This window comes from Triticum aestivum, chromosome 2D (assembly GCF_018294505.1).
Source record: "Triticum aestivum cultivar Chinese Spring chromosome 2D, IWGSC CS RefSeq v2.1, whole genome shotgun sequence".
NCBI lineage: Eukaryota > Viridiplantae > Streptophyta > Magnoliopsida > Poales > Poaceae > Triticum > Triticum aestivum.
Window position 1 is genome coordinate 139,357,496 of NC_057799.1, and position 71,185 is coordinate 139,428,680.

General features: G+C 41.9%; 4 protein-coding genes across 11 annotated transcripts; 3 read left to right on the forward strand and 1 right to left on the reverse strand.

Annotated features, from left to right (window-relative positions):
• Positions 1-21,772: 21,772 nt before the first annotated feature.
• On the forward strand, positions 21,773-25,000 carry LOC123052228 (protein FAR1-RELATED SEQUENCE 5). Of its 2 annotated transcripts, XM_044475352.1 has the most exons (7): positions 21,773-22,183; positions 22,280-22,453; positions 22,773-23,037; positions 23,115-23,805; positions 23,898-24,354; positions 24,427-24,713; positions 24,787-25,000. In XM_044475352.1, exons 1-5 carry the CDS (start codon positions 22,161-22,163, stop codon positions 23,996-23,998), a joined length of 1,254 nt encoding a protein of 417 aa, XP_044331287.1. In that variant the 5' UTR covers positions 21,773-22,160; the 3' UTR covers positions 23,999-24,354; positions 24,427-24,713; positions 24,787-25,000. The 2 variants fall into 2 exon arrangements, with proteins under 2 accessions (XP_044331287.1, XP_044331288.1); XM_044475353.1 differs by lacking the exon at positions 23,115-23,805.
• Positions 25,001-25,286: 286 nt separating this feature from the next.
• On the forward strand, positions 25,287-27,731 carry LOC123055721 (uncharacterized). Its single transcript, XM_044479617.1, has 6 exons — positions 25,287-26,096; positions 26,181-26,333; positions 26,409-26,698; positions 26,789-27,053; positions 27,134-27,202; positions 27,281-27,731. Exons 1-3 carry the CDS (start codon positions 25,287-25,289, stop codon positions 26,670-26,672), a joined length of 1,227 nt encoding a protein of 408 aa, XP_044335552.1. The 3' UTR covers positions 26,673-26,698; positions 26,789-27,053; positions 27,134-27,202; positions 27,281-27,731.
• A 94-nt stretch (positions 27,732-27,825) lies between these two features.
• LOC123052229 (uncharacterized) lies at positions 27,826-29,607 on the forward strand. 2 transcript variants are annotated; one of them, XM_044475354.1, is made up of 6 exons: positions 27,826-28,020; positions 28,101-28,275; positions 28,349-28,718; positions 28,799-29,055; positions 29,141-29,216; positions 29,305-29,607. In XM_044475354.1, the coding sequence occupies exons 3-6, from the start codon at positions 28,608-28,610 to the stop codon at positions 29,398-29,400; spliced, it is 540 nt and encodes a 179-aa protein (XP_044331289.1). In that variant the 5' UTR covers positions 27,826-28,020; positions 28,101-28,275; positions 28,349-28,607; the 3' UTR covers positions 29,401-29,607. The 2 variants fall into 2 exon arrangements, with proteins under 2 accessions (XP_044331289.1, XP_044331290.1); XM_044475355.1 differs by lacking the exons at positions 27,826-28,020; positions 28,101-28,275 and having other exon boundaries at positions 28,295-28,718.
• Positions 29,608-29,968: 361 nt separating this feature from the next.
• Positions 29,969-34,904, reverse strand: LOC123052227 (uncharacterized). Of its 6 annotated transcripts, none has more exons than XM_044475351.1 (14): positions 34,523-34,904; positions 34,287-34,452; positions 33,587-33,777; positions 33,378-33,501; positions 32,521-32,673; positions 32,168-32,443; positions 31,812-32,088; positions 31,649-31,717; positions 31,271-31,580; positions 30,991-31,186; positions 30,883-30,907; positions 30,483-30,730; positions 30,318-30,393; positions 29,969-30,233 (listed from the first exon to the last, which is right to left on the reverse strand). In XM_044475351.1, the coding sequence occupies exons 4-12, from the start codon at positions 33,489-33,491 to the stop codon at positions 30,651-30,653; spliced, it is 1,500 nt and encodes a 499-aa protein (XP_044331286.1). In that variant the 5' UTR covers positions 33,492-33,501; positions 33,587-33,777; positions 34,287-34,452; positions 34,523-34,904; the 3' UTR covers positions 29,969-30,233; positions 30,318-30,393; positions 30,483-30,650. The 6 variants fall into 6 exon arrangements, with proteins under 6 accessions (XP_044331286.1, XP_044331283.1, XP_044331285.1 ...); XM_044475348.1 differs by having other exon boundaries at positions 32,521-32,581; positions 34,523-34,903; XM_044475350.1 differs by lacking the exons at positions 33,378-33,501; positions 33,587-33,777; positions 34,287-34,452; positions 34,523-34,904 and adding an exon at positions 32,752-33,359 and having other exon boundaries at positions 30,883-30,902.
• Positions 34,905-71,185: the final 36,281 nt, after the last annotated feature.

Below are 71,185 nucleotides of genomic sequence, written 5' to 3' on the forward strand. Positions count from 1 at the left end.
TTAATCTGTGCATCTTATGGGCATGAGCTCTACATGTGTTTTGTTGTATGCCATGCCATCTTTCCATTGGTGTATGCCATGTATTTTTGTGATCTCTGTGGTGACTAGCACAAGCATGCAAACTAGGCTCCGTAATGTTTCTGATTTCAGGGACAGTGATTTCTCCAAGTCTGTCTGCTGTTATTTTGTTGCCATGTAAACTTGATGCTACAGAGAGATCCATGCATAGTTTGGAGATGTTTAGTAAGGATGATTTATAGATATTGTTGTAGTTGATCCATTCCTGCCCTTGTTTGCAATTATAGAGTGCCATATCACGACTCAATCTTGCTCTACTTTTGCTATAAAATATTTCTGGCAGATTGTTTACATGATATGCAATTTTGCCAAGCTTGTTGTAGTTGATCCATACATGCTATGCTCTTGTTCTTGCCATGGATAGCTTCATAAACATGCCATCTTGCTGTAGGTATACTTTTTTTGTCATGCATTGCCTAGTGGTAAGTGCATCAAGCTCACCAACATGTCCTCATATTATTGTTTCTGCCATGCTCTGTTTTCTGCCAAGTCTGAAACCTGATAATGAAACTTGCTATGTTTACATGCTTGCCATCATATCTTCTGATCCTTTTTGGCTTATGGTCAGTAAGGGACTTTTGTCATGTGCATTTAGTAGAATACTTCCATGCCTTGTTTTCTATGTTAAGTTCCTGTAGCATGTTGATTTCGTGCTCTGAATATTGCTACCTGATGCTGTTTTCTGCCATGTCCCGTAATTTCACCAAGTCTGTGAACCTGTTATCTTTTGCCCTTTTGCCATGCTTGTTTGAGCTTGTTATGTTGTGAACTAGCCGTATCTTAGTGTTCATCTTTTGTCAAGCATCTCCTGTAGATTACTGTCATATGCTTTGTTGCTATGTTGGAGTGCTGTAGCATTGTTACTTGTTGCATTCTAAGTGCTATCATGCTGTTAATCGCAGATACGTGTCATTCTTGTTTTGCTTGCCATTTGCAAACCGTGCATCCGTTTCCGGTGATCTTTATATCGATTTCGACCAAAATCATCTCATCTTTCCAGTGGCATGCTTGGTTTGCCAAGTTACTGCCTTGTTCATTATTTTCCTTCCGGAGCACACATATGCATCGCATATCATATCTCGCATATCATACATGTTTCGCATCATGTTGCTTGTGCATTTCTCGTGATTGATTGTGGTTCCATTGCTTGTGTTCTTGTCTTGGGTAGAGCCGGGAGACGATTTCGTGAACGAGGAACCTGTTGAGTACGCTTACGAGCATCAAGCTTTCGACAACTCTGAGAACCTTGCAGGCAAGATGACCACCCCTCGAAATCACTTCTATCTTTGCTTTGCTAGTTGTTCGCTCTATTGCCATGCCGCGTTACCTATCACTTGCTATATCATGTCTCCCATATTGCCATGTCAGCCCCTAACCATCCTTTCCTAGCAAACCGTTGTTTGGCTAAGTTACCGCTTTTGCTCAGCCCTTCTTATAGCGTTGCTAGTTGCAGGTGAAGTTGAAGTTTGTTCCATGTTGGAACATGGATATGTTGGGATATCAAAATATCTCTTATTTAATTAATGCATCTATATATATTTGGTAAAGGGTGGAAGGCTCGGCCTTATGCCTGGTGTTTTGTTCCACTCTTGCCGCCTAGTTGCTGTTATACCGGGATTATGTTCCTTGAGATTGCGTTCCTTACGCGGTTGGGTGATTTATGAGACCCCCTTGACAGTTCGCCTTGAATAAAACTCCTCCAGCAAGGCCCAACCTTGGTTTTACAATTTGCCACCTAAGCCTTTCCCCCGGGTTTTCGCGAGCCCGAGGGTCATCTTATTTTAACCCCCCCGGGCCAGTGCTCCTTCGAGTGTTGGTCCGAACTGAGTAGACTGCGGGGCCCCCTCTTGGAAACTCGAGGTCTGGTTTTACTCGTAGGATGTCTCATCCGGTGTTGTCCTGAGAACGAGATATGTGCAGCTCCTATCGGGATTTGTCGGCACATCGGGCGGCTTTGCTGGTCTTGTTTTACCATTGTCAAAATGTCTTGTAAACCGGGATTCCGAGACTGGTCGGGTCTTTCCGGGAGAAGGTTTATCCTTCGTTGACCGCGAGAGCTTATGATGGGCTAAGTTGGGACACCCCTGCAGGGTATTATCTTTCGAAAGTCGTGCCCGCGGTTATGAGGCAGATGGGAATTTGTTAATGTCCGGTTGTAGAGAACTTGTCACTTGACCCAATTAAAATGCATCAACTGTCTGTGTAGCCGTGATGGTCTCTTCTCGGCAGAGTCCGGGAAGTGAACACGGTTTGAGTTATGAATGACATAAGTAGGAGTTCAGGATCACTTCTTGGTCATTGCTAGATGACGACCGTTCCGTTGCTTCTCTTCTCGCTCTCTTTTGCGTGTGTTAGCCACCATATATGCTTATTGCCGCTGCAGCTCCACCTCATTACACCATCCTTTCCTATAAGCTTAAATAGTCTTGATCTCGCGGGTGTGAGATTGCTGAGTCCTCGTGACTCACAGATTCTACCAAAACAGTTGCAGGTGCCGACGATGCCAGTGCAGATGATGGGATCGATCTCAAGTGGGAGTTCGATGAGGAACGTGGTCGTTACTATGTGTCTTTTCCTGATGATCATTAGTGGAGCCTAGTTGGGACGTTCGAGGATCTAGCATTTGGGGTTATCTTATTTTCATCTGGATTTTGGCCGTAGTCGGTCTATATGTATGTATTTTGGATGATGTATGAATTATATTTATGTATTGTGTGAAGTGGCGATTGTAAGCCAACTCTTTATCCCATTCTTGTTCATTACATGGGATTGTGTGAAGATGACCCTTCTTGCGACAAAACCACTATGCGGTTATGCCTCTAAGTCGTGCCTCGACACGTGGGAGATATAGCCGCATCGTGGGCGTTACACCCCGATGGATTGAACCTATACCTTCCCTAAAAACCGTATGAACCCGAAGGTTTTCACAAGCCATACCCTTCTGGTATTTTACCAGATGATTTTCTACCATACAACTTCATCGAATGTGAGAAGTAAATGAAAGGATATGCATTGGAGAAGTGGGAGTCGACCTTGAGCTTTGTGTTCATGCCCATGGACACGATGTAGATCTTCTCATCGAAGCTTCTTTTAAAAATTAGTTCTTCCCTTGGTATAAGTTCATCTTATATCTGGGATATGGCCTTTTGCAATCGTGGTTCTGACCACGTTCTCCTTTAAATACCATTTCTCGTGCAAGTTTAAGCACGTGTCTTCTGTAGAGTAATACCCCAGTCCAACCTCTACTTTGATTTGTCGTCGAGTATTACCCCCTGGTATCTCAAGATTATCACGGAACTGCATAACTTCTTATGAGTTCTTCATCAAGTGCTACATTCTCATTGATTCCAATTTTTCACGGGCTCTGAGTTATTAAGCACTCAAAGACACCGATAACTGAACCGAGTCCGCACTACGGTTCAACAACTCTTAGTAATCTTCTTTACATACGAGTTTGTACCCAATCACGTCATTCCTAGCCTGTTTGGCTATATCATTATCGTGCTAAATTTTAACTATGCTACATGGTCCTTCTTCCCGGAGCACAATTTTTGACGATGAGCTAAGCTTACATCGATCTTCCTCATCATATCATTTCGCTTTGGACAACAAGCTTTGTTTGGAGTCTGTGTCATACCCTTGGTTCCATTAACCTGTCGCTTCATCTTTCATTTGACTTGATGTCATCGCCGATCGATTACATCTTCATGAAATCTCTTGACACATGTGACGTGATCATCATCAGCATTCTGAGCTCTTCCAAGATATCAATTTAATTCATGATGAGAAATACCATCCTTGCCTCGATGATTTGTGTTATCATCGACCACTTTATTGTATTCCCTCCAACACAAACTTGCTCGTGTTTTGTGTTATACCTTGAGACCCGTGCTATCCAGCAATTATTCTTCTTTACCTTGCATTATTACCATCTTTTATGTCAAGAATGTCGTGAGAATTTCACCACCTCTTATGACATCTTGATACAGGTGATACTTCTTGCCATATCCGTTCATTCCTTGGTCCCCGTGTTGTTCCTAACCGGAAAACCGACAATTGAACTATGGTGTGCGACTTCAAAACTTCTAGCAACCTTATTGCTTTGAAGTTAATGGTCAACATTTCATTCTTAGACCATTGGTTATCGAATCGCCATTCTAACATTGTTTGTGCTACCTAAGTCCGTATTTCGGGTGCACCGTCAACCAATGTTCAATCGTGTATGTTTCCTCGAGCATACCTCATTATATCATTTGAACTGACAAAAGCTATCTCCTTGTACACATAATTGTGGAAATCCATCTTTTGGAAATCTCAATGGAATGTCGCTGACTCCATCAGCCACCTCCTAACCCTCTCCTTGGTTTAATGATGAACTCTTGTTTCGGAACTTGCTTTCATAGTTCATTTCCCGAGAATCTTACAATGTCATCCCATCAATTTGTGTTGCACCTTTCTTCTCAGACATCCTGAGTCTGAGGTATCCTGACACCAATCAGATCTGAATCTCTGTCAGATATGATGGTTGGAACATATTTACAAGAGTTATAACGTTGGTCTTTATATGACCCGGTAAGGTGGTGTCATACCTAGCCCTCCGGCCCTATTGTTATAGTTTTCATTTTTAGCAAGGTTATCCATTCTTTCCATGAGGAAATTGTAAGACTTACTCTATAAGTTGTTCCTGATGGATCCTTTGTGTATCCATAGCCTGATCTTACCTAATGACCATGTCAATGCTATCTCGAAGCATGTCTATGGTACTCCGATTTTCAACAAGAACATTTGAACCCCAATGCTAAATGTTTCTTGCTCAATTATCCAAACACCGTTGTATGGGTAATGTCATGAAATTTCTCTCCCCTACCTAAAGAGTTTTCTACATTATATCCTAAGATGGATATCATGCTATGTTTGTCCTTGGGAAGGATATACCCCTGAATAATGTGTTTAAACACATTTTTCCTTTCCATTGTTCTGTTTAACCTGATGATCACATTTTCCTTCCCATTGGTTTGTTTGACCTTTCTTGTGATCTATATAATCTAAGCAGAAATAATTCACTGCTTATGTAAGCACCTCGGTGTACAACTCTGTCAGTAAGACCCTGTTACTATTGTTGGTGACATTCCGGTAACCACCGATGGACGAGAACTTTGCCTATTGGTCCGCCTCGTTTCAACGAGCAGGGAAATGGTTCTCTTCGTCCCTCGCCCTTGGTACCGACGATGTTGCTGACATATAACTGACAGGCTACCCTCTGACATGCCTTGCTATCATGATCATGCAAGATGTCACCGCCCTTCCTACTTTAACCACATGGTGGGCCCATAACCCACAGTTCCACAGGATCAAAACCTGACTCTCCTGTGCACCCCCTGTTCCCAAATTTATTCATCGTGCGTGGCCTCGTATGTGATTCACGGACCACCGTCCTACTGATCTATACTGGCATCAGACATAATACTTATTCCGATTGCTTTGAACCCCTTTCACACTTTGTTTCAGGCTTCGAACGATTGCCTACCCGTTTGAAACTTCTCATGGTACTTTCTTACTTGCTCTCGGCTTTTTCTTAAGATTTAGTTCGAGAGTTACTTTCCGCCCCCTTCCCCGATGATATTGACCAGATAGTCAACCTTGCAGAGGTCCATTCTTCTAGAATACCCCCTTACTCTGTCGTCAGTACGATGGAGATCCCGAAGAAAGGATGACGACTTGATCATGGTGACTTGAAGCAGAGTAATGAAGACATCAACGAAAGGGCAGCCAAGACCGACAAGACTCGTTAGGTTTTCGCTACCAGCATTTTCCCCCCTTACTCCACCGCTTAAATCTCGGGACGAGATTTCTTGTAGTGGAGGAGATTTGTAACACCCCCGGTGTCATGCTACAGTAACCCTATGTGATTAAGCTAATCACTTGGCTAAGTAGTGCTTGATCACCTTTGATTCACATATCATTTGAAATCCCACTTTCGAATCAAATCCAATTTGCAAGTGAAATATGAAGTTGCACAAAAGTTGCTGCAAAATAGTTCATCATTTAGCCAAAATTCCATACCAAATGATTGTTAAGGAAAACAACATCACTTCCAAGCCAAGATGGACTATAGCAATTAAGACAGTGCCATTCCAACATTTTAAAATGCTATTCCAATTATGAAAAGTCCAAATGGATTCAAATAAATCCCAAGCTTATGGTGGCAGTGCACCACTGACCCTAGTATTTGTTTTCACCAGTGGCACATTTTTGCGAAAGATGATTAGTGCAAAAGAAAATGCAAAAGGCTATTGTTAAAAGAAAACAGAAAATAAATAAATAAATAAAAAGCAAAGGAAAGGCCAAACTGCTACTGTGCTTATGGCCCAGCCGCGTGCAGTAGGCAGCCCAGCCCACTAGGGGGCCTTTCCCCTACCTCCTACTGCTCACCGCACGCGGTGGCCGCCGGGCGTGCGTCCGTGGCCGCAGATGACCACGCGGCAGCCATCCGACCTCTCCCTGCCGTCTACAAGGTCGTCGTCGACCCCCCCCCCCCGCTAACCCTAGCTCGAACGGCCCCTCTCGCTCATTCTCTCGCCCGTTCTCCTGCACCACCGAATGCGACTGTCGCTGCTCGCCGTCGCAGCCGTGGCTACCGACCTCGCCTTGCCTCGCCGACCTCTCCAGCATCTCCGCCGTCATCGACTGCCTTGTCCCTGTCCACAAGCGCAAGCCGGGGAGCACCGCAGACCGTGGATCGAGCCGCCCCCTTCTGCCTCGGTCGCCGGCGATCTTCCTCCTCTCCGGCGACTCCTGCTGCTACTAAGCCTATCACCGGCCTCCATGTGCCGCTCGGTGAGATTCTCCGTCTCCTGCTCCCCTCCGTCAGCCTCTACGCGTGCCGTAGCTAGCTGCCGCCGCGTCCGTGCTCTGCTCGCCGCCGACGAGCTTGTGGCCGTCGCTGTGGTCGACGTCACCGCCGCCTGAGGCCACGGTCGAACTCCTGGTGCTCCCAGGAGCCCAACGAGCACGAGCGCGTGCTTCCCCATGCCCCCTAGCTCTGGATCCGTCGACGCCCAAACTCCGGTGTCCGCTCCGCCGCTCGCCACCGCCATCTTCGGCCGTTTCCGGCCAAGCCACCCCCATAGTTCGACGCGCAAGCGTGCGCCCGCTCGAACGCGGGTAGCCGCGCGCGAAACAACCCCATGTGGCGATTTTCTGAACGACTCCGGCGACGCGCCACCGCGGATTTGGTCGCTGAAGCTCTCTCCGGCGCCGACGCCGACGTGGCTCGATGGGCCCCGCCCCTGGGTCGCTGACTAGTGGGTCCTGGGGGCCCCGTTGACTGGGTTGACCCAGTCAACGTGCTGACTGGGCAGCCCCAGCCACTGACATGCGGGCCCGCGTCGTTTAAAACATTTTTGTAAATAGATAAATTGCTAATTAATTAAATTAGTTAATTAAATCCCAAATCTCCCACTGACTACTAGGCCCCACCCGCTAATTAACCCATTTAGTTAGTCTAAACCCCCTATTAGTGCACATGTCAATGACATGTGGGTCCCACTGGACCCACAAGTCAGTGTTGACTCTAGTCAACCGCACTGTTGACTGCTGACATCACACATACATCATGATGACGTCATCCCATACTGTTCTGGATAATGTTGGATTTAAATAAATAATTAAAATCAGAAAATGATTAAAACTTTAGAAAATCATATAAAATAATCCGTAACTCGGATGAAAATACTTTCTACATGAAAGTTGCTCAGAACGACGAGACGAATCCCGATACGCAAACCTGTTCGTCCGCCACACATCCCTAGCATAGCGAACATGCAACAATCCACCTCTGTTCCATCTCTCCGAAAACGTCAAACACCGGGAATACTTTCCCGGATGTTTCCCCCATTGCCGATATCACCTACTACCGCGTTAGGGCACATCTAACACCGCGTTTGTCATGTTATGCTTTTGTGATGCTTTGATTGCTCTGTTATTTATTGTGTTCCCCCTCCGTTACTTCTTTCCGGTAGACCCTGAGATCGATGCCGGTACCCCTGTGATCGACTACATCGACGACGAACCCTTCTTGCCAGAGCAACCAGGCAAGCCCCCCCCCCTGATCACCAAATATCGCCTATTATTCTCTATACTGCTTGCATTAGAGTAGTATAGCATGTTACTGCTTTTGGTTAGTCCTATTCTGTTGCATAGCCTCTCATTGTTGCTACAGTTGTTACCCTTACCTGCTATCGTACTGCTTAGTATAGGATGCTAGTGTTCCATCAGTGGCCCTACACTCTTGTCCGTCTGCCATGCTATACTACTGGGCCGTGATCACTTCGGGGGGTGAACACGGGTATATACTATATACTTTATATACATGACACATGTGGTGACTAAAGTCGGGTCGGCTCGTTGAGTACCCGCAAGTGATTCTGATGAGGGGGCTGAAAGGATAGGTGGCTCCATACCGGTAGAGGTGGGCCTGGGTTCCTGACGGCCCCCGACTGTTACTTTGTGGCGGAGCGACAGGGCAGGTTGAGACCACCTAGGAGAGAGGTGGGCCTGGCCCTGGTCGGCGTTCGCGGATACTTAACACGCTTAACGAGATCTTGGTATTTGATCTGAGTCTGGCCATTTGGTCTATACGCACTAACCAACTACGCGGGAACAGTTATGGGCACCCGACGTCGTGGTATCAGCCGAAGCCTTCGTGACGTCAGCGACTGAGTGGCGCGCGCCGGATTGGACTGGAACGCCTGCTAGGCTAGGTCTGCTTCCGGCCGCGTTCGCAACTTGCAGGTGTGCAATGGGCGATGGGCCCAGACCCCTGCGCCATAGGATTTAGACCGGCGTGCTGACCGCTCTGTTGTGCCTAGGTGGGGCTGCGACGTTTTGATCTTCCGAGGCCGGGCATGACCTAGGAAAGTGTGTCCGGCCAAATGGGATCAAGCGTGTTGGGTTATGTGGTGCACCCCTGCAGGGAAGTTTATCTATTCGAATAGCCGTGTCCCTCGGTAAAAGGACGACCCTAAGTTGTACCTTGACCTTATGACAACTAGAACTGGATACTTAATAAAACACACCCTTCCAAGTGCCAGCTATAACCCGGTGATCGCTCTCTAACAGGGCGACGAGGAGGGGATCGCCAAGTAGGATTATGCTATACGATGCTACTTGGTGAACTTACCATCTACTCTCTCCTACATGCTGCAAGATGGAGGCTGCCAGAAGCGTAGTCTTCGACAGGATTAGCTATCCCCCTCTTATTCTGGCATTCTGCAGTTCAGTCCACCGATATGGCCCTTTACACATATACCCATGCATATGTAGTGTAGATCCTTGCTTGCGAGTACTTTGGATGAGTACTCACGGTTGCTTTTTCCTTCTTTTCCCCCTTTCCATTCTACCTGGTTGTCGCAACCAGATGCTTGAGCCCAGGAGCTTGACGCCATCGTCGACGACGACTCCTACTACACCGGAGGTGCCTACTACTACGTGCAGGCCGCTGACGACGACCATGAGTAGTTTAGGAGGATCCCAGGCAGGAGGCCTGCGCCTCTTTCGATCTGTATCCCAGTTTGTGCTAGCCTTCTTAAGGAAAACTTGTTTAACTAATGTCTGTACTCAGATATTGTTGCTTCCGCTGACTCGTCTATGATCGAGCACGTGTATTCAAGCCCTCGAGGCCCCTGGCTTGTATTATGATGCTTGTATGACTTATTTATGTTGTAGAGTTGTGTTATGATATCTTCCCGTGAGTCCCTGATCTTGATCGTACGCATTTGCGTGCATGATTAGTGTACGATTGATTCGGGGGCGTCACAGGTTCCATGGTGTGGGTACAGTGTCCTAACCTCTGCAAAGTGTGTTTAATCTATCGATAGCCGCATCCTCGCTCATGGACACAAGTTCATATTAGGTCACACCGTGGATCAACATAAATATTAAACTTTCACACTAAATGTATACGTGTGGCACTGGTTATGTTGGTGAAGTTGTTGAGACCATCGAGATGGTTTTGTTTGTGATCCAGAGGTGATCACCTTGGTATGATGACGTTCAGGGTTATGAGGTAACCGAGATGGTAAGCGGGTCTGAAAGGCCCTGTTATGAGCACTTTCACTTCATGCGAGCATGCTAGTTCTTGAATTTAACTTGCTTAAACATCATGTTGTTGTTTGCCATTGTTGCTCTATTTGTTTGAGCTTGCGAGTACATTCAAAGTACTTACCTAGCATGTCATGCCAGTTTCAGGAGAAGTTCTACCGGGGTTGGAGTTGCATCATTGCATCGCAGTCTAGATCGTGTCCACATCAGTGTCCCTGTGAGATGGAGTCCTTCTACGGCGTCTTTCCGCTACCGTGTAGTTTTGTCATGATGTCGAGGCCCCTGTTCATGTCTACCAAATAATGTACATATGTTCAGCAGCACCTGGTGTGCCTCTTGGCGTCGCTACTTGATGTAATATCGATTCTACGCTTCAATAAAGCTGTTGTCTTTCTGGACCAAGTTGTTATGTGTTGTCAGAAGACTTGATCTCTGGGCTGGCAATGCAAGGTAAACCGGTCACTCTGAGCCGGGGTGCCACACTCGATTCTTTCTATTTGTTCATAAATTTTACAATGATCACTATTTACTTAAAAAATATTAGCAGTGTACTTTTTTTATTTAATTGTTTAAATGCGCATCGAATTTGTATTGTGTACACATTGAAATTTGTTGTATACAGGTTGAACTTACTAAAAATACATGTTAAACATTTTACTTGGATATGTGTTGAACTTCTTTAAATACACAGTGAACATTTTTCTAACAAACGTTGAACATTTTCAAAATAATTCGTGAACACCATGAACATTTTTTGGAAACATGTGATAATTGTGAGAATATATTTTCAAACTGCACAATTCTTTTTCGTATGATATGAACATTTTTCTAAAATTGTGTGTACGATTTGTTACAATTCATGAACATTTAGGAAAATTGTGATGGTTAGATTTCTAAATGTGTGAATATTTTGTAATGCCACGAGCAACTTTCTAAATAGTAAGAACATTTTTTCAGAAATTTCAAACAAATTACATGAACATTTTTCAAATCTCATGAACATTTTTTACAAATTATATTAAGAATTTTGTGCATTTTATCAAACACTTTTTGAAAATTTGTTATTGGGACTCTTGAAATGTGTGAACAACTTTATAAATGGTATGTTTTAATAGAAATTTCCAGTACAAATTTTCACATTTCATGAATATTTTTTAATAAGCGCTAAATGTTTTTTAGTAAGCACTGAATATATGGAAGAAAGAATTGCTGAAACTACGAGTTCATTAGATAAGAAAAGATGAGAGGAAGAGCAAAGAACAAAAGAAGTTTTAGAGACTCATTTTCTTCTTTTGTGTGCTTATAAATTTTTAAATAAAAAATAAAGTGGAGAACTTAAAACTTTTCTAAAAGAAAAGTGAAAGTGAGAAAGATGAGCATCTAGGAAGTGGGGGCTAGCCTTGAACTTTGTTCATGCCCATGAAAACTTTGTGAACCTTGAAACACAAAAACTTCTCAAAAAAATAATTATCCCCTTGTAAAAATCACTGTACGGTAAAAATAATGTTCCAAGATTTGCCTTTAGGATGTTTAAATTCCATGTTTGATATGTTTTGTGCAGAAACAGAAACTTTTGTTATAGTATTTGAATTTTCATATTTTACCGGAACGTGCAAATTTCCTGAACTTTTTACACAATACTTCTATACAATTTTTATTACATCCTAATTTTCAGAATTATTGAGTTACTTTATTGTATGTTACATATGCATCTTTACAAACTGTCATGTTTTCATAGATTATTGTTATAGTCTGTTTAACTGCTTATGTTTGCAATTTTGTTGAAGCCCCATTGATGTGGTAGTGTTAGAATTGTGTTAGCATACAATAGGTAATGTTGGTTTATAATTATGCAATAATGTTACAACGCATGATGAGATTTGATGTTATTTGTACTAACCACTCTAATAAAAGTTCTGTTGAGTTTTGTGTGGACGAAGTTTTTAAGAGCGAGGGGAGACATCGATATGAGAGGAATAAGAAGAGGCAAGAGTTTAAGCTTGGGGATGCCCAAGGCACCCCAAGTAAATATGTAAGGAGACTCAAGCGTCCAAGCTTAGGGATGCCCCGGAAGGCATCCCCTCTTTGTTCCTCGACAATTATCGATATCTCTGGTTGGGCCTATATTTTTATTTGTTCACATAATATGCGTAAATTCTTGGAGAGTCGTATCTTTTTCTTTTTCTTTTTATTTTAGTTATTCCCCATGCCAGTGTGGGATAGTCCTTGGTTGATTTATAGAATAATCTTTACACTTCATGTATATCTTTTGGATATGCTTTTATAGAATGCTTTGTGTGCTTCACTTATATCTTTTAAAGTTTGGATGTTTGTTTCTCTACACTTGAAGTACTATTATTTGTAGAATGCTCTTGTGCTTCACTTATATTCGCCAGAGCTTGGCTGAGTCTTTTGTAGGAAGGATTAGAACACTCTTGCTTCACTTATATCTTCTTGGGGAGTTGAATAGGGTTTGGTCATCCGCATGGTTAGTCATATGTATATATTGGTGCTATATGTAAAAACTTGCATAAAACTTGTAAATGATTGAACATGATAAGTTTGATTCTTTGCAATAGTTTTGCCATATTGAGGTACTAATATATGATTATGTGGGTAAATGGTTAACCTTTAGTATGAATATCGGTGTTAAGGTTCGTGAGGTCGTATTCATGAAAGGGTAGCCGCTGGTATTAGTGAAGAAGTCCGAGTGTGCGATGTCTTAAAGTGGCACTCATGTGTGTATTGACCGGTGGCGCGCGATAGTTAACTCGTACCAACCTACCCCTAGGGGCACGAGGGTTGTGCTTGCTTAGAGATGGGCTACTAGACTTTCGCAGTGAGCTATTTTATGACTAATGTGAGTTTTCCCGTCTTTTGTGCACTTCCACCTATCCATATTTTGTTAGCCTCTTCGGTACCGTGCATTGGAAACTCTCACCTCAAGACATCACTAGTACAACAAGGTGCTATACAAATGGTTTTTAACCCCTTTCCGCGACGGCGTTCTGAACCATCACCTAGTGAGTGACTACGATATGGGGTCCTTCCCACACGACCCAGAAACTATCGGGGATATGCCCTCCTGGCACACACGCTCGGCAAAATGAGGTCGTGTGCGACCAGCGAGCGATCAAATACGGTTATACGTACAGTAGTACTAAAAAAATACAATTATATAGGCGAAATCGTTTCCAGTCGTACGTACATCCCACACAGCCAGTCCCCGCTAAACGTTTCCATTCATATATACATCACACACAGTCGCTCTAAGGAAAATGTTTCCGTTCGTAGGTATATCACACACAATTTCCCCGTTAAATCGTTTGTGATAGCGTTGCCATTGCACACGATATTAACAATTTTATCATTTGCATTATTGAATGCATCACACACGGTGCGTAGAAGAAACTGTGTGACAAAGACTGTCCATCACACATAGTTCTTATGTGGTAAACGTTTGCGCAAGGTGGCCTAATGCAATCAGTTTTTAAGAGAATGCCGTGTGTGATTGTTCATTGATCCATCACGGTTTATTCCTAGAAACTGTGTGCATTGCTTGAGGTCATCGCCATGGTGTTTTCTCAATAACCGTTTGCAATAGAAAAACTCAATTAGTAGGCTAATTGTCCTATTATTAATAATCCATTTATTAATCTAATTGACATTCATATTAAGCACATAATATATTTCATTTCCTTATTAAGGAAGCAGGATTTCATAATTGAAATACATCAGAGTACAACATGATATAGCTTCAACACTCAGCTACCCCACTACACAACTGCACCAGCACCATGTTTCACATGCAACATCTAGAACCTTTTGAAATTAGCATCATAGACGGTACATAGACAGATGCATCTTATCTGGAAAACTGCTGAAGCAGAAGGCGAATATTGAGACTTCATTCATGTTGAAGGTCTTTGCAACTTTAGGCCAGTGCCTGTCGATGATTGACCATCCATCCTTCGTCCTCTTCAGGAACACTTCAATATTGAACCGTGGGTGTTGTATGAAAACCTTCCTCGCCTCCTGACCATAGAGGTGGTTTGAGAGGTAATCATTAGTGAACTATTTTGGAAAGGCTTGAAAAGAAGGATGTGCATAAATATCTTCTCTATATTGGAAATGGGGCAAAGGAATAAAAAAGGAAAGGTATAATAGTTAGTACCATCTGGTAGTGAACTGATGTCTTCTTCATTGTGCAGACAAAGATCTTGTTGTTTTTTATCGCTAATTTTTTTATCCTAACAATCTTTCTGAGTTTCTTGACTTGATTGATATTCATGGACAACTCATTTCCCCATATGCAAAAAGGGTCGAACAGTGGGTCAAAACCTCTGACAGCAGGACCTACATGTGCAAGACCAAATTGTTGAAAACCTAAATATTAGAATGGTTCTTGCAATTGCACAATAATGTGCTATTAGACAACGGACCATGCACGTGCTAACCTCGATTGTAAACCTCAGTGCTTCCCATTGTTTCTCCGCAACACATATAAGGTAGTTAGTCATCAGGTTAAGTAAGGGTTCGCATCCTATCAGTAAAATATGTTGATGAAAAATAAGCACATTGCAGATTCATCAGATTAATTCAAGCCACATGGAAAACCCATTTATCCAAACCAAGCATGATTAAGAACTAGGAAATATAGCACTTGTATATGTTTCTCATGTATTAAGTGCAGCCAAATTCGATTTATTCCTCACATGCACAACAATATAAAATTCTACCCACGACAATTGGACATCGCATTACAGAATTGAACCAAGCAGTTAACTAAAGACCACAACAAATGAACCAAACATTAACTAAGCACCACATTGCACAATATAACATACTCCTAATAGAAGATCAGACAGTTAACCAAACCAAGCATGCTTAACAACTTGGAAATATAACAATTGTATTTGTTTCTCATGTATTCAGTACAACCAAATTCAATTTATTCCTCAAATGGTATACAATAACAGAATGCACCCACAACAATTGAACATTGCATTGCAGAATTGAACCAAACAGTTAACTAAACACCACAACAAATGAACCAAACGTTAACTGAGCACCACATTGCACAATATAACATACTCATAATAGAAGATCAGACAGTTAACAAAACCAAGCATGCTTAACAACTTGGAAATATAGCAATTGTATTTGTTTCTCATGTATTTAGTACAGCCAAATTCGATTTACTTCTCACATGGTATACAATAACAGAATGCACCCACAGCTATTGAACATCGCATTGCAGAATTGAACCAAACTGTTAACTAAACACCACAACAAATGAACCAAACGTTAACTGAGCACCACATTGCACAATATATAACAAAACCAAGCATGCTTGACAACTTGGAAATATAGCAATTGTATTCGTTTCTCATGTATTTTGTAAAGATAATTTCGATTTATTTCTCACATGGAAGACAATACAAAATTGTAGCCTGAAGAATTGAACATCACACTTGCATAACTGAAACAAATAGTTAACTAAAGACGACAACTAATTAACCAAACAGTTAATAAGTGAGCACCACACTGCACGACATATAGAACATATACACTAAAGCAACAGATTGCATGGTAAAATTAGATAGCACAATTCACTAGAATTTGTTAAGGAAAGGTAGGAGCAGCACACGCAATGGGTAAACTGAGCATGCTTAACCGGCGTAGCTAGCAAATGGCAAGGTGCTCCTCCAAGATCTGGGGTCGGCACGAATGGCATCCATCACGATCTCATCCGCGCGTGCATTCACGATTTGCTTCTCCGCTCCCAAATGCTCCTTGATCTCCTGGCTATACTACATGCACCATGGCTTAGGGCGGCGCTTATTTGGTGGAGGGGTCGGTGATTTTGGTGGAAGGTGTCGCGCCGGCGGACGGGGCATGTGGGATGTGGAAGGAGGAGGAGGATGGGGGTCGGGTGTGGATTACCTGCCTGGATAGACGAGGCCGAGCAGCGTGAAGGAGGGTCGCCGGCGAGGAGGCGGCGCTGCAAGCAAGGAGTGAAGGTTTCAACTTGGAAAGGAAGGCGGAAACAGGGAAAATGCGGCTTTTGGTAAGGGGGAGGGGGCAGGGAGGTAGAAATTTCCGCGGAAGCCAAAAATTTTGAATCGGTTCAGCAAAAAAACTGGCGCGCAAAGTGTCACCAAACACGGTCCCTTATTCAAAACTGTGTATGATATGTGAACATCACAAACGATTCAGATAGCTTAACCCGTGTGTGATGAGTTTGAACGTCAAAAATTTTGGTTCAAATTTCCCTGGTTATAGTTGTCATCCACGTCATTGCATAATTTGGGTACACAAAGGAGCCTACAGCACACCCACACTTCTTAATCGAGCAAGTTCAACAATTGAACAGAGCTAGTTTACCTAAACATTACTCTAACAAATTAAAGACCGGCGCTCTTAATTAAACTGTGTGGGATCTACTTGATTTTTCATCTTGATTTGAATTACATAATGGGGTCACAGCGGCAATGGACAATGTTTGAATTGCTAGCACTTTTATCTGCAGTGAACATGCAACTATATGTGTGTCGTAAAAGAATTGGAATTATTCAGGGTTCGTTTGGACATTTTATACATTAAATTGGTTTTCTAGCCATTTCAGGTGCACAATTCAAAATTAAACTACATGCACATGCTTCGGTGCACCAACATGGGTTGTAAAATCATATATATGTCCATGGGTTTATGCTTATGTCCCATGCAAGAAATGGGGATGAATTTCAAACACCACGGCACCGTGGCTCTCTGGCAAACATTGAGGTACTTGCTTTTGTAATTCTAGTAAATCCAAAACCCGTCTGAAATTCATGACCCTTGGCATGCTATCATGGAATGGATGGCATCAACATTGCTGGGGTAGAAAATATTGTCCCATTTGGGGCAGGTTATGGTATAAGCTTCTCACAAACCAAAGCTTCTCAGAAGAAGGCTCATGGTTCTGTTAGGGAAACGTGTCACATTTGTGGACAAAACAATATTCGTCGCCTCTTCTTCCTTTCAAATTTTTTCCTGTTGTCAACATAGAACAACAAGAGTGTCGTGTTAAATTTTGGATTTTTTCGGGGATCGTTTGGACATTTTTATACGTTAATTGAGTTTTGTAGGCATTTATGTGCATAATTCAAAATTGAACTACATGCACATGCTCCAGTCCATAAAAACGGCTTGCAAAATCAAATGTTTGTCCTTGGTTGCAAGCTTAGGTCACATGCAAGAAATGAGAATGAATGTCAAACACCTTGACACTGTCGCTCGGCCGCTAACATATGGTTTTAAAATTCTAGTAAATCGAAAACTCATCTGAAATTCATGAAACTTGACATGATATCATGGAACGGCATCGACATGATGTGGTAAAAATATTGTCCCATTTGGGGTAGGTTTGGGTATAAGCTTCTCGCAAACCAGAGCTTCTCTCACAACAAGCCTAATGGTTTCGGTAGGGAACGTGCCACCTTGGGGGACGAAACGATATCAGTTGCCTCTTCTTACTTTCAATTTTTTTCGTGCCAACATAGAACAACACGAGTGTTGTGTCAATTTTTAGGACTTTTCAGGGTTCGCTTGGACATTTTTATACATTAACTGAGTTTTCTATGCATTCATGTGCATAATTCAAATTTGAACTACATGCACATGATCCAGTGCATATAAATTGGTTCAAAATTGGAATGTGTGGCCTTGGTTACATGCTTAAGTCCCATGCAAGAAATGAGAATGAATGTCAAACACCTTGCCACCGTCGCTCAGCCGCTAACATTGAGATACATGGTTTTTAAATTATAGTAAAGCAAAAACGCGTCTGAAATTTATAAAACTTGACATGCTTGCATGGAACGGCATCAACATGCAGTGGTAAAAATATTGTCCCATTTGGGGCAGGTTGGGGTATATAAGTTTCTCACAAACCAGAGCTTCTCACAACAAGCCTCATGGTTATGGTAGGGAACGTTTCACCTTTCTGGACGAAACGATATCCGTTGCCTCTTCTTGATTTCAATTTTTTTCTAGTGTCAACATAGAACAACATGAGTGTTGTGTTAATTTTAGGAAATTTTCGGGGTTCGTTTGGACATTTTTATATATTAACTGAGTTTTCTATGCATTTATGTACATAATTCAAATTTGAACTACATGCATAGGCTCTGATGCATATAAATTGGTTGAAAATTCAAATATGTGACCTTTGTTTCATGCTTAGGTCCCATGCAAGAAATGGGAATGAATGTCAAACACCCTCCCACCGTCACTCGGCCGCAAACATTGAGATACTTGGTTTTTAAATTCTAGTAAATCCAAAACTCGTCTGAAATTCATGAAACTGGGCATGCTATCATGGAGCAGCATTAACATGCCGTGGTAATTGTTTTGTCCCATTTGGGGCAGGTTTGGGTATAAGCTTCTCACAAACCGGAGCTTCTCACAACAAGCTTGATGATTTTGGTAGGGAACGTCCCACCTTTGGGGACGAAACAATATCCGTTGCCTCTTATTGCTTTCAAAAAAATTCTAGTGTCAACATAGAACAACATGAGTGTTGTGTTAAATTTTGGAATTTTTCGGGGTTCGTTTGGACATTTTTATACATTAACTGGGTTTTCTAGGCATTTTATGTGCATAATTCACATTTGAACTACATGCACATGCTTCAGTGCATATAAATTGGTTGAAAAATCAAATCTGTGTCCTTGGGTGCATGCTCAGGTCCCATGCAAGAAATAGGAATGAATTTCAAACACCAGGGCACTGTTGATTGACGGCAAAACGTTGATATACTTTGTTTTTAAATTCTAGTAAACCCAAAACTCGTGTGAAATTCATGAAACTTGGCATGCTATCATGGAACATCACCCAACATGCTGTGGTATTTTTTGTGTCCATTTTGAGAGAAGGCGCACTCGAATAACAGCCAACAAAGGCATTTTGAAAAATAGCTGCCACTTTAATATCTCAAACTTTTGTATAATTCAAATCGTGTGCGTTCTGTTAACCATTCACGTGACGCCATGTGTCTTGATTTTAATGGCTATAGGAGGTGCCGTGCGGAATCTACTTGACTGAACGGGAAGCGTGCGAGCGCAGTCCGATGCGCAGGCTAACCGAGAGGCGTGCAAGTTGTCCTCCAATGCGCAGGCTCACCGGGAAGCGTGCGAGCTATACGCTGCGCATGCTCATTGGGAAGCGAGCCCTTTGACTTCCATGGCCGCCCGCCTTCCTCTTCATTAATGGCGCCCGAGCCGCTGTTTAATATGGGTGGCTGATGTCTACTACACAACTTGTTCTTGTAGACTTGTGTTGGGCCTCCAAGCGCAGAGTTTTGTAGGACAGTAGAAATTTTCCCTCAAGTGGATGACCTAAGGTTTATCAATCCGTGGGAGGTCTAGGATGAAGATGGTCTCTCTCAAACAACCCTCAACCAAATAATAAAAAGTCTCTTGTGTCCCAACACACCAAATACAATGGTAATTTGTATAGGTGCACTAGTTCGGCGAAGAGATGGTGATACAAGTGTAGTAATGGTAGTAGATATTGATTTTTGTAATCGTAACAATAAAAACCAGCAAGGTAGCAAGTAACAAAAGTGAGCACAAACGGCAATGCAATGCTTGAAAATGAGGCCTAGGGTCCATACTTTCGCTAGTGCAATCTCTCAACAATGCTAATATAATTGGATCATAACCATCCCTCAAAGTGCGATGAAGAATCACTCCAAAGTTCCTATCTAGCGGAGAACATAAGACGAAATTGTTTGTAGGGTACGAAACCACCTCAAAGCTATTCTTTCCGTTCGTTCTATTCAAGAGTTCGTACTAAAATAACACAAAGCTATTCTTTCCATTTGATCTATCCTAGAGTTCGTACTAAAATAATATACTCAATCCAACACAAAGAACCTCAAAGAGTGCCCCAAGATTTGCACTGGATAAACAAAGACGAGAATGTGCATCAACCCCTATGCATAGATTACCCCAATGTCACCTCGGGAATCCGCGAGTTGAGTGCCAAAACACATATCAAGTGAATCAATATGATACCCCATTGTCACCACGAGTATTCATATGCAAGACATATATCAAGTGCTCTCAAATCCATAAAAATATTCAATCAGATAAAACGAAATCTCAAAGGGAAAACTCAATTCATCACAACAAGATAGAGAGGGGGAAACACCATATGATCCGACTATATTAACAAAGCCCGCGATACATCAGGATCGTGACCTCTCAAGAACACGAGAGAGACATTAAACACATAGCTACTGGTACAAACCCTCAGCCCCGAAGGTGGACTACTCCCTCCTCATCATGATGGCCGCCGGGATGATGAATATGGCCACCGGTGATGATTTCCCCCTCCAGCAGAGTGCCGGAATGGGGTCTATATTGGTTTCACGTGGCTACAGAGGCTTGTGATGGCGGAACTTTTGATCTAGGGTCTCCGCGAGGGTTTTTGGAGTATTTGACAATTTATAGGACAAAGAGGGGGTGCCGGAGGCCATCGAGGTGGGCACGACCCACCTGGGCGTGCCTGGGCCCCCAGGCATGCCCTGGTGGGTTGTGCCCCCCTCGGGGCACCCCCAGGTGCTTCTCTGGCCCACTAGATGTCTTCTGGTCCATAAAAAATCCACAAAGAGTTTCACGGTGTTTGGACTCCGTTTGATATTGATTTCCCGCGATGTAAAAAAAAGCAAAAAACAGCAACTGGCACTTGGCACTGGGTTAATAGGTTAGTCCCAAAAACTGATATAAAGTTGCTATAAAATGATTGTAAAACATCCAAGAATGATAATATAACAACATGAATACTTCATAAATTATAGATACGTTGAAGACGTATCAGCATCCTCAAGCTTAATTCCTACTCGTCCCAAGTAGGTAAATAATAAAAGAAATAATTTATGAAGTGTGAATGCTAGAAAAATGCACAAGTTTGATCAATGATAATTTCAATCACTTTTCTTAGCATCATAATAGCAATTCTTTCTCATAAAACTTCTCATAATAAAGTAGCAACCAATTCACATGTTAAGGTTCAAACAATGAATTCTCTTGAAACTCAACAAACTATGTTCTCAGTCACCAAGCAGTTGCAATTCAACTTATTCAAGAGAGTCTAAGTAAGAGCTCCACATACTCAACCATCATATAGTCTTCTATGATTGCTAACACTCACTGCATGCACATGAGCAAAACGTTTCAACCGAACACATAAAAAGATAGGGGCTCATAATTTCGCTTCCCAACGTATTCACCTCAAGGGTCATGACAACAATAATAACTCATGCTACCCATATCCAACTGGATATATGTGCCTAGATCTTTCCTCACCACATGATGCTTGCCAAAAGAGAAAAATAAAAAGGAATAGAGAGAAAAACTTTGACTCTTACATAAAAGTAAATGCTGAAAAGTAAAAGATAGGCCTTTCGCACAGGGAAGCAGAGGTTGCCATGCGCTTTTTGTTTGTATGCTCAGTCCCTTTGGTGCAAAAGAATGTCACATTATATTGCCACTTATGATGGAAGCGCACTTTTGGCTCCGGGCGGCGCGCGCCCGTTGTATCTGGACGGCGGCTGTTAGCTTTAAGATCTGTTGCTAGTGTAGTGAATTTTTTTTTTTAAAGCGGGGAAAACTACAGTCTGGCCAATACAAGTTGTATACGATGTTGGGTGCAGGAACGATGACATTTCAGTGCAGGTAAGAACAACACTTTCGGCCGATCGAAATAAATTGTGTTGGCAGGGATAATCAATACGGGTGGTGAATGCATCGCGTCCTGTTTTTGTACGAGGATAGCGAACTCCTTTGAGTAGACGGTGCTGCTGTTCTTACCCAAAACAAACGAACCACTACTCTCCGGCGAGAAGACGGTGGCGGAGTTCTTCCACCACCAACCACCACCGCGCGATGTCGTCCTGGAATCGAGCTCAACAACAGAATGGAATTTAGAGCGGAATGATTGCATCTCTAATGAGCAGGTATGTTGTTCATCCCAACTGAAAATACATCGATCTGGATCTGGGGGCTGTCAGATCTCTGGTTACCTTGCTGACTGTACAATTTCTGTATTGTAGCGAACTGGTTAACAGTTCAGAACGGCCGATTCAGCTGCCAGCACTTGACGAAGTCGTAGAGAGCCAGGAGCTTGATGACTCTCCAAGCGAAGAGACCCAGATCGATCTTGTGCGTGATGTTTCCGAAGAAGACAACTCTGTTTCAACTAGATCTGTAGGAGGGTGGATCAGAAGGTATGTCATTCTAGCACAACAAGGATCGATTTCAAAAAAATTACACCGCAGACTATACTGAAAAATCTTGGCTATAGCAATGCATAGGACTGTTCGATTTGTAATAATTATGACAAAAGAAACGGAAAATTTTGAAAGTAGACAACGTTTATTCAGCTCTCAAACGTTGTATACAGTTTTGAAGCGGAATGCCATGTTTATTTTCCTGATGTTTTTTCAAACTGCATATTATGTTTAAATGTAAATACTAACATTAAGTCTGCATGTTGTTATTGTCCAAGTGAAACAATTAATTTATTAAACTATTTTTTTCATTTAGACCGAGGCATGGGGTCATGCCAGATGAAAGGAAGACTAAACCAGATAGAGTTGCACCTCTGGAGCAGGCTTTGAGAGGGTTTGCTACCAGGAAAACAGATGCAGTGGTTTCACCTTCGGTTGGTCTGGTTTTCGATTCTTTGGGTGAAGCTTATGATTTCTACAACCTATATTCTTGGGAGCTAGGATTTGGCATCAGATGCGGCAAAAGCAGAACCAACGTTAGGGGCACAAAATGCATGCAAGAACTTCTCTGTGGTTGTTCTGTAAGTTTTTTCTGACAATAATTTATATTCATTTACCGAAGAGTTATAGTGCAGCTAACTTTGAATTTTATAAATAGGGGAAACCAAAGAAAACTAATACCACTTCCTGCCGTTCTGAATGCCCCGCCATGTTACGCCTTCTAAGAACAGAAGATCAAGGATGGTTTATCTGTGAGTATAGGAATGTGCACAATCACGCTATGCTAGCAAATTGTGCAGCGAAGTTGCATTTCCCGTCACATCGTCATATTGAAAAATACACTAGAGAGCTTGTGTCTCAGCTTCGTGAGAATAACATAAATCTAAGCAAAGTTTACAGTATAATTGGCACGTTTTTTGGTAGAATAGAGAATGTACCTTTCACTAAAAGGTGCCTTAGGATGCTATGTGGAAAAATAAGCAAGGAACAGGCGGATGACGATGTTAGGAAAACTATGGATTTGTTTTCAGATTTGAAAGAAAGAGACAGTGAGTTCCAGTATACAGTTCAAGTAGACACCGAGAGTAGGATAAGAAAAATTTTGTGGACTAATGGACGTAGCAAGCTCCAGTACCATCATTTTGGCGATGTGGTTACATTCGATACAACATATAAGACCAACCTGTACGATATGCCTTTCGGATTGTTTGTTGGAGTAAACAATCACTTCCAGAGTGTGCTTTATGCCGGCGTCTTGATGCGTGATGAGAAAGTAGAGAGTTTTGAATGGGTTTTTAGCGAATTTGTAAAGATGATGGGAGGGAAGAAACCAGTTACAATTTTAATAGGTAACACTACAGCAGCACTAATGATTCTGTTTCAAATTTTTAACTAACAAAAAATCAATGATGATCTAAAATGAATCTTATTGATATAACAGATCAAGCTAGGGCTATGGAGGTTGCGATTATGAATGTATTCCCTGGGACGACTCACCAATGGTGCAAGTGGCATGTGTTAAAAAAGCTAAGGAGTCACTAGGGAGCAATTATACAAACAAGTCAGACTTCAGGACAGAGTTTCACCGTCTTTGTGACGAAATGCTGACTATAGAAGAATTTGAAAACGGGTGGTCCAATTTAACTGTGAAGTACGGGTTGGCGAGTAACACATTCCTAGCTCAAGTTTACGAGGTTAGGGAGAAATGGGCCAAACCATATTTCAGTGGTAAATTCTGTGCAAAAATGACAAGAACACAACGGAGTGAGAGTGCGAACCACATGCTTAAAAATTATGTGCCACCAGCATGTCCAATGAACGTTTTCGTTAAGCAGTATGGCAAGCTACAATATGACAGAGAGCAGGAGGAAGGATTTCAAGACAAAAGGACAAGGCTGGTATGTTTGATAGAATTATACTTACATATTTAGTATGTAACTTGAACTGACACTTTTCACTTTAAACTGCAGGGGGGGCTGTTATAAAATCTAATCTCCCAATTGAGCGTCACGCAAGCAAGATATATACCAGAACAATGTTTGAGATGTTTGGAAGGGTTCTTTATGTAGCTAGTTACTATGATGTTGAAGAGATAGAACCAAGAAGGAAATATGCAGCCATACACGGTAACCCTGAGCAGAGAGATCCCTGGTTCAAGACTAGGTATGAGGTTGTTATATCTGAAGATCAAACAAAGTACACTTGTGAGTGTGGAAGATATGAACACATGGGAATGATTTGCTGTCATATACTTAAGGTATTTTCTGACTTTTTTTAAATCAGACTAATGATTATGTATACATTTTAACTGATGGTCTTTTCGTCTCTAGGTAATGATCATACTAGACGTTAAGAAAATCCCGAAAGCACACATAATGAAGAGATGGACAGTAGATGCTCGTGATGTTTTGCCTGATCATATAAAGCATTACCAGAGAGACATGGGTCCACCAGATGCAATGACATTCAGGCATTCTGCGATGTACATAACTGCATTGGAGATTGTTCATCTTGGGGACAATAATCCAAAGGCTTTCGAGTCTGTTATGAGTGGGCTGTGTGATTTGAAGCAGAGAGCAATGGCATTGAGCCTGGAAAAAGATGGACTAAGCGTGGCTGAGAGGTCTAAGGCATCTAGCATGACCAACTCGGTTGGTTCTAGGGCTTCTTGCAAAACACTAAAAACAAAGCGACCAAGTGTTTCTAAAGAAACAATTTCTAAATCGTCTCATATCAATCCTGTGGAACAGAGCTGCAATGTTAATGTTGAGGTCTCTTCAAGAGAGGTCATGTTAGCACCGGAAAGGCGTCTGTCAACGCTGCTATCCCAATGGCTGCACTTGTGCCTGTTGATGTTGAGAGTATGAACTGTGATGCAGAGTTGGCACTAGCACCAAACGGTCCTACTGAACCTGATATTCCTGAATTTGTTCTTCATCCTAGTGTTGGTAGAATCCCTAAAACAGGTCACAGTGTTCTAAAAAGTTCATTTGCACCTAAGGATATTGCTATAGCTGTAGCAAAGTGGGGTGAGAGTCCAAAAAAACAGACCAGAGAGATGGGCCTGGGTGGGTTGCTACATGTAGATCATTTTACTCACTTTAGCAGGAACCATTCTCTTTTCTGTCTGCAGTCTATAGACACTAGGAGGAAAAGGCTTGTTCTAGGGAAAAATAAATTTGCTCAGATCAGTGAGAGATCGATGTCTGCCATATTAGGTACAAGAGAAGGTGGTGGTGTAGAGATTCAGAGAGTCAGAGAAGGTCCTACGACAAAAGAAATTTTTATGGTCAGAAAAATGCTAGACCTTGATCTAAACCATCAAGAAGTGAAAACACCGGATCTTTTGAAAGTTTTGTGTGAAGACCATCCTGAGGAGTTCACCAAAACAAGGGCGATAAGATTGAAACTTGCCTTGGCAATGTTAGTTCTGTCAGTTTTCTACAGCCCCAGAGACAAGAGAGGATATGTCCCAAAGGATGCATATCTACTGGCATATGCTCCTGAAAATTTGGACAAGTTAAACTGGACCAAATACGGAGTTGCTGAGCTTCTTGATGCTGCTGCTAGAGTTCAGCAGTATGTCAATGCAAACCCAGGACCTGGACTCACTATCTTTGGTTGCCACTACTATCTTCAGGTATTAGTTTTCCTTTTTTTGGTTCTGTTGTTGCTATTTCGGTCTGCATTTTACTCACATAAGCCATTGTGTTGATTTTTATAGGTGTTGTATTTCGATTCTGTGGATGCTGGAGATCAGAATGTCGATCCTACTGTTTGGCCTAGGATATGTGTCTACAATGCTCCAAAACTTTTTGCTCTTATTGAGAGGGACACCATGAATTATATATCAATGAGGGTTTACGGCATGCTGAGAGTGAGTGAGATAAACCTGGTCTAATAATATTATTGTTGTAAGTCAGTGGTAGTGCTAACATTTAAATTTGTCCAGCCTGATGTGAAGGAACAGGTGGCCAATCTGAAGAGGCAGAAGCGAACGGCAAGCGGGTCACAACTTAGAACCGTTCTCAATGAGCAGGCGGCTGTCATTCTAACTCATGTTGATGAAGTAATGTTAGCGCTTCCAGACAACAATGTTGCATCCAAAAATGCGGGGAGGTGCATGCCTGAACAATTTGGGGAATGTAGCGGTGGATTTCATGGCTCAAGATTTGGTGACATGCCAAAAACAAGACTCTCTGGGATGGAAAGCTAGAGGAGATTAAGAATATAGTTAATCAAGTGAGTGGTAAATCTTTGCACATTATGGTCTTACTACTTGCCCCCTATATATAAACTTATAGAAAAGTATTTGATCATATTTTTTAATAGGCGGAGGTTTGGCTCCGAAACGCAATTGCAAGTATGGAGCTAAATTGTAAGCTAGCTGATGACAAGTTCTCAGAAGAAGTAAAGAGGCGAACAACCATGTTTGATGGTTCAATAAACACAATGGTTGCAAACCATAGAGAAATTCAGAAGACAACAAAACTTCTTACCTTGCAATACTTACACAACCGCCTCATTGATCATGGTGTTGGAAAGCACATGCCAGGCTTAGAAAAACACCTCAACATGATAAATGTCCTACTTTCAGGTTTGCATCATCATCTTTATATTAGAAGAAGTTATGCACTAAAATTCTGAACTAAGAAAAGAATGTATTCTGAAATGCAGGTGGCACTGTAGGTGGAGCGCAAGGGGCTAGTTCAAGTTCAGCGCCGTTGATTCCAAGAGTGCTTGATGGTAAGTCGAGCATCAAACCTAGTTTAGTTTAATAAGCCATGGAACAATTGTAAATCAAATGGTTTGCTTTTTTAATAGGATTACTTGGAACTAAATCATCATTTGGTGGCCCTAACTGGAATGGTGTCGAGCATAATATTAGAGCACACCATTAAAGCACACTGGTGCTCAATCCAGTGCCTTTACGGTCAGCACCAGTTAACTTGAATGGAGCACGAGTAGAACCAATAGAAGTGCAAGTTTGCGGATCAACTATACGGCAAAGCAATGGAAGTGCTTTCTCAAATTATGGAGGTAAGATCATATGTTAATAGTGTACTTAGAACCAAATGGTATAGACTAATGAAGGGTTGTCTTAGTTGTTAGATGGGCATGAAAATCCTAAGAGGGCGACACTGCAAGTCTAAGCGCTGTTGTGGCCCAGGAAAAGAGACCTCGAGATGATTCTGCGGAACATGTTTATGGGAAAGACATTACTGGAGATGATGGTCAAAACAATGTCTCTGTGGTGCGAAAAAATGGAGGTAAACCAAAAAAGGAACATACATTACTTAAATGGTAACATCGGGTAGTCCTCGATACTAATCTTTTGCTCCCCTTATTAATTGGTGTTATTCAATATGCAGATGTCAGTGCTGGTTGCAGTGTTAGCGGGGTGAGTGCTTCTCCGAAGCGAGCACGAGGTGATTTAGGACATGAGTCTCGAGGCAAAGAGCCCCGTGTTCATATTGGCGTCAGTGCTTCTCCAACGCAAAAATGAACCGATATTGCACATGAATCTGGAGGCAAAGAGCTAATCGAGTACACAGCAATGCGTAGTGAGTTGCTTTTTTGCTCTTTACCATAATTTATGATGCATTTCAAATTGCTCTCTTACATCCAGTAACAAAAAATTCAGGTAGAAGGGCTAGATTAGAACCAAACTACTTGATGATGGAGAAACATGTGTACTCAGATCTACCTCCAGCAGAAAACCCTTTCCACTACAACAAGAGGATAGTGTTTCCTACGCGTGATACAGCTAAAGATTTATATGATAGACTGTTATTCTCTGACTATGCCACAACAAAGAAGTAAGCACGAAAATATATTCTGTTAGTGGCATTGCTGCTATGGAAAAGTTTCATCTCTATTGTCATTGTCCAGGTTATGGTATGTTCATATGGATCCAACTCTACTTAAAATAAGTGGATCTGAGCTCATTGAGGTCTTCCAAGAATTTGGGATTTTTACCAGGAAGACCTACGAGCGTATCAGAAGGATGCTTGATGAAAATGAACACGGATGGTATGGAGAACAAGAGAGAAGAAGGTGGCGCAAAATCTTACCAAAGGAATGGGTTGTGAGTTTGCAAATTTACCAATTTTTTGGTACAGAGTTGCTTCTAATAGCTGATATATAGGAAATGGTGCTGGAGGGGGGGGGGGGGGGGGGGGGAGATTACATCAATAGTAAAAAGATGAGACAAATGTTTGCTGGTGGTCAGTGTGATTATGCCTTGGATACATGTCAGCTGGTATGGAAACAGAATTACTTTTTATTCAAAAATTCCATTGATAGTTGTTGAGATGCTAATTAGTATTAATATACTTGCAGATTTGGGCCATTCATGAAACAACAGAAGGATACTGCATCATGTATGCCTTTGATATGGACCTTGAAATTCTACATGTCTTTGACCCGAAGCGCACATGTGCTGGAATAAGGATTCTGGAGAGGCTTCATCATGATACTTGTGAGATACTACTGGATGGACTTCTACGGTGTGTCGATGCTTACTTTGAAGGATGGGAACATGACAGATCAAGATGGAAGTTCAAATACCATGATTATGTTAATACTCCTTGCCGCACGTAAGAAATCAGTCACAAAAGCAGCATTCTAGACTATAGAAAAAAGATAAGTTAAGCTAATTCAGTTATATTGTTGACAATGCAGAGAGGACACACAAGTCTATGGATTTCACTACATCTTGTCTTTTGATGGCATGCATGTCCACGGCAACATTGACAAGGTATGTAAAAAAAGAAAATTATTATATGCTAGAACTGCAGATTTGCATATTTCTGAGAATGTCTACTTCTTGTGATATTGACTTACAGGATAGCGTGGATCATCTGAGAAAAAAACTGATGTACCTTGTGCTTCAGATGGAAAGCAATTTGGGTTATGACGATCCTGTAAGCGACGACGAATGATGAAGACAAACAAGCACTGCAATCTTGGTGGGTAGTGTTCCTGCATGCAGGGGGAATGCCAGGCAACAAGTGTTGAGGAAATTAAGGCTTATATATAGCCATGTAATGCCAAACTCTGGTCTGTAACATATCTAGAATGATTACTATCTAGCAGAACTTATGAAGAACATGACCACTAATCAGGAGTTTATGTAGTATATTCCTATTTATAATTCTACTAATTTGGTTGTGTTAGAAGAAATTCGGTCATGTCATGCAATTGAATTCAGCATCAACATATGAAAAATGCTTAATTTAAAAAACAAGGCGGTTAAAAAAGATACATTTCTCAATTACCAACTGCTGGAAATATGCTTTTATGTATTTGATGTGACTAGTTCACGCTTTAAAGAATTATAAAACATAACTAGGTTTAATTGTGATGATACAATTTAAACAATCATGGCATCATAAACAAGTTTGCAACGAAAGAAAAGTGTGGGTTCATGTTGCAGAATTTGATTGTGTAATAGTGCAATGAACTTGTTAACGCAAACATTATTCCAGGTTGCGTTGTGTTCATAATCGATTAATTCAAAATGGACAGAGGTATGCAATGAGGGATTGTGAAAATGAAATTGTAGTATGACAAATGTGCGTTACAATCTTTATTAAAATTCACAGTACGTGATGTCCTTAAACATAAAAGAAACAAGCGAAATCAGGTGATATGCATTTGAAGTGCTTCAGTTGCTGCCTAGTGCATCCTGCTGAGTTTGTGGCAGGTTTGAAATGTTGCCCTTGATGACTAGGATTTGGTGAAGAAGGAATCCTCTCTCTCTAGTTATTCCATCCTGGATAATTAATTTTAATCATATGAGGAGTTGTTGTGTGGATAATGATTATCTGTAGCAAGGTAAACAAAACATGATACATACATGTGTCAAAATTTCTTCCAGAGATGTCCCATTAAAATGTCTTGCAACGTGAAGAGCGCAGACGCCAGATTGATTCCTGAATGACATAATTTCATCAGAATAATTTTATATGACAAACTTATGTGCAGATAAGTGGGAAAACCTGAAAAACAGAGAAAAACTTACTTTGGAAAAATAGATGTCATCAAGAAAGGGAATTTCTTTCTCCAGTTGGAACAATCAACATGCCATTTTTGAAAGAAATTTAAGATGCAAGCAAAAAGTGCAACATGTAATTTGTCAGCAACCATTTCATGCCTTTTCTTAAGTTGGCTGGACAACCCTGAGGTAGCATCAAGGATGTAAATTGTTTTTGATAGCATGTCCCATGTGAAAATCACCCAACCTGATTCGAGTATAGCAGGCACGTGCCACTGAAACAATAAAGTAATATGAAATCAAATTTGGGTAATGGGTGCCTAACATAGTGAGGTTGTATGAATTTCATTACTAGTCTGCATTGGGATATGTTGTAAGGAACAAGTTTCCCAAAGAATTGATCATGTACAGATTTCATCAACCGGACCTTTATCACTGGATAAAACACTACTCTGCATGTGGATAAAAAAACATTAGTACAAATGAGATAAAAAGAAAGTAAAACAATTAATTGGGGAAGTGGTGTCTTGCTTACGGCAAAATCTGGTTCGAGGTAGTGGCGGCATGGTGAAGAATCGTGTGGGTAAAGTATTTCTTGATCAATTTGCCTAATACGACGAATTAGCAAGGAGAATAATTCATGGTCTATTATATCAGAACCAACGAGTTGGTCTGCAATCGCCTCGGATGACAAAGTGATGAACCTAGGGCAGGTGTGTGTGATACTGAATCTGTGAAGAAAACGATAAATGACTTAATTAATAACTATTAATTGGAAAAGCATAAAAATGTTTAGACTTTACTAAGCAACGCACCGTTCTTTGTCAGCAATTGGTAGGCGATAAATGATAGTGGCCAAACGGTCCTGGAGGGCTATTGAGGGGAAGTCGATGGTACTACCGGATGACCAATGACTAATGGCGTAATGAGAATGGTTGACAACAACTTTTTCTTGAGGGCGTGCGGATTCTTGACCAAGAATGACCGATCCATCAGGGACAGCTATGTCGTCATTGTACATGATAATTCCGCCAACAATAGTTTTTGCCCATGATTTGATTGTATCATGCTTCGATTTGCCATGAACAGCGGTGGAAGATTCAGGTTTGTGCAATGACAAAGAGCCTGAGGTCAATTTTGAATGTGTAAGACATTAAAGATATATGATGAATTTATTATGAATATAGGTGTACCTGTTTGCCTGTGGTGTGAGGTATGTAATCCTTTCCTTTTGTTGGTTGAAGATGATGTTGGACTAAAAGCTGATACATTCATGGATATCCAAATTATTAGCAGTGGGTAGATAAAAAGCAGGCAAATCAAAATTTAGTACGTACAAAACAAAGCATTTTTTACCTTCAGAATCATGTGTGTAGAGACATCGATATTTCAATCCAGAATTGTTATCCGGTGTGGTAAATGTGCTATCATTGGGTGGGGGTGCCTGATTGTCGGGTTGAAGCAGGCAGGGGATTGATCTTTTTAAACAGCCTGTGCATCTATTCTCCAACTTTGGAGCTATTTTGTCTAGGAATCGGGTATTCTCTTTCAATATGGAGTCTTTCACATCGGCAATCATCTTGAATGGTATGGCGTTGTGCTCTTTTAGCATTATACCAACCTCAGTGTATACCTGAATACATGATATGTGAGATTACTGCGGCAGGATGGAAATAAATTCACTAAAAAATCTACAGAATAGTGTATCTCACCAGATTAGGGTATTTGTCCTTCATGTGAATCGAAAAGTCATTGGCAGTGGATAATCGAGGAGTGCGATAGTGTTGCGAAGAAACATTGGTTTGCGGTGTGGTATGCCAAGATGAACCAGTGCCTATGGAAGGACTGGATTGTCGGTGACACTGTGTGTGAGGCTGCGGGCTTGGATTGTTGCTGTTAGAAGGTTTATTGCGTAATCCAGGAGTTTGGATGTCAGGTGTAGAATCCCAAACAACTCGTTTGTAGCAAATTTCAGCAGCTGGGCGGATCTGTCCCAATGGTTAAGTTGTGCATAAGATAAACATCTCAGACATGGTATTGGGAAAATGAGTGATAGATAACTTACTCGGACATTAGAATAATCTTCAATATATTTCGAGGAGTTGCTGCACTGGAGGATCATCCCGCTGAAAGTTGATAGTTTAAATTCAGATATCATTGGGAGAGTATTGTGTGACATATTGTAAATTCCTAAGTCAACGTTATCAAGGTAGAAAACCTGGCAAAAATTGCTAAATGTTATATATATGTACACAATTATTGATGGGTGATGGTGATTGAAATTTAGGAAGCTGACCTGAAGGAAAAGATGGCAACCTTCTAAGTGTTTAATGGTTCGGTTGTTCAGAATGTCAATTTTTAACTTGGATACAACTTTCAACAAATCTTTTAAAACATACTCGCACCAATTGTAATCAGAAATTCTCTCTGGGTTAACTATTGCAGCCCAGTAATCAATCGGAGCAGCATCATGCTTGGAAGTTGGTGCAAGCAAGTGTCCCATAAAAAAATAACAAGTGCCATTTTAAAACTCTCTTTCTCGATAGTTGATGAGAACTTTTCAGAGAGTGGACGGCTTAAAACTTTCTATGCTGATTTCAGAATCTGATTTCCCTTTTCAGGCATTCTGAGAGCGGCACGTATGATGTTTACGATTGTTTCTTTAGGTTGCTCCTGTAGTGAAATGTCAAGTTTCCCACATGGTATACCAAAAACCTTATGAACATCAGCATCAGAAAACCTCAGGCTCCTGAGATTATCAAGAATTATAGATCTGGCAATGGTGTCCACTCTATTCATGACCCATTTGCTAAATTTAAGGTTAATCCTGGGAAGTGGTCTGAGCTTCAGGACACCTCCCCAGCCCATATCTTGAACAAGGAAATCTTTGTATTCGTCAAACTTTGAGGTGACTGAATATACCTTCTGCAAAGACGTTCGGGATGTTGAAGTTGGTGCAGTTGGATGGATAAGCCAGAATTTGGGGTCTTCAAGAGGGTCTGGGTCTTCGTTTGGGCATGGCTGTGGTGCAGACATGTTGATGAATCTGAAAATGATAAACCATACATGGTGTAAGATGACTGTTGCCGTGGATGTGGTGCATGAAGTGAAGCAAAAATTAGAAAATGTACCTGGGTTGGACGAATCTGCAAGGGAAACTGGTTTGTAGAGAAGAGGAGATGGGATCTGGAGCAGGGGAGGAGGGCAGAGGAAGATGACAATGGAAGAGAGAGGTGCCAGCATTGTACACCGGGCGCTATAAGGCCAAAAATACGTATGCAGGGAACTTATTGCCAAAAAGTTATGACATCAACTTTAATGCCTGGCAGCATGATCAGAAGCAATGAATTATTATTCTCAAATAAGATGGTCCCAAAAAAATGCATATTCGTACTATGTGCAGGATCATACAAAAATAAAATGTGAAAATTTTAAATGTGTCCAGATATATAATGGCTACAAACAAAATCATATTAAAGTGTATGCCTTGGGGGGCAATGAAAGTCACTGAGCAATGATGAATCAATTTAGATTTGACAGAAAAATTAAGATCGAACAACATCTCCAAATTTAGAATAATACTAATTATAGCACCAAAATTTACATCTGAGCCTCTGTATGCCTTGATTGAAAATTTACACAGGGAACTTCGGAGTTAGCTTAGTGGGGAATGAGTTCATAAGTAAAAATTACATGAAGAGTACCAAGGGAGACTGAGTAAGCAAACTTCCTGGCATTCTAAAAACGGTAATTAGATATTAGATCTAAACCTATTACATCATTGGAACTACATTTTGGAGACAAGGATCATCATCACAGCAGCAAGAGTACCAAGGGAGACGGCAAGTGCAATCTTCATGTCCGACTAAATCTCACGGAGGATCATGGTGGGGGCTTGAACGGCAGGAGGAGGTGCAGGAAGAAACACATGCGACCAACGAGCGCGCAGGTAGTCGATGTACTTGTTCTCCCATTTCCAAAAGTTGCAACGCCCGATCTAAAAAAACAAATTAACTATCAGCCAAAAAAGGTGAAGAAAAAATACAGATTCTTGGACAGATTCTTACATCACGGAACTGGCACTTGTAGAAATGACGACCGGGATTCATGGGGGTCTCAGAGATGAACCACTGGATCACACCGAGGTTGCATCTAGGGCACCGGATGAGTGGGAGAGGAGCGATGTCTTCGGCTGCGGCTGGCAACGCAGCAGGAACGAAGGAAGACGAAGACACCATAGACGTATCTGGAAGGGAGAGATAGCTCGAAGCAGTGGAGATCCAGAAGAACAACAAGAGAAAGGGAAAATGATTGGCTATAGTGGAGTAGATGCGGCGGTAGTGGTGGAGGTGGAGGAGGAAAATGGGGGAACGAGTGCAGGAGTAAAGGCGAGAGGAAGTGGGTAGGTGGAAGATAACATTGACTGGCGATGAATGACGCGGGTGCATGTATTATACGAGGCGGTGTGGGTGCTAAATACATAAAACAAAATTTTTGTATACGCCTGTACTACGTAGGGGGGTACAAGTATTGGACAGTAGCTGATGCTTAGCCGATGGTGGGATAAGAGGGGGCGGGGCGTAAGCGGGTTCTCCATCGTATTTTCGCACTTACGATAGCAACCTTTATTATGCTGTCTATCGCATTTATTTTTTGCCATCACAAGTTCGTACAACGCTCAATTTTCTCTTACACTAAATAATCTAACACTTTTAGAAGCAATTTTTATTTTCTTTATTGCACCGATGACAACTTACTTGAAGGATCTTACTCAAATCTTTGGTAGGTATGGTGGACTCTTGAAAATAAGATTTGGGTTTAAGGGTTTTTGGATGCACAAGTAGTATCTCTACTTGGTGCGGAATTTTTGGCTAGCAAAGATGGGGGGCAAGCACCACATGTTGAAGGATCTATGACAATATAATTTCTATGTGAATATGAACAAACATAAATCATTACATTGTCTTCCTTGTCCAACGTCAACAATTTTGGCATATAATATTTTGATGGGGGTTCACAATCACAAAAGATTTTCAAGATAGTGTATTTTTGCATGTGAAAGTTCTCTTCCTTCTACTAATCATTCATGAATTGCTCGTATGACCAATATTGTGGTTGTCAAGCTTCAAAAGATTTCACTTTCTAAACCCAATGTGAAGCTACCACTAGGCATGATATGAACATATAATTTCAACTTCATGATATTCAATTTATTCAATAGTTTACTCATAGGATATAAGTGAAGCACGAGAGTAAATGATAAACTACTCCAAAGATATAAGTGAAGATCATACGATTAGTTAAGTAAATAAGTACTAATTGTGGACTCTCTTTTATTTAAAAACTTTCAGATCTGAGTATCTTATTAAAACAACAAGCAAAACAAAATAAAATGACATTCTAAGAATAGCACACATCACGTGAAGAAGCAAAAACTTAGGCTCAACCGATACTAACCGATAATTGTTGATAAAGAAAGGTGGGATGCCTACCGGGGCATCCCCAAGCTTGAGCTCTTGTGTCTTCTTCATTCCTTTTATATGACGGTTTCCCGATAATGTTGGAGACGAAAGAGGGGATGCCTTCCGGGGCATCCCCAAGCTTAGTTGCTTGGATCTTCCTTCAATATTACCTTGGGGTGCCTTGGGCATCCCCAAGCTTAGGGTCTTGTCACTCCTTATTCTCCTCATATCAACATCTCACCCAAAACTTGAAAATTTCAATCAGACAAAACTTAACGGAACTTCGTGAGATAGGTTAGTATGATAAAGAGCAAACCATTTCACTTTGGTACTGTCAAAGACAAGATTCATATTTTTTTCACACAATTCCTACTATAGCATATCAATTCCACAATTTATATTGAGCAATATAAGCCATAGAAACTAGATAACAAGCAAACTATGCATTGAAAATAGAATTTGTCAAAAACAGAACAGTCTGTAGTAATCTGTACTCCAACCATACTTCTGCTACTCCAAAAATTCTGAAAAATTAGGACAACGTAGGGAATTTGTATATCTATCACCTTAAAAAATTCAGCTCAAAATCTCGTTCCAGTGAATTTTAAAAATTCCTGGAATGTGCGCAAAAGTTTCTGTTTTTGCACAGATTCAAGTCAACTATCATCCACACTATTCCAAAGGTTTTACTTGGCACTTTATTGAAACAAAAGCAATAAAACCTGATTACTACAGTAGCATAATCATGTGAACACACAAAAACAGTAGGTAAAAGAGTTGGGTTATCTCCCAACAAGTTCTTCTTTTTAATGCCTCTTAGCTAGGGATGATGAGTTCAATGATGATCACATAAAAGATAAGGATTGAAACATAACAAGAGCATCATGAATCATAAGTTCCTCTCTCATAATAATTTTCAGTAGCATTATGAATAGATTCATCAATATAACCATCACATAAAGCATTCTTTTCATGATCCAAAAGCATAGAAAATTTATTACTCTCCATGTAAGCAATTTTATTCTCATTCACAATAGTGGGAGTATCATATGAAACTCGAATACTAAAATTTGTTTCCACATTAAAAGAGTAATGTTCAGTAAAAGGATATTCAAAATTATGACAATAATTATCGCTACTTTTTATAACATAAGTATCATCACAATAATCATCATAAGTAGCAACTTTGTTCTCATCATAGATAGGAGGCATGCAATTATCATAGCAAATTTGATCACTCGAAGTAGGGGGACTAAAAAGATCATCTTCATTAAGCATATCATCCCCAAGCTTGGGACAAACATTAATTACAGCAAATAAATTCTCAAACATGTCATTCTCATCAAACGTAGCATCCCCAAGCTTGTGGCTTGGCATATCATAAGCATAATCACTCTCATCCTTAATAGTACGAATAGCACCAACGGTATAACAATTGCTATCATCATAATTTCCCAAGTTGGTGCCAAAAAGATTTCCAAGATTATAAGAAGTATCATTATATTGCCAATCATAATCATCACAACAAGCAATAGACATAACAAAATCATCATCAATAGTGCTCTCGGACATTGTGCCATAAGTCATAGAAGCAATAGCATCATCAAGTGCATCATCTTCCACAATTATTTTGATTCATTTTCATGAGGCATAACAATAATGGGAGCAACATTATTTGGGAGAGATACCTTTTTACCTCTATTCTGTCTTCTTTTCTTCTTCTTCACCACATCATGTGTGGGTTTAACAAAAAAATTCGAGCTTCTTGTTGAAGAGATTGATTGGATAGGAAGCTCCTCCTTGTTACTTGATTCATCATAATAAACACTAGGAGGGTATTGGGAAATATTTTTCCTTTCGTTAGTACTCTCTTCATATTCTGTTTGTTTTCTTGTCTTTAGATAGTTGGCAATATAAGGATTCACAATGAATTTACTGCACAAAACATATAAATTTCCTCTAGATCAAAATCAAGAAATCTCTTGAGATTAAATTTTGGAATACCCTTAGTTATACATTTCATTTCTTCATACCCCAAGAGAAGACTAAGCTCTTTATGATGCTCAAGGGTAATCAAGTTATCACAAATTGTGGACACGATTTGATCATGAAACAATTTGCGTTGGAGATTTAAATGACCATGTTCATTGCAAAGTTCACAAGGATAGCAAAAAAATTCTTTCAGCACAATCATCTAGCCTCTCTTGCAACTTCATCGTTTCTAAATATTTATGCCTCTTACAAAATCTATCTTCCCTTTTTGGCGTGCATTTGCACTCCCAATTCACTCCGCAAAAATTGAAATTCTTATAGGAGACATCATTATCATGACTAATGCAATAATCATTAACATCATGGATATTCAAAGAATTCATACTAGCAATATTGCAATCATGCCCATCATCCAACGTTTTTTTGCCAAAAATTTTGTTGAATTCTTTTTCTAGCAATTGAGCACAATTATCAGAATCCTTATTCTCAAGATAGACATTATAAAGATAAAGAACAACATGAGGTAACCCAATCTCCATTTTTTTTTGTAGTTTTCTTATATAACCAAACTAGTGATCAAACAAGAAACTAAAAGATTCAGTTGCAAGATCTAAAGATATACCTTCATGCACTCACCTCCCCGGCAACGGCGCCAGAAAAGAGCTTGATGTCTACTACACAACTTGTTCTTGTAGACTAGTGTTGGGCCTCCAAGCGCAGAGTTTTGTAGGACAGTAGCAATTTTCCCTCAAGTGGATGACCTAAGGTTTATCAATCCGTGGGAGGTGTAGGATGAAGATGGTCTCTCTCAAACAACCCTGCAACCAAATAATAAAAAGTCTCTTGTGTCCCCAACACACCAAATACAATGGTAATTTATATAGGCGCACTAGTTCGGTGAAGAGATGGTGATACAAATGTAGTAATGATAGTAGATATTGGTTTTTGTAATAGTAACAATAAAAACCAGCAAGGTAGCAAGTAACAAAAGTGAGCACAAACGGTAATGCAATGCTTGAAAATGAGGCCGAGGGTCCGTACTTTCGCTAGTGCAATCCCTCAAAAATTCTAATATAATTGGAGCATATAACCATCCCTCAAAGTGCGATGAAGAATCACTCCAAAGTTCCTATCTAGCGGAGAACATAAGACGAAATTGTTTGTAGGGTACGAAACCACCTCAAAGCTATTCTTTCCGTTCGATCTACTCAAGAGTTCGTACTAAAATAACACAAAGCTATTCTTTCCGTTCGATCTATCCTAGAGTTCGTACTAAAATAACACCAAAGAAAATTCAGATTCATAATACTCAATCCAACACAAAGAACCTCAAAGAGTGGCCCAAGATTTCTACCGGAGAAACAAAGACGAGAATGTGCATCAACCCCTATCCATAGATTACCCCAATGTCACCTCGGGAATCCACGAGTTGAGTGCCAAAAGACATATCAAGTGAATCAATATGATACCCCATTATCACCACGAGCATTCATATGCAAGACATATATAAAGTGCTCTCAAATCCATAAAAGTATTCAATCTGATAAAACAAAATCTCAAAGGGAAAACTCAATTCATCACAACAAGATAGAGAGGGGAAAACACCATATGATCTGGCTATATTAACAAAGCCCGCGATACATCAAGATCGTGACATCTCAAGAACACAAGAGAGAGAGATTAAACACATAGCTACTGGTACAAACCCTCAGCCCCGAGGGTGGACTACTCCCTCCTGATCATGGTGGCTGCCGGGATGATGAAGATGGCCACCGGTGATGATTCCCCCTCCGGCTGAGTGCCGAAACAGGGTCTAGATTGGTTTCACATGGCTACAGAGGCTTGCGGCGGCGGCACTTCTGATCTAGGGTCTCCGCGAGAGTTTTTGGAATATTTGACGATTTATAGGGCGAAGAGGGGGTGCGGGAGGCCACCGAGGTGGGCAGGGTTGTGCCCCCCTCGGGGCACCCCCCAGGTGCTTCTCTAGCCCACTGGATGTCTTCTGGTCCATAGAAAATCCACAAAAAGTTCCGCGGTGTTTGGAATCCGTTTAATATTGATTTCCTGTGATGTAAAAAACAAGCAAAAAACAGCAACTGGCACTGGGCACTAGGTCAATAGGTTAGTCCCGAAAAATGATATAAAGTTGCTATAAAATGATTGTAAAACATCCAAGAATGATAATATAACAGCATGAATACTTCATAAATTATAGATACGTTGGAGACGTTGAAAGGACATGCGGTGCCCCCATGTGTGGTTTTGGTAATTGATGACATTCTCTATGGACTAATGGTTGCATTGAGTTATATTTGAAGGATTTTTCCATAGGCGTTTCTTGAAGTCCATGTGTTGGTTTCAAGGAGTTTATGGGTTGACCAAGGTGCTATTAAGGAATTATCCAAAGATTGGTCATGTGGTGTTGAGCTTATTGCAAGCATGTCTTGAAGAAGAAGATTGTGTGATCATGCATGTTTACCTTTAAGACATCATCCAAATGAAGAGAGTTGGAAAGATTCAAGGTTGATCAAGACTAAGTCAAGAGTGAATCAAGTTGATCAACACACAAAGCGCACAAGTTGTACCGAGAGGGACCAAGTGATCCTATGGTGTGGTAAGCATTGTCCATTACGCTTTGTGTACTAACCCATGGTCTACGTGAGAGTTCTTTGTGGAGTTAGGTATGTTTCCATGGTCTTGCGTCAAGAGGAAGATCTCATACAACCCATAGAGGATGACATCAAGTGGTGATCGTCATCAAGTTTGCAGTGTGCAAGTTCAAGTGGAGCAACACGAAGAGTGGCTCACCCATAATGGAGTATGGGGGAGCAATCAAGCTTGAAGCTTGCCGTCCATTTTGGTGTCAATGGAATTGTGAAGATGTGCCGAAGAGTGGCTCATCCATAGTGGAGTATGGGGGAGCAATCAACTAGTCTTCATCGAGCCAACACAATCAAGAAAGGTGGTCCAACTTGAGGAAGTCAAGATCGTCATCATCTAGCTCAAGTGGACTATGTGCAAGGCAAAGGTTTTCCCTTAATAGGTTTTCTATTTTACCGGTCTCATAGTGGTAGTTGGGAGACCGGGTTGTAGGATCGATTGCCGTACTATCAAGGGGGGCTCTCTAGTGAGTAGCTTGATCGTATCGTTCGTCGAGAGCTCAAACCATTGCATCCTTGCATCATCTCTCATGGTTCTTGTTTGGTTCTTCTCCTTGTGAGATTTGGATCTCATGGTCATCTTCTTGACAACCACGAGTTCATCGAAAACCGATTTCATATGCATCTTCTTTTGTGTTTTCGGTGTTGGAGGTTTTACCGGTCTTAATTGAGAAAGGGTTCTCACCATTTTATTTTGGGTATTTTCTCAATTGCTATTTCTTGATATTTCTATCAAGATTGTGTTTGCTCTTATCCTTAGCTTTCCAACAAACTTGATTTCGTCGAATTCGGAGCTCGTATACGAAAGTTGTGGCTGTTTTGATATTGCCTGTTTACATAGAGAGGTTGTACCGCCCCATAGAGAGGTTGTACCGGTTGATCGGTACAACCGGTGTTTGGAGTGGTTGTACCGCTCCAGAATGTGTCCGGAGGTTGTACCGGCCAAGTACCGCTCTACCACCGGACTAGTTTCTGTTGTGGTGAGGTTATTGGGCGGTTGTGGGCCGGTTATACCGCTTATTGCCTGTTACCGGTTGTACCGGTGCTCATAGCGGTTGTACCGCTCCTATGTTTTTCTGCATATAACGGGCAGATTCGTGGGGACCTATTTAAGGGGGTCTTTTTCCCCAATGGTTCCCCAACTCTTGAGCTCGTTTTTGCCCCCATTGTTGACCTTCTTCGAGCTTGCTAACTCTCAATCCCTCCATGGATTCTTACTAGTTTTTGAGGGAAAAGAGAGAGGAGATCTAGATCCACATTTCCACCAATCACTTTCTCCTCTATGTGAGGGGAACCCCTTGGATCTAGATCTTGGAGTTCTTGGTGTTCTCCTTCTTGTTATTCCTCTCATTTTCCTCCCTAGCATTAGTTGCTTCGGTGGGATTTGAGAGAGAAGGACTTGGGTACTCCGTGTGCCCTTGCCATTGCATTTGGTGCATCGGTTTGAGTTCTCCACGTGATACGTGGAAGTTACAAGTTGAGAACCTTATTACTCTTGGGTGCTTGGTACCCTTGAGCTTGTTCCTCTTGGGTGCTTGGGCGCCCTAGATAGTTGGTGGTGTTTGGAGCTCAATCATTGTGGTGTAAAGCTCCGGGCAAGCGTCGGGGTCTCCAATTAGGTTGTGGAGATCGCCCCGAGCAATTTGACGGGTTCTGGTGACCGCCCCCAAGGGTTGCCATTTGTACAGGTTCGATGACCGCCCTCAAGGGTCCCTTAGTGGAATCACGGCATATTGCATTGTGCGAGGGCGTGAGGAGATTACGGTGGCCCCTAGTGGCTTCTTGGGGAGCATTGTGCCTCCACACCGCTCCAAACGGAGATTAGCATCCGCAAGGGTGTGAACTTCGGGATACATCGTCATCTCCACGTGCCTCGGTTATCTCTTACCCGAGCCCTTTACTTATGCACTTTACTTTGTGATAGCCATATTGTTTCTTGTCATATATCTCGCTATCACTTAGTTGTTTATCTTGCTTAGCATAAGTTGTTGGTGCACATAGGTGAGCCTAGTTGTTGTAGGTTTTGTGCTTGACAAATTAACCGCTAGGTTTATTCCGCATTTGTTCAAGCCTAAACCATAATTATTTTAAAGCGCCTATTCACCCCCCTCTAGGCGACATCCACGATCTTTCAATTGGTATCAGAGCCTCGTCTCTCTTTGTTAGGCTTAACTGCCTAGAGAGTAAAGATGTCGACTAGGGGATTAGGATTCTCTCACACTCTTAGTTTCGATGGCACAAATTTTGATGTTTGGGTAATTCGCATGCTTAATCTCTTTAGGGCCATGGACCCAAATTTAGAGCGAATTGTAGATATGGGTTTTTCTCCTCCAAAGGATCCCCAAAGATTATCTTTAGAGGATGAGAAAAACTCTTATCTCAATGCTCAAGCTTCTAATGTGCTTTTCGATGCTTTGAGCAATGTAGTTATATTTAAACTCATGCCTTTCCGGGATGCTCATGAGTTGTGGACAAAGCTTCAAGATAAATATGGCGTGTCCAAGTTTTGTGGGGATGATTGTTCTCCCTCCACCTCCGGCCGAGTTGTGTTCTCAACTTCTTCTACTTCACCTACATGTGGTTTGCCACAAGGTAATGACATGGTGAGTAGTGGTGTTCATTGCAATGATGATAGTGGGCTTAGTTTTGATAATCCTTCATCACTTTCTTGTTGCGATGCTTCATCTTTGGACTCTAGCACTTCGAGCACTCCAAATGTTTCACATGCTTGTGTTGATAGTCCTTGCATATCATGTACAAATTTCTTGACTAAATCTCATGATGATATGCTTGCTATGTCTTGTTGCCATGATAAAAATGCATGTATTTCCTCGAGTTGTTGTGCTAACAATGTAGAGGAAACCCAACACTCCATGGAACAAGATGTGGTCTTGAATGGTGCTTCAAGGGATCCCACATCATCATCTATTGCTTTTGCCTTATGGCCAAGGCTTCAAAGGTATCTCCCACTTTGAATCCCAATATATCTTGTGATAATATTGATGATGGCAAGAGTGATGATGAAGTCGATTATGATGAAGAGAATGATGATGTTGCCTCCTTAAAAGTTAAGGGGGAAATAATTTTTAAAGCTCTTCTTAAGAATAAAATTGCTCGTTCCAACTTCATGGAAATCATGTCTATTGCTATTGAGGGCAAGAAATATATGATGAGTTGGAATCTCGTCTTGAGGAGCATGAGGTCACCATTGATAAAATGGAAGGTCATGAGCGTGATTACGCTAATGAGATTGCTGACCTCTCTCAAGCTCTTGAACTTGAACAAACCACCAAGGAATCTCTTGAGGAGACTTTTTCTCTAGAGTTATCTATAGTGAAGGAATCTCATGATAGAGCTCTTGAGGTGGCCAATGTTTTTGGAACTAAAAATGCTAAGCTTGAAGTTGCTCATGCTAGACTCCTTGAGGATTTTGAGCACCTCGAAAATGGCTCAAGGGTCATCAAGGGTGAGCTCATCAAACTCACCGAGTCTCATGCTCAACTTGAAGCTTCTTATTTAAAAGAGCTTGCCAAGTTGCCTTCTCCTCTTGTTGTTAATGATGATGCTTGTGCTACTAACTCTATTCTTGTGAAGCATCCATTTTGAAGGAGAACGTTGAGCTACGGGCTCAACTTGAGTTGCTATCTAGCAATTATGGGAAATTGGAAGAAAGCCATGAAAAGCTCTCAAGCTCTCATGATGATCTTCTAGTATCCCATAATGTGCTAAAGATAGCTCATGAGGCCATGATTGCTAAGGTAACATCTAGTGAGCCTCATGTGGATACTAGCACTACTTTTAGTCAAAATGCTATATTGCCTTGTGCTAGTCCTCGTGATTCATCCATGCATAACGTTGGTACATCTTGTGATGAATTGCTTTCCTTGCCTTGTTGCTCTAATGATGAAGCTTATACTTCCTCTAGTGCTTGTGTTGAGACTAACCATGTAGAGGAAATCAAAGAGCTCAAGGCCCAAGTCACTTCTTTGAAGAAAGACTTGGAAAAGTGTCATGAAGGGAAAGGCCACACTCAACAATATCTTGAGTGTGCAAAAATCCCCCAATGACAAAGGTGGACTTGGATTCAACTCCAATAAGAAGAAGTCCAAGAGCAACAAGAAGAAGGGCCAAAAACAAGTCAAGAATTCGGCCAAGATTATTTGCTTCAAGTGCAAATTGAAGGGCATCATGTTAGATCTTGCCCATTGAAGAAGAAGGCCATTAGTGACAAGCAACAAGGGAAGCGGCTACAAGTGCATTCTCATGCTCAACCTCAAGTTGAAGAAAGGCCTCTTCCCAAGAAGACTCAAGCTAATGCTTCTCAAGTTGAGAAATCAAGTGAGAAGAAAGTGAAGAGTAGACGTTGCTACCTATGTCGTGAAAAAGGTCACGTCGCTTCTTCATGCACGAATGGTACCTTATCCAACCCTATTCTAATTGATGATATCTATTCTCTTGGGAAGGATAAGGTTGGCAATGTGTTTGCCAAATTTGTTGGTACTCAAAGTGGTGTCAAGAAAAGAACCATTTGGGTAGCCAAGCCTATTGTGACTAACCTCTTAGGACCCAACTTGGTTGGGGACCAACTAGCTCATACTTGATCAATAGGTGTTGTTGGAGGACATTGGAGACTTGGCTACATTATGAAGAATTAAGGGGACTTCATCACTCTTATTGTCTCAAGCCAAGTCAATTGAATCATCAAGCTTATATCTTATATCCAATGTGCCTCCTTGCAGTAACTTGTACTTAAATTGCTTACATTGAAAGTTACTTGCCCCCTTGCATGTTTGGTTTCGTTCCTTGCATGGGTTTGTATATGTTGTGCTTCCAACTTGATTATCTTGAGCAATCAAGTATGTGTGTGTTGGTTTGCACATCATGTACGTGTGTGTCATGCGTTGAACCTTTTGCATCTTGTTTATTTCTTAGTTGGCTCTTGTGAGAGATTAATGGAATATCCCATTATGGGGAAGTGATGTGCTTTGATTACCCCACAATCCTATAAATGTGTGTACATGAGTAATACCATCTAGTATTGATATTTCAAGATTATCTAGTCGCTATGTGGTATGTCTTCTCATGAGAAATTCAAATTCTAAATAGTCCATTAATTATCTCTTGTTGGATCCTTTTATTTGCCTCTTGTTTATCCTTATTTGGTATCAAATTATGGGGGAGTAATATGCTATGTGTATATTACTAGCCTAGAAAATGTGTACATTTGAGATATTGTCACCTAGAGTTGATATTGTAAATTATCTTGTTCCTAGGTGGCATGTTAGCTCTACAAGTTGCAATTTGCTTTTTGTTTGGTGTGAAGATGATGTCGGATATCCTTGCTATCTACCACCGGGAATTATTTCCATTTATTTCTTGTCTTTTGACAATTGTTACTCACTTGTGTGGTACAATTTATTGATCATCTTTACATTGGCTTTTGCTTTTATTTGCCTTTTCTCTTGCCTAGGAATGTATCAACTCCCTTTGTCTTCCATACCACTTGTAGATCTTGTTAATTTCTTGATCTTGTCTAGTGTTTTCTAGATATAGTGAAAGTGGTGATCCCACCTTGTGCATTTTGTATTCAAATGCAAATTCTCTAAAATGCACTAGTCTTGGGGGAGCTATCCTATTTTCTATAAAACACTCATCTTGCGCTCCTTATCAAGTGTGTGTTGGTGGAAGGCAAGCCGTTTTCTTTTTGGTACTTTGTGCCATCGTGAAACTTTGTAGAGAGCTTGGTTTGTTTGGAACCATCCTTTCTTTTGGGAGTTTGATATCTTTTATTTAGTGTGTATCAACCGATATCTCATTCCTTGATGTATCTATTATGGATATCCTCCAAGTGATGATTTATTCATTTGGTATCTTTTCTTCACTTGGTTTTTCTTTGTCATTTGGTTTCGGTTTTTGAAAGTCTTGAGCATGCATATTAATTTGATGTAGTATTTTTAGCATGCTTTCTTTCTTGGACCCAATATATAGGGGAAACTCCACCAAGTCTCAAATTGGATGAGATGTGCATGAAATTCATTTTCATATCTATATGCACATATTTATGTGGAGGTTGTCCTATGTATTGTTGGTTCTCTAACTCTTTGGTCCCAATGAGTTTGGGTACCATTTTGTTTGTGTTGTTGTTCTAGGAGCAATTGGAGATGCATTGGATGCTCGGCTCACTCACAAGGAAGGTGGTGTCATCATGTGCTAATTGGAGTCAAGCTAGGATGATCAATGAACTACTACCTACCTTTAATTGGTATCTACTACATCCTTCCAATGATATCTCGGTAACAAGTATCTCTTGATGCATTCTTTTCTTGCATTCAACCTTGTGTAGGTTGCATCTTAGCATGATTTTCATTCCATCTTGTGATACTTGTTTCCTTTCTCAAAGCATCTCAACGATGATCTCATGTTGCTAGTTGTGATGTCTTTGATGGGTGTGTGGTAGGAATTCATTTATATACTGTAAGACCATATCTAGCCATGTGCTATGCTTCCACGCAAATATCTTATTGGTATATGTATGACTTCCTTTTGGATATCTTGTTCCTTCGTGTTGTAACTTTTCGGGTGTACATCCTTCTTTATAGATATATATATATCATCATGATTTCGTCTACCTAGAATCTTATACACTTGAGAGAAGTTGCATATCTAGATGATATCCTTTCTTTCACGTCCACCTTGTCTTTCTTATGTTATTTCTTTGGTGGCTCCGTGAAAGCTTTTGCCTTGAGTGCGTGTCTTCTATCGTCGCATCTTGATGCGCTCTTGTGTGGTGAAGATTATTTTCCTCATGCTTATATTTACGAGGTTTTTGCCATCTTAATTGGTATCCCTCGTCTTGATGAGCCTTTCATCTTCTATCTTCACCGCGGGTTATCACAAGCATAGGTTCTCTATATGCTTATTAGTAAGCTTGTGAACCCATTTGCTAGTTGTGTGTGGGAATGATAGGCCTTGCACCGTGTGCCTCATTCTTTCAAGACTTTATTGATGCTTAATGCTCTTCTGTACATTAGTCTTCTCAAGTGCATTGCCTTGACTCACACACATCTTTTTGGTTGAGCCCACTCTTAAGTTGCCTCTCTTACTTGTTGCTCAACCATGTGTTTGTTGCAAGTACTAGGCTTAGTTTCCTATATGCTCTCTTGCACTTGTTGTAAGTTTCTATTGATTTTGGGGGAGCTATGATCCTACTTTGTGCACTTCGTATCCAAATACAAAAATTCTTGATGTGCACAAATCATGGGGAGCTTCTCTAGTTTCTTTAGAACACTGCTCTGCTCTTAACATAATATCCTTTATTCATGTGGCTCGTAGGATCATTGGCCTAGTTGGTTCAATTGGTATATTTTGATAGCTTGCTTCAATTGGTATCTTTTGATTGCTTGATTGCTTGTTTCTCTCTTTGTTATGTCTTTGTGGCATACCTTCCTTTTGCAATCTTTGGGCCTCAATATAGTTTGTCTTCCTCCAAGTATTTACCGTTGGATATGTGTATTGCATTCCACTCTCTTGTTGAGAAATACACAATTCATGGAGGAACACATTTTATATTGGCCTTCTAAGCTTTTAGCCCATTTTGACAATGGATGCCAATGGGTGAGAAGTTTCAGAGAGTTTTGTGGAGAAGTTTAGAGAGTTGTCTCTTCTGGCTTTGGTTTGTTCCTAAGCATACGCATCTCCTACGCATGCATGATTGGTTGTTGCATTGCATGGTGATGCATAGTTCCTTATATAAACTCTCTTGAAAGTGATTGTCATCAATTACCAAAATGGGGGAGATTGAAAGGACATGCGGTGCCCCCATGTGTGGTTTTGGTAATTGATGACATTCTCTATGGACTAATGGTTGCATTGAGTTATATTTGAAGGATTTTTCCATAGTCATTTCTTGAAGTCCATGTGTTGGTTTCAAGGAGTTTATGGGTTGACCAAGGTGCTATTAAGGAATTATCCAAAGATTGGTCATGTGAGTGTTAAGCTTATTGCAAGCATGTCTTGAAGAAAAAGATTGTGTGATCATGCATGTTTACCTTTAAGACATCATCCAAATGAAGAGAGTTGGAAAGATTCAAGGTTGATCAATACTAAGTCAAGAGTGAATCAAGTTGATCAACACACAAAGCGCACAAGTTGTACCGAGAGGGACCAAGTGATCCCATGGTATGGTAAGCATTGTCCATTACGCTTTGTGTACTAACCCATGGTCTACGTGAGAGTTCTTTCTGGAGTTAGGTATGTTTCCATGGTCTTGCGTAAGAGGAAGATCTCATACAACCCATGGAGGATGACATCAAGTGGTGATCGTCATCAAGTTTGCAGTGTGCAAGTTCAAGTGGAGCAACACGAAGAGTGGCTCACCCATAATGGAGTATGGGGAGCAATCAAGCTTGAAGCTTGCCGTCCACTATGGTGTCAATGGAATTGTGAAGATGTGCCGAAGAGTGGCTCATCCATAGTGGAGTATGGGGGAGCAATCAACTAGTCTTCATCGAGCCAACACAATCAAGAAAGGTGGTCCAACTTGAGGAAGTCAAGATCGTCATCATCTAGCTCAAGTGGACTATGTGCAAGGCAAAGGTTTGCCCTTGATAGGTTTTCTATTTTACCGGTCTCATAGTGGTAGTTGGGAGACCGAGTTGTAGGATCGATTGCCGTACTATCAAGGGGGGCTCTCTAGTGAGTAGCTTGATCGTATCGTTCGTCGAGAGCTCAAACCATTGCATCCTTGCATCATCTCTCCTGGTTCTTGTTTGGTTCTTCTCCTTGTGAGATTTGGATCTCATGGTCATCTTCTTGACAAGCTCGAGTTCATCGAAAACCGATTTCATATGCATCTTCTTTTGTGTTTTCGGTGTTGGAGGTTTTACCGGTCTTAATTGAGAAAGGGTTCTCACCATTTTATTTTGGGTATTTTCTCAATTGCTATTTCTTGATATTTCTATCAAGATTGTGTTTGCTCTTGTCCTTAGCTTTCCAACAAAGTTGATTTCGTCGAATTCGGAGCTTGTATGTGAAAGTTGTGCCTGTTTTGATATTGCCTGTTTTACATAGAGAAGTTGTACCGCCCCATAGAGAGGTTGTACCGGTTGACCGGTACAATCGGTGTTTGGAGCGGTTGTACCGCTCCAGAATTGGTCCAGAGGTTGCACCGGCCATGTACTGCTCTACCACCGGACTAGTTTCTGTTGTGGTGCGGTTGTTGGGCGGTTGTGGGCCGGTTGTACCGCTTATTGCCTATTACCGGTTGTACCGGTGCTCATAGCGGTTGTACCGCTCCTATGTTTTTGTGCACATAACGGGCAGATTCGTGGGGACCTATTTAAGGGGGTCTTCTTCCCCAATGGTTCCCCAACTCTTGAGCTCATTTTTGCCCCCATTGTTGACCCTCTTTGAGCTTGCTAACTCTCAATCCCTCCATGGATTCTTGCTAGTTTTTGAAGGAAAAGAGAGAGGAGATCTAGATCCACATTTCCACCAATCACTTTCTCCTCTATGTGAGGGGAACCCCTTGGATCTAGATCTTGGAGTTTTTGGTGTTCTCCTTCTTGTTCTTCCTCTCATTTTCCTCCCTAGCATTAGTTGCTTCGGTGGGATTTGAGAGAGAAGGACTTGGGCACTCCGTGTGCCCTTGCCATTGCATTTGGTGCATCGGTTTGAGTTCTCCACGTGATATGTGGAAGTTACAAGTTGAGAAGCTTATTACTCTTGGGTGCTTGGTACCCTTGAGCTTGTTCCTCTTGGGTGCTTGGGCGCCCTAGACGGTTGGTGGTGTTCGGAGCTCAATCATTGTGGTGTAAAGCTCCGGGCAAGCGTCGGGGTCTCCAATTAGGTTGTGGAGATCGCCCCGAGCAATTTGACAGGTTCCAGTGACCGCCCCCAAGGGTTGCCAAAGTGTACGGGTTCGGTGACCGCCCCCAAGGGTTGCCATTTGTACGGGTTCGATGACCGCCCATAAGGGTCCCTTAGTGGAATCACGACATCTTGCATTGTGCGAGGGCGTGAGGAGATTACGGTGGCCCTAGTGGCTTCTTGGGGAGTATTGTGCCTCCACACCGCTCCAAACGGAGATTAGCATCCGCAAGGGTGTGAACTTCGGGATACATCGTCGTCTCCATGTGCCTCGGTTATCTCTTACCCGAGCCCTTTACTTATGCACTTTACTTTGTGATAGCCATATTGTTTCTTGTCATATATCTCGCTATCACTTAGTTGTTTATCTTGCTTAGCATAAGTTGTTGGTGCACATAGGTGAGCCTAGTTGTTGTAGGTTTTGTGCTTGACAAATTAACCGCTAGGTTTATTCCGCATTTGTTCAAGCCTAAACCATAATTATTTTAAAGCGCCTATTCACCCCCCCTCTAGGCGACATCCACTATCTTTCGGACGTATAAACAACCTTACTGTTCGCCTCCCATTCCCCTCCCTCCTGCAAACCTCCACCAATGCCATGGCGCAGAAGGATCATCTGCCACTAGTCTTCAAGTTTGGTGAAGTCGACTCCGTGCCGGAGGAGATAGAAAATAAGGAAGAATGGTGCCTCATGGACATGGCCCTGAAAGAGCTGGTCGCGACGGTTGCTGCCCCCGCTCCCATCCCAGCGCCCGCACCAGCGTCCATCCCCGTAGCATTGACGGGCTGGTCGCCGAGCACTATCGCAGAGCTGGAATCCGCGGGCGTCAATGAGGTCTCCGCGAACCCGCGTGAGCTCATGTACATGCCAGCGCTAGCGCCCGTGCACGTGCGCACCCCTCCACCCACTGCGGCACCGGTCCCCGTGCGTTTGGCTGCACCCGCCGTGCCCGTGCACGCGCCCCCCTCAGCGGCATGGGACGCCGCCATCGACCGCTACCTCTCAGCGCTGCTAGTTGCCGTCCTCCCGCGCCCCGCCCGTCGATCGCGCGACGGCATGATGTTTGATTTACAAGTGAAGAACATTCTGTGCTGCCTTGAGGTTCAACAATGGCGTCCCGTAGGATGAGAACGACAACGACGGCGCGGCACGCCGCCTCCACCGCCTCCGGAAATAGTTTTTTGGGGGTTTAATACTGTATCTCGATCATATAAATATAAATTCGCACTGTGAATGAATGAAAGATATGGTTTGAACGAACTTGTGTTTTTCTCTCTTAATGTACAGACTTATCAAACGATTTTCTTTTGGAAAAAACATCAATGGTTTTTAAATGTAAAACACTCAACGCAAACGTTTTAGTTAGAACACCCGTATGCAAACCGACAGCTTCCCCAGGAAGCCAAGGGAAAATGTGCCGAGCAGTATTTGTGCAGCTCTTGATCGCAAATGTTTTAGATAGAACACCCGTATGCAAAGTGAGAGTTATGATCTTCCCCCTTAAGTGAAGGGAAAATTCGCAGCGCAGGATTTGTGCATCTCTTCAACGCAAACGGTTCAGATTGAATACGATATGCAAATCCAGACTTCGGCGCTAAGCCAAGAGAAAATGTGCCGAGCAGGATTTGTGCAGCCCTTCAACGCAAACGGTTGTTTTGGATGACCCGTGTGCAACCACGTACAAACAATTTCGTAAGATTTGCATCTATCATATTGGGTATGTTGCCATTTGTCAAACTGGAAAGATTGACATTTGTTGATCTAGTAACATTGCCATTTGTCAACCTTGTAACACTGCGATTTGTCAAAATATGCAGCTTAAAATCACAAGCACTATCTAATTTTTGCAACTAAAATTCAGTAATTAAGCATTGATTTCATTCATAGATTAAGCGGTCGTTCTTTATACAAACAACTCAACTCGACAGCTAAACCGACCAAATTTTTCCCCAATTGTTGCCAACCACGCACTGAAATAGCTAGTTCAACTATATATACTAGCTAATTTTAACTTTATGAGTACGTTGTACAGTTCCACCACATCTATAGTCAGATGAACTGAACAAAATATCCCCTAAATACTACTACTACTACTACAGAGGGGCTTTGTACTACTTCCGGCAGCCTCTCCTCTGCCGAGCGCACTCAGTAAGAGGCAGAGGAGGAGGAGCCTACCGACGAGCTGGACAACAGCAATACGGTGCCTGCCGCTGCTGCACCTTTAGCGACGCTCACCTCGAACACCCTCTGTCGCTCCAGACGACCCCTCTCGAAGCGGTGGTTCTCCTTGTAGGTCTCCTGATTCCTCGCCTCTGAGGTGGCGTGTGCCGCGGCCACGGTGGCGGTCAGGCTCTTTGCATACTCGACGAGGCGCTCCTCCTCCTCCCGCAGGAACTCGGTGTAGCGCGCAACGTCGCTGACGCACGTGCGGGCCTCCGCCTCCGCCTCCCGCCTTAGGGCGGCGGTGGCGGAGCGGGTGATGACCCCGACGGTCGACGGTGGGCTGGCGGCCACGGCGGCCGACGATGGGGTGGCGGCCACGACCACCACCTCCCGCATCCGGGCCGTGGTGGCGGAGCGGGTGATGCCCACGGTGGCCGGCAGTGGGGTGGCGTCCACGACGGCCACCTCCCGCCTTCGGGCCGCGGCGGCGGAGCGGGCGATGGCCCTGGCTTTCACGATGGTATGGCGGCAATGGCGGCAGGCAACAGTTGCCGACGAGCATCGACGGCGGAGCGTGTGGTGGGTGTTCTGTGACACCCAATAGGGACGCCACACGCACTACACTACGCCGGGGACTGCGCCGCCGCCGCGGTGTAGCCTCCCAGCTGGAGCTGTCCTCTGATGACGACGGAGCGGCTGAGCGACGATGACGGACCGGTGCCATTGGCGATTGTGGGAGAAGCAGACGAGATAAGCTATAGGGAGGGAGGGGAAAATGCGACGCAGGACTCGCCGACCGTGAGGGTTTATATAGCAGGCCGGTAAGCATTGGAATTTTGGGGGATTTCACCGAGTCGGGCGGGAAGCTTGCGCGGAAGCCTGCGAAGTTGCGTGGGAACGGGCTCACCGACGATTCATTGGCGCCACTTCGAGCCACCGTTTGGCCAAAAGAACGCCCCCGCGCGCTGCGCAAGCTTGCGCTGTTAGCTGTCTGCGGTAGCGGGGTGACAAGACGTGCGAGAGGAGGACGAAAGGCCACGTACACACATGGTTAATAAAAAAATGTTTTGTGATTTAATTACCTACTATACCCCGTCCTGGTTTATAAGTAGGATTTAACTAATAAAATACGAATGCATGTCGCCAAAGATTATATAGTTGGATTCGTATTTGAACATAGTTTCCAATTATATAATTTTTATAATATGCATTAACATTTTGTTGGTTAAATTTAAGGGCAAAGTATGCCACAGAATATAAAGGGGACTATAGACCAAGACGGAGGTAGTAGCACACGACCGCTCTGTACGCAACAACGCAACTGTCGGCCGGCTTGTAGGCGACCATTTCCTGCGTGTGCAACTGCTCTATGTGTGTGGTTGCTTGCGGTTGAGGCGGCCGCGGCATGCTCTGCTCGTGTCCCGTCGTGCACGCTCTGCTCTCGCGTCCCTCCGGGTGCTCTGCCCTCGTCCCTCCACGTGCGCTGCCAGTGTTTGGGGCCGGCGCACGATCACACACGTTTGTGTGCATGCGGTTGCACCGGGCGCGGCGCGAGGATGCAGTTACCCGCTGCAAAAACTGCCATGCGGACGCGCCGAGAATCCAGGCCGCCCGACCCCCATTTATTCCTGCGGCCATTTACCTTCATCTGTCGCGTCACACGACACAATAAGCACACCCACAACGACACATATAGAGAGGACATCCAGCGGTTCCAATGGCACTCCCCGTGGCTCCAATGGCGCTCCCAGCGGCCGACGATGACAACGGCGGGCAGTTCACCACGCATCACGTAGTGGACACCCACGTGAGGGGGAAGGCCCTCTCAGTGGTGTACATGAATGATCCGGTCTCGGTGGAGAGCTCCATCCAAACTATGGAGCAGTTCCTTGCCGAGGACAAGCACCAAGTGGTCGGCTTCGACCTCGAGTACACCATCGGTCGTGCCGGGCACGATCAGAAGGTTGCTGTCGCCCAGTTGTGCGTGCGACATGACATCCACGTCTACCACTACCAACTGGCCACAAGGCCTTGCGAGTGTTTCTCCAGGTTTATTAACAGCTCCGACTACAGTTTCGCTACGGTGGACACCACCAACGATCTAAAAGCGCTCAAGGTTTCGGGCTTGAAATGCTAAAATCTTGTTAACATCCAGGACCATTACAACGTTTGGGGTAGCGACAACAACAAACTAAACTCCCTGGTTGACGCCGCCTCGGCCATCATCGACCCCTACTACATGAAGATGAAGGATGATAGCAAGACAGACAAGAACGTCTGGCACAGTGTTTGGCATGAGAGACTGGATGAACAACACGTCAAGTACGCGGCCAAGGACACGCACACAAGCTACAAGATGTACAGGAGGATCGTTGACATGAGGAAGTGTCTTCTTCCTGCCCCAGACAAGGGATCCAGCCACAGAGCAGTGGTGGGAGCGTCACAAGAAGTAGATGACTAGACGATCATTTCTCCTACTTTAGAATGCATGCAATTGTTTATTGAGGTGTGTGTGCGAATGATCTGTATAGTCACTTATGTAATTGGATGTTTATTTCAGTTATATATATACATGTTATTCTTCTGTAGACAGAGCAAATCACACGGCTTATTAACAGCAATCGTCTATGTTATTATTGGTCTTCGCACACATTTCTGATTTCGAACCTGTTTGCCGCGTATCACACACATCTTGTTCAGTTGAACCGTTTCCATTGTGTTGCCTAATCACACACAGTTCATCCTAGTGAATTATATGCCGTATATCGCACACACCCTCATCTGGGTGCCCATTTATGTTGTTCTGCATCATCGCAAAAAGTTCTTCTGGATTAACCGTTTGCCACTCATCGCACACGCAAATCTAATATGAACCATGTTTGATGTCGCCGCCATCGCAAATGTTTTGCATCTTTTTTGATGGTTTTATTACATCACCGTTTGTGATTGATGCATCGCACACAGTTTCGTCAAAGGGTCTCTGATTCGACTGTCGCGTTTGGACTATCCTGCAGTAGTGCATGGGTGCATATTTCGTCGGTGCATCCAAAACCCGTGGGATGATATGCTCTCACACACATAAGCCTCATTTTATCTTTTCAAAATAGCCACCATACCTACCTATTACGGCATTTCCATAACCATTCTGAGATATATTGTCATGCAACTTCCATTGTTACTATTCATGACTTATGTTTTCATTGTCATTCTACTTTGCTTGATCATAGAGCTGACATGATATTTGTGTATAGACCACTGTTCATCATTATTATACATATTACTCTAGATTATTGCACATCCCGATACACTAATAGAGGCATTCATATGTAGTCATCATTTATATTCTGAGTTATGAGTGAATAAAAGTGTGATGCATTCTAGAGTGTTACCCTACCTGCGAGTAATAAAAAAAGCCAAAGAGCCCATCAAAAATAAATGAGAGAAAAAGAGAGAGGGGGCACACTCCTATCCTTTGTACACACTTGTGGTTCAAAGTAGCACCATGATTTTCATATAGAGAGTTTTATACTTCATGATTATGCTAATGGGATTTTCACATTATAAAATTTGACTTGCATATTTCTATGATGAGCTTGCTCAAATGCTCGAGGATGTGAGCAAGCAAGTTGGATGCACAACCACTTAGTTGCATTAGGAGAGCTTTCATACATTCATAGCTCTAGTGCATCTGTTGCATGGCAAATCCCTATTCCTCGCATTAATATTGATTGTAAGGCTTCTCCATCGCATAATGATAATGCTGCATTGATGCTAGACTTCTTTTTTTGTCTTCTCTTAGAACCTCCATCATCATTCTATTTGACACCCAAAGTGCCAAGACCATAGCTCACGCTCAAGTAGTGTGGGAGTTGAATAGCTGAAGCAAGAAAAGCGTGATTTGATTGCTTGGTTGAGCATCGGGGTAGTTCATGATTAGATGTCTTTATGCCAGGAAGACTGAGCGTGCTATGTTACTATGATTGTGTGTGTGAAATCGCTTTCTTTAGCATCCTTGTTCTGGAAAGGCAGTGATTGATTATTTGCATGCTCATGTATTATTATTTTAATGTCAAATTGATAGACTATTACCATGAATCACTCTTATCCTAACTTCATGCCACAATTAATTATCTGATCAAGATTATGCTAGGTAGCATGCAACATAAAAAATATCTTTGTTTTATCATTTACCTACTCCAGGACAAGCCAGAATTAAGATTGGGGATGCTGATACGTCTTCTACGCATATATAATTTTTTTATTGTTTCATGCCATTATCATACCACTTTTACATACCACTACAAAAAAACACTTCCGTGATGATACATGTTTGTCACAGTAGGTCACGTTTTCTGTCATGCATGTACATCCATGACGATTTTATGACAAAATCAAGATAGTTATACATGTGTTGTCATAGAAGTGTTCCATGACAATAATAAAATTATCGCCACAGAAGTGGACATTATCATCACGAAAGTGTCCACTTCCGTGACGATAAATGGCGTGTCATGGAAGTGCTTTCGTCAAGGGTAACCGCCATGTCGTATCCACCGTAACGGGTTACCGTTAAGCTATCGGGTCCGGTTTTGGATCCGATAACCCATTAACAGCCACGACCAATGGCGATTTTCTACGTGTAAAATTCTCACTGTCGAAGGATCCACGTGTCAGCTCCGCGTTGGGACAAATGTCAACCGTCCAATGGACAGGAGTCATCAATGAAACATTGACACGTGGGACGGCCCAATAGAGGCCCATATAGGTTAAAAAGCCGGCCCAGGAAAAGGCCCACAAGAATTTGTCAGATCTAATGGGTCGGCCCATTAACAACCTACCATTTTCTGGGCCAAATTATGGCAGACATCAGATACGAACCGTTAAAAGCCTGCAATATTTTGGGCTAGTTTACGGACCATATCAGATCTGACCTGTTAACACCCTGCAATAGTTTGGGACTCCCTGTAAACCCATGTGTGCAGAGGATATTCTAATATAACAGGGGCTCCCTCTAAACCCTTGTGTGCTATCACTGGATTTTGATGAGAGAGCCCATGTGTGATGTAATATGGTGCGTACATTACTATAATCTGGCACAACTACACACAAAAATAGGCTTCCTGTTGGGAGCTCCAGATGTAAAGATAGTTGGCAGATGACAGGTTCATAATATACCGTATAGAAAGTTTATTGCCAAACCATGATAACGAGAGCGCACAACCACTAGGAAGATCGTGGTGTATATAAAAGGGGTACACCATAACCATGATAAACTAAATCGGGAAAGCGGAACTGGCTAGAAAATACGGGGTTGTATTGCTGGTACTAATTAAAAGCCTTTCGATCACCTACAGGCCAGCTCTATTCATCTAAAGGCGCACTGTTGTTACTATCAGTCTAGTCTATCAAAGAACGCACAACTCCCACCATTTCCTGGATATTAAGGCAGACCAACTCGAAGTGCTGAAATCATCTAGCAGAAGCGGCCCAATAGAGCTATTGATTGCAGATGTCCCTGCTCCCCTTCCTGACAAGGAACATACTGTACTTACTAAACAAGAACAGAAGAGGAACATGTTAAAGAATAGAAGGGGAAGCATACTATTGAGATTCCGCTTCTTTCTATACAATGTTGGTTGCCCACCCATGATGAATCAGAGCGCGCAAAGAAATGCCATTCCATGACGTCTCTCTATATGTGGCCACATGCATTTGGAAACTCAAGTGGGAGCATTAGCTGACCAATTAAATGCGTGTCTGTTAACTAATGTCAGTATCATATCACATTCGTATTTGAAGAAGTAAGCTTTGGACGTATGATTGGTTTATTGTTTAGCTTCAAGAGTGGACCGCTGCTAGTACGACACAAAGCACCTATAGAGATCATAGTGTAGATATAATGGGAAAACCCTAAGCATCACGAGTAAAATTAGGAAAGTGGAACTTGCTCGAAAATATGGGCTAGTATTGCCGGTACGGCTAGAAAGGCTTCGGATACCAGCCCTCTTCAACTGAAGGCGCGGTACTGTTACTATCAGTCTAACTCTCAAAGGCGACACAGCTCCCAGCAATTCCTGGATATTATGAGAGACCAACACGAAGAGTTGAAAGCATCCATGACAAGCGACCGAATAGACCTGTACACTCCAAATGTCCCTGCTCCTCTTCACTACAAGGGACATACTGTACTACTATTATACTCCCTCCATTCCTACATATAAGTCTTTGTAGAGATACCACTATGGATCACACATGGATGTATATAGATACATTTTAGAGTGTAGATTCACTCATTTTGCTCAGTATGTAGTCCATGAAGGAGTCTCTAGAAAGACTTATATTTAGGAACAAAGAGAGTACTTATTAAAAAAGAACAGAAGAGGAACATGCTAAAGAAGAGCAAGAAGATCTTGGATAATAATATGTTCGTTGCCCACACATGATGAATCAGAGAGCAAAAAGAATGCAACTCCTTGATGTCTCTCTATATGTGGCGCACGTGATTTTCTAAAGTAAACTAGGAACATTAGCTGACCAATTAAACATTCCCTGCTATAGTAATATCAGCATCATATCAGATACGTATTTGAGCAACTAAGTTTGGAATTATGAGTGGCATGTTGTTTAGCTTGATGGGTTGATGAGCAGTGTGATACGTCTCCAACGTATCTATAATTTTTGATTGTTCCATGCTGTTATATTATCATTCTTGGATGTTTTACAATCATTTTATAGCAACTTTATATCATTTTTTGGACTAACCTATTGACATAGTGCCTAGTGACAGTTGCTATTTTTTGCTTGTTTTTTACTTCACAGAAAATCGATACCAAATAGAGTCCAAACGCAACAAAACTTTTTGGAGAATTTTTCTGGACCAGAAGACACAAGATGGGCCGAAGAAGTACCAGATGGGTGCCCCGAGGGAGCACAACCCACCTGGGCGCGCCTGCGGGCCCAGGCGCGCCCTGGTGGGTTGTGTCCACCTCGGTGGCCTCCCGCACTGCCTCTTTGCTCTATAAATACCCCATATTCCAGAAACCCTAGGGGAGTCGACGAAAATCAATTCCAACCGCCGCAAGTTCCAGAACCACCAGATCCAATCTAGACACCATCACGGAGGGGTTCATCATCCTCATTGGTGCCTCTCCGATGATGCGCGAGTAGTTAATTGTAGAGCTACGTGTCCGTAGTTAGTAGCTAGATGGCTTCCCAGCTCTCTTTTGATTGTCAATACAATGGTCTCTTGGAGATCTATTCGATGTAACTCTTTTTGCGGTGTGTTTGTTGGGATCCGATGAACTTTGAGTTTATGATCAGATCTATGTTTTTATCCATGAAAGTTATTTGAGTTTCTTTGATCTCTTATATGCATGATTACTTATAGCCTCATATTTCTTCTTCGAATCTTTGGTTTAGTTAGGCCAACTAGATCGATTTTTCTTGCCATGGGAAGAGGTGATTTATGATGGGTTCGATCTTACGGTGCTTGATCCCAGTGACAGAAGGGGAACCGGCACGTATGTATCGTTGCTATTAAGGATAACAAGATGGGGTCTATTTCTACATAAACAGATCTTGTCTACATCATGTCATCATTCTTATTGCATTACTCCATTTCTCCATGAACTTAATACACTAGATGCATGCTGGATAGCGGTCGATGTGTGGAGTAATAGTAGTAGATGCAGGCAGGAGTCGGTCTACTAATCTTCGACGTGATGCCTATATAATGATCATTGCCTGGATATCATCATGATTATTTGAAGTTTTATCAATTGCCCAACAGTAATTTGTTTACCCGCCGTGTGCTATTTTTCTCGAGAGAAGCCACTAGTGAAATCTACCCCCAGGGTAATCTTCTTTATTATATTTGCCTTCGCGATCTATTTTTATTTGCTTTTATTTTCAGATATATTAAACCAAAACTACAAAAATATTTTGCTGCAATTTATTATTATTTATTTTATCTCGCGTTCCCGCGAGATATATTTATCCAATCTACTATAACTTTACCTATCTTTTTACCCGTGAGGGATTGACAACTCCTCTCTTACGTCGGGTTTACGTGGTGTTGCGTGGTTCACCTACTGGTTTGATAACCTTGGTCTCATCACTGAGGGAAATACCTACCGTAGCTGTGCTGCATCATCCCTTTCTCTTTGGGTAAATACCGACATAGTTCAAGCCGCATCAAAAGGAATTTCCGGCGCCGTTGCCGGGGAAACATCATCAACATCCACCAGGTTTCTAATCACAAATATCATCTCCTTGAAATTTACATTATTTGCCATTTGCCTCTCGTTTTTCTCTCCCCCACTTCACAAAAATTTGCTGTTTTATTCGCCCTCTTTTTCGTTTGCCATTTTCTTGTCAGATCTGTTTTTAGTGCAATCTTGTTGTGTAGTCACAATGACTCAAGAGAACACCAAGTTGTGTGATTTCTCAAATACCAACAACAATGATTTTATTAGCACTCCGATTGCTCCTCCCGCCACTAGTGTGGAGTCTTGTGTCATTAATGCCGCTTTGTTGAATCTTGTTATGAAAGATCAAATTTTTGGTACTCCTAATGAGGATGCCGCGTCCCATCTTAACACATTCGTAGAATTGTGTGATATGCAAAAGAAAAAAGATGTGGACAATGATATTTTGAAGTTGAAATTATTTCCGTTTTCTTTGCGGGATTGTGCAAAAAATTTGGTTTTCTTCTTTGCCTCGCAATAGTATTGATTCTTGGGATAAGTGCAAAGATGCTTTTATTACTAAGTATTTTCTACCCGCAAAAAATATTTCCCTTAGGACACAAATCATGAATTTTAAGCAACTTGAGCATGAACATATGGCGCAATCTTGGGAAAGAATGAAATTGATGCTTAGAAATTGTCCTACTCAAGGTTTAAATCTTTGGATGATCATACAATTTTTTTATACGGGATTAAATTTTGTTTCTAGAAATCTTTTAGATTCCGCCGTGGGTGGTACTTTTATGGGAATTACTTTGGGTGAAGCTACTAAGTTGCTAGACAATATTATGGCAAATTATTCACAATGGCATACCGAAAGAGCTCCTACTAGTAAAAAAGTTAACTCGGTTGAAGAAATCTCTTCTTTGAGTGAAAAAGTTGATGCTCTTATGAAGTTGGTTGCTAATAAAAGTGCTCCTGTTGATTTAATTGATGTGCCTTTGTCTACTTTGATTGAGCAAAATAGTGATGTCGTAGATGTGAATTTTATCTCGCGAAACAATTTCAATAACAATGCTTATAGAGGTAATTTTAATCCTAGACCTTGTCCTGGAAATTCCTCTAATAATTATGGTAATTCCTATGGTAATCCATCTTATAATAATAATATGAACACCTTGATCTTGAGAATAATATTAAAGAATTTATCAATACTCAAAAAGTTTTCAATGTTACAATAGAAGAAAAGCTGAATAAGATTGATGATATGTCTAGAAGTATTGATAGAATTTCTCATGATGTAGAAAATCTCAAGATGAAAATTTTTGTGCCTAAGGTTGAGGAATCAATTAAAGCTTTATATGTTTCTATGGATGAAAGTAAGAAAAGAACCGCTATGCTTAGAGCTAGAAGAGAATTTTTAGAAAAAGCGTTTTCTAGTGATTGTTTTCATAAAAGTGACGAAGATCTTAAAATGATTTGTGTTTCTTCAATTGATTCCTTGTTTAGTAAAATTAAGATTGAAAATAAAGGGACTGGAGAAGAGTCAACTTTAGCTAGAAGGCGTCCCGATAATTCGGAGGGTGAAAATCTTGTTGAATTTTTTGATAAAAGTGGGTTTGGTGAGGCCAAAACTTTAACTAGTGATGTGCCCACTCTTTTGGATTACAAAGACTTTAATTATGATAATTGCTCTTTGATTGATTGTATTTATTTGTTGCAATCCATGATAAATTCACCCCATGCTTATGAACAAAATAAAGCTTTTACTAAACATATTGTTGATGCCATGATGAAAGCTTTGGAAGAAAAGTTGGAATTAGAGATTTCAATTCCTAGAAAATTACATGATGAATAGGAACCTACTATCAAAGTCAAGATTGAAAATTATGAGTGTTTTGCTTTATGTGACTTGGGTGCTAGTGTTTCTACAATTCTGAAATCTTTATGTGATTTGCTTGGTCTTACCGATATTGAAGAATGTTCTTTAAATTTGTACTTGGCGGATTCTACTATTAAAAAGCCTATGGGAAGAATTAATGATGTTCTTATTCTTGCAAATAGGAATTATGTCCCCATAGATTTTATTGTTCTTGATATTGATTGCAATCTGTCTTGTCCAATTATTCTTGGTAGACCGTTTTTACGCACTATTGGTGCCACGATTGATATGAAGGAAGGCAATATTAAATTTCAATTTGCACTAAGGAATGGTATGGAACACTTCCCTAGAACAAGAATTATGCCACCATATGAATCAATCATGAGGGCATCTTATGGATCTAGAAATAAAGATGACAATACTTGAATCCTTGCTTTATGCCTAGATAGGGCGTAAAACGATATCGTTTGTTGGGAGGCAACCCAATGAATAAAATTTATTTTTGCCTTTTTCTTTCTGTTTTTGAGTGTTCGCACAATTACGCTAACGCTATGATTGTTTTTTTTGTGTTTTAATTATTGTTTGTGCCAAGTAAAGCCTTTGGGATTATGTTGAGTGATAGTTGATTTGATCTTGTTGGAAAAAAAAACTTTTGCATCCAAAAAAACAATTTTAAAAAATCACAGAATTGACGAATGCTTCTGAATTTTTGACACAAGATTTATATACAAATTTCCAACATCTTCCTAATTTTCCAGAATTGTTGGAGTTAAAAAAGTATTCAAAGTTTTCAGATTGCTACAAACTGTTATGTTTTTCACAGATTCTGTTTTCTTTGCGTTGTGTGCTTGTTTTGATGATTCTATGGTTTCCTTTGAAGAGTTTTTGCCATATAAAGTTGTAATATAATAGATATAATGCAAAAATAAAATATGAATGGGTTTGCAATAGTACTTATAGTAGTGATTTGTTTTCTTATACTAACGGATCTCACGAAGGTTTTGTTGAGTTTTGTGTGATTGAAGTTTTCAAGTTTTGGGTGAGATTACGATGAATGAAGGAATAGGGAGTAAGAAGAGACTAAGCTTGGGGATGCCCATGGCACTCCAAGTTATTATCCAAAGAGAAGCAAGCAACTAAGCTTGGGGATACCCAAGTGGCATCCCCTGTTTCTTCTAACAACCATCGGTGTTTTACTTGAAGCTATATTTTTATTCGTCACATATCATGAGTTTTGCTTGGAGCGTCTTGTATGATATGAGCCTTTGCTTGTTTTGCTTTTTATTTTGTGTCATGAATCCTTGCTGGACACACCAATTTGAGAGAGCCAAAATTCTGCTATGACTTGTTAGAATTGCTCTCTATGCTTCACTTAAATCTTTATGAGCTATGGAATTGCTCTAGTGCTTCACCTATATCTTTTTGAGCACGGTGTGCTTTATTATTTTTGAAGAAATGCTCTAATGCTTCACTTAGATTTATTGGAGAGTTAGTAAAAAATTTAAGAAATTCTCTCTTGCTTCACTTAAATTATTTTGAGAGAAAGAAAATTTTTATGCTCATGTTCTTCACTTAGATTTGTTTGAGCTATCAAAAGCAGCATATGAAATTAGTCCCAAAGTGATAGATATTCAAGAGGGATATAATAAAAACTTTCATGAAGATCATTGGACAAAATAAACTTGATTCCTTGTAATAGTTTTGCGATATGATGATATAATATGTGAGTTATGTTGATGAGTAATTATGCTTTAGTAAGAATACTGGTGTTAAGGTTTGTGATTCCCTATGCAAGAACAAAAGTCAATAGTTATGCAATGAAATTACATCGTACTTGTGGTGCATTATTCAGTGTTAGTTATGCTTAATGCTCGCTTATGAGATTTTTCGTTTCTTGGTTGGATGCTTCTCAATCTTTTGCTAGCCTTCATTTGCACTAAGTAAGATCACTACTTGTGCATCCAAAATCCTTAAAACCAGTTTTACCATATGAGTCCACTATACCTACCTATATGCGGCATTCTTTTGCCGTTCTAAGCAAATTTGTATCTTCCATCTCTAATTTTCAAAATAAATTTCTCTTTGGTGTGCTCGTACCGCTCATGAAATGGTAGGGGGTGGCTGATATATTTCCATGCTAGATGTGTTATTCCCAAGATGAGTGTTTATTCACTTGTCATTGGACGAGAGTACGACAAAGGTATTAGGGATGCCCAGTCCTGAAAAGAAAAATGAACTTTATGTTGTTAGATAATAAATTCCTTGAAAAGTGTTGGTATGGAAGGCACCCGTGGATACGGCTAGCCATGGAAAGTAAAAATATGGTTGAAAAAGGAATAAACTTTATTTTCTGTTTGGGAACCGCCTATGATATATGTAGCATGGAAAGTACTGGGAACTACTCGATCGTTTTCGTTGACAGGAAAGGCATGCCACCCAAAATGTTTTATCTCTACTTTTTTCGCTTTGAGCTCTGGCACCTCTACAAATCCCTACTTCCCTCCGCGAAGGGCCTTTCTATTTATCTTATGCAATTTTTATTTTTTATTTGAGTCTCCATCATCTCTTATAAAGCACCAACTAAGGGGCACTATGATCGTACTTGAGCTCTGGTGTAGCTAATATGCGAGTGTGTTTTATGAATGGATCAATGATTGAGCATGATGGGCTAGGGATAACTTGCTTTAGTGTTGATATTTTGAAAGACTTGGTTGCTTGTTGATATGCTTGAGTATTGAAGTCTTCATGTGAAAACTAGACTATTGCTTTGAATCATATAAAAGTCCAAATGTCCATGCTACAAAGAAAAGAATATGTGTTGAACATGTTAGGCAGCATTCCACATCAAAAATTCTGTTTTTATCATTTACCAACTTGAGGACGAGCAGGAATTAAGCTTGGGGATGCTGATACGTCTCCAACGTATCTATAATTTTTGATTGTTCCATGCTGTTATATTATCATTCTTGGATGTTTTACAATCATTTTGTAGCAACTTTATATCATTTTTTGGGACTAACCTATTGACATAGTGCCCAGTGCCAGTTGCTGTTTTTGCTTGTTTTTTACTTCGCATAAAATCAATACCAAACGGAGTCCAAATGTCGCGAAACTTTTTTGAGAATTTTTATGGACCAGAAGACACAAGATGGGCTGAAGAACTACCAGAGGGGTGCCCCGAGGTGAGCCCATGCGTGCCCTGGTGGGTTGAGCCCACCTCGGTGGCCTCCTGCACCGCCTCTTTGCTCTATAAAACCCCAATATTCCAGAAACCCTAGAGGACTCGACGAAAATCAATTCCAGCAGCCGCAAGTTCCATAACCACCAGATCCAATCTAGACACCATCACGGAGGGGTTCATCATCCTCATTGGTGCCTCTCCGATGATGCGTGAGTAGTTAATTGTAGACCTGTGGGTCCGTAGTTAGTAGCTAGATGGCTTCCTCTCTCTCTCTATCTCTCTCTTTTGATTCTCAATACAATGGTCTCTTGGAGATCTATTTGATGTTACTCTTTTTGCGGTGTCTTTATTGGGATCCGATGAACTTTGAGTTTATGATCAGATCTATGTTTTTATCCATGAAAGTTATTTGAGTTTCTTTGATCTCTTATATGCATGATTACTTATAGCCTTGTATTTCTTCTTCGAATCTTTGGTTTAGTTAGGCCAACTAGATCGATTTTTCTTGCCATGGGAAGAGGTGCTTTGTGATGGGTTCGATCTTACGGTGCTTGATCCTACTGACAGAAGGGGAACCGACACGTATGTATTGTTGCTATTAAGGATAACAAAATGGGGTCTATTTCTACATAAATAGATCTTTTCTACATCATGTCATCGTTCTTATTGCATTACTCCATTTCTCCATGAACTTAATACACTAGATGCATGCTGGATAGCGGTCGATGTGTGGAGTAATAGTAGTAGATGCAGGCAGGAGTCGGTCTACTAATCTTGGACGTGATGCCTATATAATGATGATTTCCTGGATATCGTCATGATTATTTGAAGTTCTATCAATTGCCCAACAGTAATTTGTTTACCTGCCGTATGCTACTTTTCTCGAGAGAAGCCACTAGTGAAATCTACGGCCCCGGGTCTCTTCTTTATTATATTTGCCTCCGCAATCTATTTTTATTTGCTTTTATTTTCAGATCTATTAAACCAAAAATACAAAAATACCTTTTTGCAATTTATTATTATTTATTTTATCTCGCGTTCCCGCGAGATCTATTTATCTAATATACTACAATTTTACCTATCTTTTTACCCGTGAGGGATTGACAACCCCTCTCTTACGTCGGGTTGCAAGTATTTGTTCTTTGTGTGCAGGAGCTGTTTACGTGGTGTTGCGTGGTTCTCCTACTAGTTCGATAACCTTGATCTCATCACTGTGGGAAATACCTACCGTAGCTGTGCTGCACCATCCCTTCCTCTTTGGGGAAATATCATCGTAGTTCAAGCCGCATCACAGTGCTAGCACGTCTCGAAGCACCTAAGATGATTGTACTGAATATAAAGGTAATGTCTATATGCAAGTCGTCTGACTTTCGTCATTTGGGTCAGTCAACCATTTCGGGCGGTTGGATGAAGATCCTATGCCTCCTAACCCTTCTTCTTCCTCGCCTATTATTCTTCCCCTACAAACCACCGCACGGGTAGCCGGCTGAACCACCGTCCCCCGCCCTCCCCTGAACTGCCCACCACCTCTGGTCTTCCGCCGTCCCTAGCCATCCCTCTAGCCAACCCCCTCCCACCACCCGCGTCGAGTTTTGCCTCTGGCGAGGACCCACCACAGCCTGACGACTGCGCCCCACAACCACTGTCCCCACCTGAAACCCTAAGATAGATAATGGGGCAGCCTCCGACGAGCCCCTTCCTTACTAATACGTCTCCAACGTATCTATAATTTTTGATTGTTCCATGCTGTTCTATTATCATTCTTGGATGTTTTACAATCATTTTATAGCCATTTTATACCATTTTTTGGTACTAACCTATTGACACAGTGCCCAGTGCCAGTTGCTGTTTTCTACATGTTTTTTACATCACAGGAAATCAATATCAAACGGAGTCCAAACGTAGCGAAACTTTTTGTGGATTTTTTTGGACCAGAAGACATCCAGTGGGCCAAGAAAGTACCTGAGGGATGCTCCGAGGGGAGCACAACCCACTAGGGTGCGCCTGGGGACCCAGGTGCGCCCAGGTGGGTTGTGCCCACCTCGGTGGCCTCCCGCACCGCCTCTTTGCTCTATAAATACCCCAATATTCCAGAGACCCTAGGGGTGTCACCGAAAATCAATTCTATCCACCGCAAGTTCCAGAAACCACACATCCAATCTAGACACCATGATGGAGGGGTTCATCATGTCCATTGGTGCCTCTCCGATGATGCATGAGTAGTCTTTTGTAGACCTACGAGTCCGTAGTTAGTAGCTAGATGGCTTCCTCTCACCCGTTTGATTCTCAATACAATGGTCCCTTGGAGATCCATATGATGTAACTCTTTTTGCGGTGTGTTTGTTGGGATCTGATGAACTCTGAGTTTATGATCAGATCTATCTTTTTATCCATGAAAGTTATTTGAGTCTTCTTTGAATCTCTTATAGGCATGATTGCTTATAGCCTCATATTTCTTCTCCTATATTTGGGTTTTGTTTGGCCAACTTGATATATTTATCTTTCAATTGGAAGAGGTGCTTTGTAATGGGTTCGATCTTACGGTGCTTGATCCCAGTGACAGAAGGGGAACCGACACGTATGTATCGTTGCCATTAAGGGTAACAAGATGGGGTCTATTTCTACATAAATAAATCTAGTCTACATCATGTCATCGTTCTTATTGCATTACTCCATTTTTCCATGAACTTAAATACACTAGATGCATGCTGGATAGCGGTCGATGGGTGGAGTAATAGTAGTATATGCAGGCAGGAGTCGGTCTACTAATCTTGGACGTGATGCTTGTATAATGATCATTGCCTGGATATCGTCATGATTATTTCAAGTTCTTTCAATTGCCCAACAGTAATTTGTGCACCCACCGTTTGCTATTTTTCTCGAGAGAAGCCACTAGTGAAATCTACGGCCCCCAGGTCTCTTCTTCATTATATTTGCCTTTGCGATCTATTTGACTTTGCTTTTATTTTCAGATCTATTAGACCAAAAATACTAAATACCTAGCTGCACTTTATTTTATCTGGCGTTCGATTTATCAAATTATTACAACTTTCTCACGTCCTTTTTCCAATTTCTGGCACCGTTGCCCAAAAAGGATTGACAGCCCCTTTAATACGTCGGGTTGCGAGTATTTGTTATTTGTGTGCAGGTGCTGTTTACGTGGTGTTGCATGGTTCTCCTACTGGTTCGATAACCTTGGTCTCATCACTGAGGGAAATACCTACCGTTGTTGTACTGCATCATCCCTTCCTCTTTGGGGAAATACCGACGTAGTTCTAGCAGACATCAAAAGGAATTTCTGGCGCCGTTGCCGGGGAGGATCACGTCAAGATAGTCTCCCGACAACTCGCCAATTTCTGACACCGTTGCCGGGGAGACATCATCAACATCTACCAGGTTCCTAATCACAAATCTTGTCTCTTTGCAATTTACATTATTTGCCATTTGCCTCTTGTTTTCCTCTCCCCCACTTCACAAAATTTGTCGTTTTATTCGCCCTCTTTTTCGTTCGCCATTTTCTCGTCAGATTTGTTTTTGTGTGCAACTTTGCTCATCATTTTTGTCACTATGGATAGTTCTTCATCTATTGCGTGCATCCCCGATGTCAGTGTACAAAAGTAGGGGCTCTCCTTTTTACCCCTTTACTTGTGCACGGGCAGTCGGAGCCGCGCCCAGGGCCACACCAAGCAGGGCAGAGGAGGGAAGCCGGAGCACAAGGCAACCAAAGCAACGCCAAGACCAAGAGACACGAAGAGCAAGGGGGCGAGGTGGACTCCCCCGGCAAGACCCTTGCCGGGGCAACTTGCCCGACGCCAGCAGAGTGTGCCACCCTTGAGCCCACGGGTTCCAACACCACCAACAAACCACATTGGAACCAAGGCTCGGGATGCACCTCTGTGGTGGCATGCAGATCTTCGTCAAGATCATAAACACACAAGATCAGATGAGGACCAGAAGACGGCGACCCTCGGCGAGATCCTTGCCGAGGAGATCCACGAGACCCCCGGCAAGACCCTTGCCGGAGACGACCATGGTGCCGCGGCAAGACCCTTGCCGGGGCCGCGGCAAGGCCCTTGTCGAGGACACTTACGGGGCCGCGGCCAGGCCCACGTCTGCCAAGACTACACCACCACTCCCATGCAGCTGCTAGCTCAACCAGCTGGGCAGGCACTTGCGTGGCAGCGTGCGGCCTATACGCCGACTCAGCTAGCACCTGCGTGGTGGCATGGAGATCTTCGTGAAGACCGCACCCCCACGCCAGCCCAGCAGCCAGCCAACGTGGCACTACAACACCTCGTCAGCTCGGACGCGCGTCGCAGCCAGGCGATGCGGCGACAGCTGGGACGAGCTTCCTTGCCGTCCCCGATAAAGCAAGGGGGGCAAGTTGGCAGCGCATTAAATGCATTTGTCCGACAGTGCCAGAGGATAGACTCATCCACTGTACACCTCTCCACCTCCTGTGTGCCACTGTGGCAACCCCTTTTTGTCTATAAAAGGAGGCCCGAGGCGACCAGGAGGAGGATTCGGATCTTTTGGGCAAGTTACACCCCGTAGCTAGCTCAGGAACACTCAAATACATCCACCAAAGCAGGACTAGGGTATTACGCGTCCTCGCGGCCCGAACCTGGGTAAACGATCTATGTGCTTCCTGTCAGACCCGCTCTTTGCACAACCCCGCGCCCACCGACCGTAGAAGGGATCCCAGTGATCCCATAGGTGTCGTTTCCACTGACACCCGAGAACTAGGTTCTTAATTTCAAACAGAGGGGAGGGGAGGGTTTAAAATATGCTTGGTATAGGATTTGCAACGATCATAATAGATCTATCCGTAAGCAATCTACCGTTGTTCTTCTTTGCTGTTTTTATGTGGGCATCACCACTTGGTATAGATTCATCCTTGATAGGATTACTGGTGGGAATTTCTTGATGTGTCCCTCTCTTGATGCTTTTAATGCTATGGGAAATTTAGTAGGCTCGCCACCGCTTATGATTAATGAAACAACTCTTACCCTTGAGCATGTTATGGAAAGATTAGACGCCATTGAAAAGAAAATGCTAACCGAGGAACATATTGAAAATTTAGATATAAAGATGCTTAATTTTGCTACTAAGATTGGGTCAAAAGCGGGAGAAGTTTTGATGTTATTAAAAGAAAAGGGGACCGTAATGCATGAAAGAATTGAAGAAAGCCCTTCTCGGATCGATAAATTGGAAGAGATCTTTAGTAATCTAAGCACGACTTTTGCTTCCGCTAAAACTATTGAAAAAACTCCCATAAAAATTGGCAAGATTACTCAAGTTACTAAGAACAAGGGTGCAACTTCTAGTCATAACAA

What these genes read in the sequence shown, in the direction of transcription:
- LOC123055721 (XM_044479617.1), top strand. Translation starts at nt 25,287, where the DNA reads ATGGCTGCACTTGTGCCTGTTGATGTTGAGAGTATGAACTGTGATGCA. An exon ending in GTTGCCACTACTATCTTCAG is followed by an intron (nt 26,097 to 26,180) that starts GTATTAGTTTTC and finishes TGATTTTTATAG; the next exon opens with GTGTTGTATTTCGATTCTGT. An exon ending in GGGTTTACGGCATGCTGAGA is followed by an intron (nt 26,334 to 26,408) that starts GTGAGTGAGATA and finishes AAATTTGTCCAG; the next exon opens with CCTGATGTGAAGGAACAGGT.
- LOC123052228 (XM_044475352.1), top strand. Translation starts at nt 22,161, where the DNA reads ATGATTGCATCTCTAATGAGCAG. An exon ending in ATTGCATCTCTAATGAGCAG is followed by an intron (nt 22,184 to 22,279) that starts GTATGTTGTTCA and finishes TCTGTATTGTAG; the next exon opens with CGAACTGGTTAACAGTTCAG. An exon ending in GTAGGAGGGTGGATCAGAAG is followed by an intron (nt 22,454 to 22,772) that starts GTATGTCATTCT and finishes TTTTTCATTTAG; the next exon opens with ACCGAGGCATGGGGTCATGC.
- LOC123052229 (XM_044475354.1), top strand. Translation starts at nt 28,608, where the DNA reads ATGGTGCTGGAGGGGGGGGGGGGGGGGGGGGGAGATTACATCAATAGT. An exon ending in GTTAATACTCCTTGCCGCAC is followed by an intron (nt 29,056 to 29,140) that starts GTAAGAAATCAG and finishes TTGACAATGCAG; the next exon opens with AGAGGACACACAAGTCTATG. An exon ending in TCCACGGCAACATTGACAAG is followed by an intron (nt 29,217 to 29,304) that starts GTATGTAAAAAA and finishes ATTGACTTACAG; the next exon opens with GATAGCGTGGATCATCTGAG.
- LOC123052227 (XM_044475346.1), bottom strand. Translation starts at nt 32,958, where the DNA reads ATGGGACACTTGCTTGCACCAACTTCCAAGCATGATGCTGCTCCGATT. An exon ending in GTTGCCATCTTTTCCTTCAG is followed by an intron (nt 32,674 to 32,751) that starts GTCAGCTTCCTA and finishes AATTTTTGCCAG; the next exon opens with GTTTTCTACCTTGATAACGT. An exon ending in CTCACACCACAGGCAAACAG is followed by an intron (nt 31,581 to 31,648) that starts GTACACCTATAT and finishes AATTGACCTCAG; the next exon opens with GCTCTTTGTCATTGCACAAA.